Source organism: Gossypium arboreum, chromosome 13 (assembly GCF_025698485.1).
Source record: "Gossypium arboreum isolate Shixiya-1 chromosome 13, ASM2569848v2, whole genome shotgun sequence".
NCBI lineage: Eukaryota > Viridiplantae > Streptophyta > Magnoliopsida > Malvales > Malvaceae > Gossypium > Gossypium arboreum.
Genome location: NC_069082.1, coordinates 106,272,201 through 106,344,289, shown reverse-complemented (window position 1 = coordinate 106,344,289; position 72,089 = coordinate 106,272,201). Strand labels below are relative to the sequence as shown.

General features: G+C 31.8%; 2 protein-coding genes across 2 annotated transcripts; one reads left to right on the top strand and one right to left on the bottom strand.

The window, feature by feature from the left end:
* Positions 1 to 20,727: 20,727 nt before the first annotated feature.
* On the top strand, positions 20,728 to 22,497 carry LOC108463767 (UPF0481 protein At3g47200-like). Its single transcript, XM_017763670.2, has one exon. The coding sequence runs from the start codon at positions 21,140 to 21,142 to the stop codon at positions 22,412 to 22,414; it is 1,275 nt and encodes a 424-aa protein (XP_017619159.1). The 5' UTR covers positions 20,728 to 21,139; the 3' UTR covers positions 22,415 to 22,497.
* A 91-nt stretch (positions 22,498 to 22,588) lies between these two features.
* Positions 22,589 to 56,694, bottom strand: LOC108463768 (glyceraldehyde-3-phosphate dehydrogenase GAPCP2, chloroplastic). The gene is made up of 11 exons (XM_053024575.1): positions 56,517 to 56,694; positions 26,823 to 26,923; positions 26,427 to 26,539; positions 24,787 to 24,886; positions 24,515 to 24,661; positions 24,169 to 24,229; positions 23,988 to 24,085; positions 23,755 to 23,897; positions 23,517 to 23,600; positions 23,031 to 23,120; positions 22,589 to 22,908 (listed from the first exon to the last, which is right to left on the bottom strand). The coding sequence occupies exons 1-11, from the start codon at positions 56,692 to 56,694 to the stop codon at positions 22,851 to 22,853; spliced, it is 1,173 nt and encodes a 390-aa protein (XP_052880535.1). The 3' UTR covers positions 22,589 to 22,850.
* Positions 56,695 to 72,089: the final 15,395 nt, after the last annotated feature.

The following is a 72,089-nucleotide window of genomic DNA, read 5'->3' as shown; positions in this document are numbered from 1 at the left end:
GTGTAAGACCTGTTTGGGACATGGCATCGACACCAATAGATGAGAGCTAGTGTAAGACCTGTCTGGGACATGGCATCAGCCTCACTTTATGAAAGCCAATGTAAGACCATGTCTGGGACATGGCGTTGGTATCTTAACCCATGTTAGGGCTATTGAGTATACGGTAGTATTCCTAATGGTTTAACAAAAGATTTATGATTTATATCGAAATGAGAAAAGTTATGATCATGTATAAGTGGTATAGGTACCTAATTGAAATGTATGAGATATGGACTCAATGTATGCAATATGAGCTATATTGGATGGTGATGAGTAAGTTGTACTTACGTCTATTTATGGTATTCATTAATAAGTTATGAAAGGTTATAAGCATGTTGCTTTATGATAAGTAGTTGTTGTTTATTTTTATGCAACTTACAAAGCTTTATGCTTACCCTATTTCCTTTCTATTTTTTTATAGTGCTGCTTAATTAGCTCGTGGATCAACGGACATAGGAGGCACCGATCATGCTATCAATCGAAGCACTTAATATAATTAGTTCTTTTACTTTGATTATGGCATGTATAGGAACTTTTGATTTTGTGTTAGTATCACATTGTTTTGGAGCCAAATGTGTTGCCTTGTTTTAGTATTTGACCATTTTCCATAAGGCCATGGAAAAATGGCTAATATTGAAAGTTATTATATGAATACAAGAAGATCTTTCATGAATGAGAAAGTTGTTGGTTGCTTAAGCATATGTGAAATGTGTACAGACCTTAAATGTGGTTGTTGGATTCAGAAATCATGTTATGTTAATCTTTAGTATGGTGGATGTCATTATATTGTGTCTTAGGGTGGCAAAGGGCTTGGTAGATAGCCTTATATTGTCCACATGGTAGACACACAAGAGTGTGTCTAAGCCATGTGTGACACACGGTCAGCCCCACAGGCATGTTGTTCGACCGTGTGTCCCCTGCACGTTAATTTTACAAGTCAGTATACATGGTAGTAAACACAAAGGGCAGAGACACGGCCGTGTGTCTCAGCCGTGTGGAGGACACGACCTCTGGCCACAGGCGTGTACCTTGGCCGTGTGCCCCTAATTGGATGATGACGTCAGAAATAGAATGTTAAGGTTTTTAGACGCGGGTGTGTCATGGCCGTGTGAGGGACACGGGTGTGTGTCAGGCCGTGTGAAAACCCCTGTATGTTCAAATTGAAAAATAAATCTACACGGGCAGGGGGACACGGGCGTGTCCCTAGATGCTTAGGCTATGTAAGCCACATGGGCCATCAGCATGACCATGTACAAGTTCCACACGGGCTTGTTTCCCTTCCACACAGGCGTGTGCCCTGTTTCAAGGGTCTTTTTTCTAAAGTTGGTTATTAAAGGACCCGAGTTGGTCCTAAAGGGTTTTCGATAGATGTTTGAGGCCATGTAGGCTCATGTTAAGAAGTTTAAACAAAGGGACGATTGATGGACAACGAAGATTGAACCCCATCATGAAGGACGTAGTAAAGAAAGAAATTATTAAGTGGTTAAATGTGGGTATAATTTACCCCATCTCAGACAGTTCATGGGTAAGTCCGATCAAGCGCGTGCCAAAGAAAGAAGGTATCATAGCTATAGAGAATGAAAACAACAAGTCAATACCAACTAGAATAGTTACGGGATGAAGAATTTGTATCGATTACCAGAAGCTAAACAAGTCGACTGGGAAAGATCACTTTCCTTTACCGTTCTCAGATCAAATACTTGATAAACTCATGGGGCAAGACTATTACTGTTTTCTCGATGGACACTCGAGGTATAATCAGATTATAGTAGTACCAAAAGATCAACACAAGATAATATTCACATACCCGTACGGTACATTTTCATTTAAACGCATGGCATTTGGTTTATGTAATACATCTGCTACATTTCAAAGATGTATAATGTCAATTTTTACTGACATGGTTGAGAAATATTTGGAAGTCTTTATGGATAATTTTTCAATATTTGGAGACACTTATGATGATTGCTTAGCCAATCTAGCCAAGGTTCTAAGGCGATGTGAAGAAACAGACCTCGTACTCAACTGGGAAAAGTGTCATTTCATGGTACGATAAGGTATTATTCTAGGGCATTAGTTAACGAGACATGGAATCGAGGTAGATAAAGTAAAGGTAGATGTTATCAAGAAACTCCCACCTCCAACATTTGTAAAGGGTGTTAAGAGCTTTTTGGGCCACACCAGTTTCTATTGAAGATTTATCAAGGACTTCTCCAAAATTGCTAAACCTTTATGCAAATTATTGGAGGACACGATGTTCAAATTCAATGAGGAGTGTTTAAAAGCTTTTAATGATTTGAAAAGCCGGTTAGTTTTAACACTAATCATCGTCACACCGAACTGGGAATTGCCTCTTGAATTGATGTGTGACGCCAGTGACTTTGCGATAGGAGTTGTCATGGGAAAGCGAAGGAAGACAATTTTTCACCCCATCTACTACGCAAGTTGGACTCTAATGGGAGCTCAGTTGAATTATACGGTAACAGAGAAAGAGTTACTTGCTATTGTGTTTATTTTTGAAAAGTTTCGATCTTATCTTGTAGGTACCAAAGTGACTGTCTATACGGACCATTCGGCAATTAAGTGTCTACTTGCCAAGAAAGACGTTTAGCCGAGACTGATCCGATGGGTACTTTTACTCCAAGAATTCGATCTAGAAATTCAAGGTCGAAAGGGAGTAGAAAACCAAGTAGCAGACCACTTGTCCAGATTGGAGCCGCAATAAGGGAATTCTTCAATTATACCTATTCAAGAGACATTCTCAGATGAACATTGTAACACCCCTTACCCGTGTCCAATGTCGGGATAGGATACGACGCATTACAGGACTAAATCATAAGCAAACGTACAAAACCGAGCCATAAAATTTCATTCAAATTAAATTAATTCATACATATGCAAAATGTCCCATATATGGGCCTACAAGGCCCAAACACACATCGGGTGTAGTTCGGGACTAAACCGAGAACTTTAGAAATCTTTAGGAAAACTTAGAAAATTTTTATGAAACAGGGTCACACGTCCGTGCGGGAAGGCCGTGTGGTCACATACGTCCGTGTGGCTAGGGATACGCCCATGTCCTCAGCCTGTGTAACTCTCTATTTTTGACATCATCAACACAATTAGGGTCACACGGCCAAGTCATACGCCCGTGTGCTTAGCTCATGTGGCGAATTAAATTCTAAAAATTAAGTGCAGACTTCACACGGCCTGGGCAAACGCCCATGTCTTAAGGCTGTGTCGTTCACACGGCTGAGACACACGGTCGTGTCTCTACCCGTGTGTTTATTACTGGGCATTCTGTTTTGCCTAATTAGGGTACAAAGGACACACAGCCAGATCACACGCCCATGAGGCAAATCGTGTGTCACACACGGCCTAGACACATGCCCGTGTGTCTACCCGTGTAGACAAGTTTTAGGCTAATTTCCAAGCCATTTGCCATCCTTAAATGCTCACTCACTTATACATTTTTGATAGCATGCAACATAACATATTTAGTCACTCAAATACTCACATTCATGATTAATCCTTGACTTTGTAATGTTAACATGTCACATGCTCAAACCATCATACTTTCATATGGCATTCCACACCAATTTCATGATTATTCAACCTTAATAACCTACTTTCAAGTTACCCAATTATACCATAAACATTGTCATACCAATTAGTCCCAATTCATTCATTAAGCATATGTGTCATTTAGCCTATCTATTACCAACAAGCAACCACCAACCACATCACAAAGCATAAACACATTGCATGCATGCATAAATAATTAGGGTTACAACCCAAGAAGCAAATATAAGCCACATCTCATCGTCTTATACAAAAAGAATCACAATACCATCATGAGCCAACTCATTTGGCTAATCAATATGACACATAACAAAATTACCAAGTCCCCTATACATGCCATACTCCAAATGTTGAGACTAACTATACCCAAATGTCCAATTGATAGTGTGGTCGAGTCTCCGAAGTCCTTTGATCCCGGAGCTAGCTTGGCGACACTATAAAAGATGGAAAGGAAAGGGAGTAGGCATTAAAGCTTAGTAAGTCTATATGCAAATAACATGTTGTCTAAACAAGTAATTAACATAGATTTAACATAATGAACATAATTTACAATTCATCAAATCATTTAAACTTACTCATCACATAAACAACTTTGTCACAAGTTCATCACATACCAAGGTATTACTCATGAGTTCGGTATACATACCTGTATCAACTCATAACATAATCTCTTACTCTTTTTTCTCATTGACTTACCCTTTGGGCCTTCTGTCAAGTTACTCAATAACTTACCCGTTAAACACTCGGAATACTATTGGATACACGGAAAGCTTGCACATAAGTGCCACATTATGTAGCTAAAGCTACCTCATATCTTATAACACATAAAATCTCATTCTCGAACGACTCACGGGTCTGCTCACACAAGTTTTCGGTTAGGACATAGCTACACAGGCTGCTCACACAAGTTGTCAGGTATCCGCAACACATGATGGATTACCCATGTAACAGCCCGATTTTGGGCCTAGTCGGAACAGTGGTTTTGAGACCATTAATCCGAGGCTAAAAAAAGTATTTATTATTATTTTAAGATTATAACATGTTTATATTAGTGCAAGAAAATTTTGGTGAAGTAATTTTAGCGTTTATGAGCTTAATTACGAAAAATGACTAAATCGCATAAATTGCAAAAGTCCTATTTTGATAGCTAAGGGTGTCAAAGAGCCAAAGAACCTAAATTGGAGGTCTTTAAAGGGCAATTAGACCCTTTAGAATAGCATGGTCGACCATAGCACACAAAGGTGGTCAAAAGTAAAAAATTTGGTGAAATTAGGTGTTGAAATTGAATAAAATAAAACAAATAGTAAAAGTTGTCATTTTTTTCATCTCTCTTTTTCTTATCCACTGATTTTTCTCCAAGAAAGTGGCCATGGAAGCTTGAAAATTTTTCAGCAACTAAAAGCCTTGGCAAGTAAGTGATTTGAAGGTTTTTCTTGAATATTTTTTTACTTTTGAGGTCATTGTAGAGCTTTCTAACAAGGGGACTATTTTGCAAAATGGTTGAAAGTCTAGGGTTTTTCCATTTTATTAGACATACTATTTCCTAAAATTTTATGGAAGAAAATAACCATGGTTGTGAACTAAACAACTTCTGTGAAGAGATTTCTCATGAAAACCCTAAAAAGGACCATTTTGCATAAGTTGTAAAATAGGTGATAAAGGTGTGAAATATTGAAAATTTTGGATTACTTTTAGTGTAAAAATTAATCGAATAGGCTTAACATATGAAGAAATTAGATAAAAATCAATTTTTGGACCTAAAGGTAAAATGGTCATTTTGTAAAAGTCTAAGGGCAAAATGGTCATTTTACCCAATTTTGCATAAGTTGTAAAATAGGTGATAAAGGTGTGAAATATTGAGAATTTTGGATTGCTTCTAGTGTAAAAATTAATCGAATAGGCTTAAGATATGAAGAAATTCGATAAAAATCAATTTTTGGACCTAAGGGTAAAATGGTCATTTTGTAAAAGTCTAAGGGCAAAATGGTCATTTTACCAAATTTTAAGTTGTTGAGTATCTAGATTAATAAAATGATTAAATTTGTAATTTTTTATCATTCTAGATCAAGAATTACAAAATCCGAGCCTAGACCGGGGAAAAGCGAAACAAGTGGACTAAGCCGAACTAGCAGTCTACATTTTGCAATCTGAGGTAAGTTGTATGTAAATAATACAACTACATTGTTATTATATGTGCTTGAATTGAGATAGCACAAATTACTTGTTTGTGGGAATAATCGTGTATGATGAATATTGAGATAGTAGGAATCCCGTTTGAACCTTAAGAAATAAATCGGATATTCAGGCCATGACATTCGAAACGTTTGTGTGCTAGTGTAAGACATGTCTGGGACATGCATCGGCCACATTATGAGAGCCAGTGTAAGACCATGCCTGGGATATCGCATCGGCATTGAGACGAGAGCTAGTGTAAGACATATCTGGGACATGCATCAGCCTCTTGATGTAAGCCAGTGTAAGACATGTCTAGGACATGCATCAGCTACATGATGTGTCAGTATAAGACCATGTCGGGGACATGGCATCGGCACGGATACGTGGGAGTCAGTGTAAGACCATGTCAGGGACATGGCATCGACTTAACGTGAAAGCCAGTGTAAGACCATGTCAAGACTTGGCATCGATATTATACCCTATGTTTGAGGCGTAGTAAATATCCGATAGCGTTCCAAATGGTTCAACGGTGAGAGTTACTATTTAAGTTAAACGAGAAAAGTATAACATGTTGTGAGTGATACAAGTACCTAAATGAAATGCATAAGATGTGAGCCTAGTATATGCTATGTGAATTGTATTGGATAGTGACGAGTAAGTTGTGCTTATGCCTATTTTAGTGTTATAAGCATGATGATGAATGGTAAAGATGTCGTTATATTTATTTTCATGCAACTTATTAAGCTTCATGCTTACCCTATTTCTTTCTATTTTCTTATAGTGCCGCCGTAGTGGTTCGAGGATCATCTCTACGTCAGAGAAACCGGTCACACTATCAACCGAAGCACTTGGTATAGTTAGATCTTTTATTTTGATTATGGCATGTATAGGACCCTAACTTTTGAGTTTTGTGTCATTGTTAATTGGCCAAATGTGTTGGCTTACTTTAGCTTTTGATTCATTTTGTATAAGGCCATGGAAAGATGGCTAATATTGAAAGTTATTATGTGAATGTAAGTTAATCTTTCATGAATGTGAAATTGTTGGCATGGTTGAATATATGTAATGTATATAGGTCTTGATTATGGTTGTTGTTATGTTGTGTTTCAGGGTGACAAAAGGGCTTGGTAGATAGCCCTATATTGTCCACACGGGTAGACACACGGGCATGTGTCTAGGCCGTGTGTGACACACGGTCAGCCCCACGGGCGTGACGTTCGGCCGTGTGTCCCCTGCACATAAAATTTGCAAGTCAGCATGCCTGGTAGTAAACACACGGGTAGAGACACGGCTGTGTATTTCAACAGTGTGAAGGACACGGCCTAGCACACGGACGTGTGCCTTGGCCATGTGACCCTTAAGAATTGTTGATGTCAGAAACAGAATGTCCAGGTTTTTGCACACGGGCTAAGACACTGGCGTGTCATGGCCGTGTGAGGGACACGAGCCATGGACACGGGTGTGTGCCAAGCCGTTTGAAAACCTCTGTAGGTTTGAATTTGAAATTAATTCCACACAGGTAAAGGACACGGGCGTGCCCCTGTATGCTTAGGCCGTGTAAGCCACACGGGCCACTAGCACGACCATGTTGAATAGGTCAACCGGGCGTGTGCCCCTGTGTCTAGTGTTATTTTTCAGAGTCCGTTGGAAGACCTGAATTGGTCCCGATTAGTTTTTATATGAATGTTTAGAGACTCGTAGGCTATATCGAAGAAGTTTAGACAAAGTTTTAAATTTGACCAGGTTTTGATGATTCAGAAACGTAGGAATCCATGTGTTCAAAGTAGGTAATGCCTTGTATTCCATCCTGGCGTGGGGTACGGGTGTAGGGTGTTATAACCCAGCCACCGGAAGAACGTACAAGACCAGCACCCAGAACCACATAAACATATATCGCATATCTATGAGCTAATAAATCACATGATTCCTAGTGACATGTCACTTGTATCCTAAACTATTCCTAAGGTTCAAACAGGATTTTTCGATATCACATCTCTGTCAAGCTTGCTCGTAATGTCGACCTTAATGTCCATAATACCAATCACTAACTCATGAAGCAATCAAAGCATAACTCATAGTAGCATTAAAGAATTTGAATTCACATAATACTCAAGCATTGGAGATATAACATAACATCACATTATTTGTATATAAACTTACCTCGGTACAAAATGATGAAAACGAGCCTATTCTTCGTAAACTTTGTTTTTCCCCCGATCAAGACCAGAATCACGTTTTTCTTGGTCTATAATGACAAATTTAACTTATCTAATACACACATTGTTCGAATCGACCCATAACACATACTTTGGTAAAATTTTCTTTTTACCCCTAACTTTTCACTTATTTACAAATTGGTCCTTAGGCTCGTAAAATGAAATGCATGCATTTTATTTATTACCCAAGCCTAGCCAATTCATATTCCGACTCCTAGTAGCCCACATTTTTCTTTATTTCATATATTTACTACCTATTTTACCACTTTTACAAATAGGTCATTTTCATGCATTTCTATCAAAAATCACTTAGTAAAAGATGTTAAACACAGATCAAACTTTCATATTCCTCCATTAAACATTAAAATACATGCATGTCACACATGGGTAAGTTTTTGAACATGAACCCTAGCTCAAAATAATGGTAGAAATAACTAGATCGATTGATGACAACTTCAAAAATGTAAAGAATATTAAAAACTGGGCTAGGATGCACTTACTATTGAGCTTGAAAGTTGAAGAAACCCTAGCTATGGTGAGCAAGGAAATTTCGGCTATAGCATGGAGAAGATGAGAAAATTTTGCTTGATTTTTCCCTTTTTATTCTTTTATTAACCAAATGACCAAAATGCCCTTTAATGCCTTTCTTTTAAATTTTCCTATGCATGCCTATTTTTGTCTAAAATTTTAGAACTTGGTCAAATTACTATTTAAGGACCTTTAATTAATAATCCATAGCAATTTCATGCTTAAAGCTTCTAGAACTCAATTTTTGCAACTTATTCAATTTAGTCCCTAACTTCAAATTGGACATTTTAGGCATAAAGTTTCTTCATGAAAATTTCACACAAACATGCATTCATATCTTGGATCATCAAATAATCATAAAACAATTATTTCTACTTTGGATTTGTGGTCTCAAAACCACTGTTTTGACTAAACCCTAATTCAGGATGTTACAAACACATGCTAAAGGTAAATCATGTCTATAATACCCATTGGTTTGCTAATATTGTTAACTATTTAGCTTGCGGTTGGATGCCGATTGATAAGATATATTATCAAAAGAAAATGTTTCTTCATGATGTGAAGTTCTATTTCTGGGAAGAACCATACTTGTTTAAAAAGTGTGTAGATCAAATGATCAGGAGATGCGTGGCAGAAGATAAAGTACATAAGATTCTATATCATTGCCACTCAGCTCCGAGTGGTGGACACTTTGGAGGTATACGTACTGTGGCCAAAGTATTGCAAGTCGTATTCATTTGGCCAACGTTATTCAAAGATGTGTATACTTATGTAAGGAGTTGCGATCGATGCCAAAGGGTTGGAAATATTACCAATAGAAATGAGATACCCCGAACAAACATCATTGAGGTAGAATTATTTAATGTTTGGGGTATTGACTTTCTTGGTCCTTTCCCTCTCTCTTTTGGTCACAAGTACATATTGGTAGTAGTAGACTACGTGTCTAAGTGAGTTGAGGCCGAGGCATATCCGACGAACGATGCTAAGGTTGTGATGAAGTTTTTGCAAAAGCAAGTGTTCACAAGGTGTGAAACCTCGAGAGCTATCATCAATGATGAAGGGTCCCATTTTGTGAACAAATGGTTGAAATGGTTACTTGAAAAACATGGAGTGAAGCACAAGATTGCTACAGCTTACCATCCGCAAACGAACATGCAAGTTGAAGTGGCAAACAAAGAGATCAAAGGCATACTCGAGAAGATAGTTTGCCTGAACCGACAAGATTGGTCCAAAAGACTAGATGATGCTTTTTGGGCCTACAGGACAGCATGCAAAACACCTTTAGGGATGCCACCCTATAGGTTGGTTTTTGGGAAAGCCTGTCATCTGCCCATGGAGTTAGAGCACAAAGCTTACTGGGCTATCCAACAACTCAACTTGGATCTTAAGCTAGCTAAAAAGAAACGGATGCTTCAACTCAATGAGTTAGAAGAGTTTCGAATGTTTTCATACGAGAATGCCAAATTACTCAAGGAAAGATTTAAAAGATGGCATGACAAGCACATTCTAGTTCGAAAATTTAAAGTAGGTCAGCAAGTCTTGTTATTCAATTACTTATTAAGGTTCTTTCCAGGTAAGTTTAAATTACGTTGGTCCGACCCATTTACGATTCACTAAGTTTATCCATACAGAGTTGACGAACTTCAAAGTAAGGGAGGTAATTTTCGAGTCAATGCCTAGTACTTAAAACAATACTGGGGGGATAAAATTGAGCAAGATCAAATCTCATTCTTTTTATCAGACATTTAATTTTTCTCATTTTTCTTTTTAAATAGGGATATTTTCGGGAATAGTATGTTTAAATAAATTCTGTCTAGAAGATTGGAACTTAAGCTGGACCACTTGTGATCTCTCCAATCTTTCTTAGGAATTGATTTTAACATAATCTTCCGAGCAATTATTCCCTAAATGGCAAAATAAATTGCTAGTTTTTCAAATAAAAGGTCAATTTTGATTCAAGTCTTGATTACAACTCAATTTTCAAATTTTCTTTAAGTCTAGGTACTTAATTGAATTATTTTCAAAATTTAGTTGCTCTTAATGTAAATATTTTCAAAGGCATCTAGAAAAATGTTTTTAATTTAATTTAATAAATAAGATGATAATAACTAGTATATAATTATATTTATTATAATATATATGAATTATTATAGAATTAAGATTTGTTTAAATTTGATCATATTTTAATGAATAGTTTTTATTTCAATAAATTAATAGCAAATAATAGATTAATTATTAATTGTTATTAACTTTGTGTAAAATTAGAACTTAGAATATTTTAATTATTAATTTGTTCTAAGAATTCTAATTGAACTCCTACCCTCTTCCCTATAAATCTTACCAACTTTCTCCACTATTTCACATCACCTTAACCAATCACCCAAACACCCACCTAGTGCCGCAACTCCCATCGTAACACCGCCCAACAATCTCCTTCGGCCAGCAGCCACACACATTCATTGTGCGCGCTTGACTCAACTGACCATCTCCAAAGTTGCTTACACCTGCACCTGCTTGTTGATCCAATCGAAGCACCCATCACGCACGCTCTTGCCTTGCACGCTACTGCTGTCACTCACGCCAAGCCCTGCTGCTCCCTCGTACACCTGCTCGCACACCATCCCTACTGCCCCGCGCACGCCACTGTTGCTTCCAGCTCTACCTCGTGCACACCAACGCTACTGCACCTCATGTTTACCTTACAAGCTACTACCACGCATTGTTACGGTTCTTTACTTCAAGCCCGTGCGCACCCTTGCTAGCCCACACCCTTGCTTTACACGAATCGTAAAATCAAGACTCTCTTCCAACCATCCCTAAACTGACCTCTTTTTCTTTATATTTATTTTCTTTGAGTTCTTAATTTTTATATAAAGGCGATAAGAAAAATTTTCCTCTTAAATTTTAATTTTTTTTAATTTGACTTTTCAATTTTTTTGAAATGTTAATATTTTATACTAATTAAATTTTTGAGAAAATATTTGCTCTATATAATTAAATTTTTGAGAAAATATTTGTTCTATCTTATGTTCAGGTTAATCATGCATCGCAAGAGAACTCATGCCTCTGTCCAAATTGACGAATCACAAAACAAATTTCACGGTGAAGATGCCAAAGTAAGATACAAAAGCATATTCAAGAATCAACAAATGCACCTTAAAAAAGGCTTTACACTGAAAGAAAGCAACTATATTGACTTTATTGAATTTATTTTCAAATTTTGGTTGCTCTTTTTGTAAATATTAGAAATTAGATGTCTCTTTTTGTAAATATTTTCAAAGGCATCTAGAATAAATGTTTTTAATTTAAGCCTTGCTGCTCCCTCGTGCACCTGCTCGCGCACCATCCCTACTGTACCGCACACGCCACTGCTGCTTCCAGCTCCAGCTCGTGTGTACCAACGCTAATGCACCTCACATTTACCTTGCATGCTACTACCGCACGCTATTATGGTTCTTTACTTCAAGCCCGTGTGCACCCTTGCTAGCCACGCACCCTTGCTTTGCACGAGTCGTAAAATCAAGACATCCTTCCAACCATCCCTAAACTGACCTTTTTTGCTTTATATTTATTTTCTTTATGTTCTTAATTTTTATATAAATGTGGTAAGAAAAATTTTCCTCCTAAATTTTAATTTGCTTTAATTTTACTTTTCAATTTTTTTAAAATGTTAATATTTTATACTAATTAAATTTTTGAGAAAATATTTGTTCTATCTTATGTTCAGGTTAATCATGCATCGCAAGAGAACTCGTGCCTCTGTCCAAATTAACGAATCACAAAAAAAAATTCACGGTGAAGAAGCCAAAGTAAGATACGAAAGCATCTTCAAGAATCAACAAATGCACCTTGAAAAAGGCTTTACATTGAAAGAAAGCAACTATATTGACTTCATGGCGCGCATTTGACAATTTGTTGAAGCTCTCAATTTGGAATTGTTTTGTGAGAAAAGACCAAGTGCAGAAGAGGAATTAGTTCGTGAATTTTATGCAAATCTGACCTCAAACGAATTAACAAAAGTTTCAATCTGAGGAATCAAGGTACCAATAACCTCAAACATTATTAATGAATTCTTTAAATGACCTTATTTCAAAGACGACGAATATTCTTCCTTGATGAGAAATATTGAGATTGAAAATCTACAAGAAATTCTCGAGGAACTTCCAGTTCCGAGTTCTAAGTGGACTGTGTCAAAGTAAAGAATTCACACTTGTCGCGGAGAATATTTGACACCACTAGCGAAGGTATAGTTCTATTTCATTCGGTTTAGCGTTATGTCTATTTCACATGGGACTACAATTTCATTAGAGTAAATGGTCTTGTTATACTCGACTTTAACTGAAAAGACCATTGATGTAGGAAAAATCATTCTGAGAGAAATGCAGAATTGTGCCGCTAAACGTTCTGGCCCAGCTTACTTTCCCTTTACGATAACAATTTTGTACTTGAAAGCTAAAATTCTTGCAAACGTAAAGAAGACAAGTTATAGCCATGGTACAATCATAGATTGAGACCTCTACCGAATAGCCAGAGATTCTGTTCTCCAGCAACAAATTGAAGAGAGCGAGGATCTCGAAGAAGAAGAAGAAGAAGAAGATGCCACAGAAATCAATCCAATGCATTCAGCTGAAATTTCTAATAAGGCAGAACCAATGGAACCAGCAACAAAACCTAACATGACAACCTCAATGTTCAGAACTTAATTACCTCGCCCAGATCTTCGAGATAAGCTGTCAAAGTTGATGGACATAATGCAACATATGCAGTGGCAGCAACAAGCTTATTGGAGATATTCAAAAATATAGAATGACTCAATGAGAAGCGCTCATACGAAAATATTCAATGACCCATTTATTTTGTGCCTGAGTTTCCAGATTTCATATTTGAACCATGGAGTCCACTATCGAAGAGGGAGCGAAGCGATTCATGCAAAAACAAAGATGGAGCAAAAGATGAGTCTTTTGAGGGATCTGCAAATAAATAAAAAATGAGGGATATTAACTTTATTTTATTTTCGTCCTTAGGCTATTTAATGATTTAAGATTAGGTTCTATTAGGATTTTATTTATTGCATAATAAAACAAGAGGTGGAAATCATAAATAAAAATGAACAAGTTGCAAAGTACAAAGTGTGGTGTCTAGGATTGGATCCAGAGAGAGCTTGGTACTTAAGCAGTCAAATTGACTCACCTCCTCTTTTCTAGAATCCTACCTGGTGTATAGTATCTATTCCCTTTTAATAATAAGGACTTTGTTCATCTTAAGTAGGGGGACCGAAAAATTGAAATTATTTCCTCTTAGAATAAAATTATCTTTTAATTATGATTAGGTTATATTTTGTTAAAAATTTGAAATTTTGTTAAGTATGCTAAACTTTAGTATAAATAAAATTCTATTATTTCAATAATTGTTATGTTGGTTGAAGTATGACATAAATTTATTTTTAATAAAGCATGCAAATCATACCATAAAATTTTTAGTTCCTTAAGAAATTTAGGCATGCTTGAAAGTTTAAGTCTCTAAAATTGACTTAGTAGTTTCTTGAGGCGAAATCCTAGGAAGTATGGAATGTTGAAAATGATTTAAGCAACTATTGTTTGGACCGTTTGAGCCTCAAGCCAACTTTGATGAATTTTTATCCTTTGAAACCCAACTTTGAGACTATATGGCCTAATTTTATTTAAACCCTTGCAATATTTAGCCATCACTTTTCTCTTAATTATCTTTAAATTGTCTCAAACACTAGGCTCAGTACTATTCAAAATGTTCTTTGAAAACAAGTTTAGGGGAGTTGAAAAGAAGTATCAAATGCTCAAAATTTGTAGTACATATAGCAAAATGCTCGTAAAAAAAAGAAAAAAATAAAGAGCATATGTACTTGAAAGAAAATAGATGTACAAAAGAGCATGTGAAAGCAAAATAAGTTGGTGTATTGAAGGTAATTATTCCAAGGGTCCGATTCAAGCTGAGTCTAGGGTTTTAAGCCTAAATTTATCTATCTTTTACCTACCCCTAGCCTAGCCACGTTACAACCTATTTAAAAGACCTATTGATTCAAGTTTCTATGTTACCTACATTAGTGGAGAGAAATTGCTATGCTCAACATAAGAAGGCATAAATTAAACTTGATGATTGCAGCTTAATCTTGAATAAGGGAATAAAACCAAATTGGTAGGAATTTAGCATGTCTTTATTGAGAAAGCATTTAGTCTATTTTTGCTATCATAAGAATAATTGAGATTAATTTGAATGATATGTATCCTTAAATAGCGTAAATCTTAAAATTCTTGTTCTTGAGCATAAGTATACTAAATTCATAATTTTGGGAAGAATGTTGTTTTGAAGGAATTTTTCAAAGGTGTTTCCAAGAAATTCTTTTCAATTTGTGCATGACTCGCGATGAGCAATGAATTAAGTTTGGGGGTGTGGAAACACGAAAATATATACACTTTTTCATGCCTTTTTAACTCAAATTTATGCAATATCGATAAAATTCTTATTGAAAAATATATAATAATTATAAAATAATTATATTGCACTTAAATTTTTAACATGTTGAATTTTAATTAATTTTATATCAAATTTTTATTAATTTTGATTTATTTTTGACAGATTCTCACAAAGGGCAAAAAACGGCTCGGCAGACACTACTAGAAGCGCAAAACCCAGAAGCGATTTTGAAGCATTAAGGCGAATTAATTTTCAGCCTAAGGTGGTCCAGATTATGAATATTAATTCATAATATAATTAAATTTAATTTTAATCCAATTTACTTTGGGTTAAATAAATTATTATTAATTAATTATGACAAGAGGCTCAATTTAGTTGAACCGAGAAAACCGATCCAACCGAGCACTGGGCAGCCCAAAACTGTCCCACATGCTGACCTAATCAGCTTGTTTGGCTGATTATTTGGCTTGCAAAATAGCCCCTGAAGACTCCTTGAATTTGCATTCAAACCTCTCCACTATTCATGTCTTTCTAGATTTGCCCCTACCTTAAAATAACAAGTTTGAAACCTTCAAACTTGCCACATGTGTGGCCAGCCATGAGGGGACTCTATGGCTACTGATTTTTGCTATTTTTATCAGCCTACTCAACCTATAAAACCCCCCTCCTTGTCTGCTCATTTAAAACACATCTCAAAACCTCTCATCCTTTCACTTCTCTCTCACTTTCTCTATTCAATCCCCTTCCATTGTTCTTCATTTTCTTCCTCATTCCCTTGCCAATTTCACCTCTTGAAAAAGAGTCCTTCAACCAAAATTTGGAGCAGCATTCAAGTGTTCGTGGAAGTCTCGATTCAACAAGAACAAGCAGAGAAAGAGGAGCGGAGCAAACTAGTCAAGCCTCGGAGAAACACCGAATTTGATTCTTGTTCCTTATCCTTTTAATTTTATTATTGTTGTTATGAACATGTCTATGAATAATTGTGATGTTGATATGTTTAATTTAATTAATATGGCTTAAATTTAATTCTTGTAAGTTGATTGTATTTTTTCCACATAATTTATTAAAATTGTGTTTGTGTTGTTACAGGCCTTGGTAAGATGTTTGATTAAGTAAAACCATGACTAAGTTATTCTTGCATTACAATTGTAAGGTAACTAATGAATTAATTATTTAAATGGATTGAAATTGTAATTAATTGACACAATACTTAATCAATGCATGTTTAATCATCTAAGGTAGCTGATGGTTAAATTAGCAGCGGCATCTAACGATAAATTAGCATTGCATAACTTGTAAGATTATTATTATTAAACTGTTTCAAGGTAGGAATACATTGTTACCTCACGTAATTTTTTATGTGCTTATAAGATTGAATTAATTGTTTGAATTGGCATAGAGACATGTACAATAGATTATTTTAATTTCTTAAGTATGTATGTGCATTAACACATTTGCTTATTAAAATTTGTTTAATCGGTTGAATTGACATAGAGATATAGTCAAAAGAGAAATGAATTTTGGTAGGTAAGTATGTTCATAAGTTAGCAAATTACCAAATTGCCGTGAATTTATTCGTAACAACATGAACATGAGTTTAGTAATTCTAAGTTAAGAAATGTAATTAATCTAGCACAATTATGCCATCTTGATTAAAATCAACTTTTGAAATCATGTTGGAACTTTTATTTTATTTTTATTTATTTTACTTAGTTAAAATCTTAGTTTTTAATCAGCTCTTCAAATTAAAATATTTTTCTTCACCAAAGTGTTTTTAATTGCATTCATAAATAATTCTTTTCACAGTCCCTGTAAATACGATAACTCGACATTTACTTGTCACTTTATTACTTGTTGCAATTGTGTACACTTGCACATTTCCGTTGTTCTATATAAACAATTCATCACTAAAGAAATTCATTCATTTCTTAACCCTACAAAAACCATAATCTTCTCCAGAAAAGCCCATTCCACTTTATCAGAAGCCTTGCTCATATCTAATTTCAGAGCGAATGAGCCATGAGATCCATCCTTTCTCTTATTAAATGAATGTAATATCTCATATGCTATAAGAATGTTGTTAGTGATTTGTCTCCCTGGTACAAAAGCCCCTTGAGCTTTATCAATGCATCCATCCAAAACTTGCCTATACCTGTTGACCACCACCTTAGAAATTATTTTGTAAAGAACATTACATAGGTTAATCGATCAGAATTGAGTCATACTTGTTGGGGAATTGACTTTCGAGATGAGAACAATGTTTGTGTGATTAATTTTTTTTCCATTTCCTACTAGCTATTTAGAACATGAACACAATAATTTGAGACCTCATTCCCTATTATATGCTAGTACCTTTGGTAGAATAAGGCTGGAAAGCCATCCGCACCTGACGCTTTCAGCAGTTCCATGCTTTTAATCGCTTCTACAATTTCATCTTCCTTGAACTCAGCTATCAACTCATCATTTATGCTTCCAAGAATACAAGGCTGAAACCCTCATCAATACATGATTGCAAGCTCGTATAGATGTTGATATGAATAACTCCTTAAAATAATCTGTCGTAATTTTTGCCATACCTTGTTCTTCACTAACCCATTCACCATTTTTATTCTGCAGTCCCCTGGTTATGTTTCTTTTCTTTCGAGAAGATACAAAGCTATGGAAATAAGATGTATTTCAATCTCCAAAATGTAAACAATTCACTCTTACACGTTGCTCCCAAAATAACTCCTCTTATCAGCTTTTAGATTTAGGGCAAGCTTTATCTCAATCAACTCAGCCAAATTTTCCTTATCATGGATACCGATATTCAACTCATCCAATCTAGAATTCAATAGGGACGTCTTACATTTTCTGTCCAACTAATTTTCCTTCGCCCAGTTATTCAGCTTTGATCTCAACTCATCAGATTTAAAAGGCACATTCGACTTATCTGTTTCCCACCACCTGTGTACCTCATTATCAAAACCTTTTTTGACTACCCAGTTTGCATTAAATTAAAACTTAGCTTTTCCTCTCACCTGCTTTTTCATTCTACTATCAATCATATCTACCAAAATTGGACAATGATTAGAAATAATATGAGTAAGATGTTTCATACTATATTCCAAGAAAATATTCCACCAATCCAGGTTTACCATCCCTCTATCTAACTGCTCTCAAATATTAGTCCCCAAAAGCCTGCCTCTTTCCCAATTGAACCACTACCCTAATAACCCCAAATCATTAAGATCACACTCGTCTAGAACTTGTCAAAAAGACATCATTCGATTCTTATCTCGAGGGCGCCCTTTTTTTTTCAAACAAGTACAAAATTTTATTAAAATCCCCTACCAATAACCATGACATACTATTTTTTCTGCTTAAATGTTGTAGCAAATTCCATGACTCCACCCTACAACATTCCTCTGGTAACCCATAAAACCCAATAAACCTCTATGGTGTCATACCCTTTTCTTCACAAATCTCTACACCAATATGAGAAGATGAAAAATTACTTAACTAGACCTTACAATCACTTGTCCAACCCAAAGATAAACCATATCTAGATCCCATAGCGTTCACATCAATTTTATTCGAAAATTCACACTTCTTCCTAACTCGTTCCATCCTTCTTGCACTAACATTTGTTTCTATAATAAACCATATTTGGGGTTGAATATGTCTTACTTTATTTCTTAAATGCCTAATTGCTCGTGGTTGCCTCAGTCTACGGACATTTCAACTTAATGTTTTCATTATGTCTGGTCGATCTACTTCACAGCAGCCGTTGATACCTTAGAAGAAACTCCAGAATCCTTTGAATCATCCTTGTGAAAAATAATTGAATTCGTCTGATGCATCCTGTCTTTTCTTACTAACCGCCACACCTAATGGGCAATCCTCCATGTCCGACCCCAACTCCATATACCTCTTATCATCTATCTATTAATTTGGCCCTTTTTGCCTTACCACTCAATTCCTTTTTCGTTCTTGATAAAGATGAGGGTTTTAACTAACACATAAACTCCTTTCCTCAATGTCACCCTCCATATCCAATTCTATTGATTTAGTTATTGGGTTGTCATCTCTCAACCACTTATTAACCTTTACTGGTGCCCTCTTTGGGGGCACTCTAACCGATAAATCCCAACTAAAGGCTACCCTTGTGATTCTAATAGCAGTTTAACTGGACAGAATCCTTCACCATGCCCAAGTTTCCTACAAATAAAGTAGAAAAGTGTTTTTTTTTATCATATTGAAATAAAGCGTAAGTCGAATGGTTCTGGTCAATGGCTATTCTCTTCTTCCTTTTCAAAGGTCTCCGAACAACCAACTTGACTCTAATTCACATATACTTTTTAACTCCCCTAGTTACTGAAGCAGCATAATATTCCACAAATTCTCCAATGAAATCACCCAATGTGTCATTTCCTCAGACATAAAACCCACCAGTAAATTGTGAATTTGAACCCAAAACTCCGTAAAGAAAAGCGAAACTTTAGGTTGTTTTATATTTAGATTTAATTAATTAATTGAATTGAAAATTTGTTAGAGTTATTTTACATTTGGGTTAGTTTATACATGGGTAATTAGGTATTGTGTACTTGAATATTACATTGGGTATAGGCATTGGGTTGAATTTAATGTTCAATCGATTTATTCGACTTGAATATACAAAACCAATAATCAAACCGAATAAAATCAGTTATTTCAGTTTATTTAATTTGAATTCCTTGATTTAATCTGTTTAATTGATATAATGCACTCCTCTACTCTAACTAGTTGAATTCTTATAACACATTATTTTAATAGTTTATGGTTTGTCTTTGTAATTCAGTTCACAACTTTTAATTTTTGAATGGAAATTATTTATGTAAAAATAATAATTAGAGTGACTTAATTATTAATAAATTTATAATTTGGTCACCTAGATTCAAAAAGTTAGACTCTTTGCTAAGACAACAAATGTGGGGAAAAATAAATTTACAATTTGTCATTAATTATTAGTAATTTTATAATTTTATCATTCAATTTCAAAAGTTACCAGTTGATCAATAAATTAGTAATAAATTTATACTTTCATAGCATGACCTTTACACCATTAGTCTTTAGGCTACTTCTCCATTAATGTTGCACTTGAAAAATGCTTTTGAAAATGTGGTAAAAAGTAGTGTAAAAAATATGGTTTGTTAATTTTTGTGTTCTCCATTACTTTCAAAAATTGTGGTTGAAGATTAAAATGTCTTTTTTAATATGATAGTAGAAAGATACAAATTAATTAAGTTATATGATATCTGAATAATTTAATATAATGGTACGTGAAGTATAAATTTTAAATGCCTTTCAAGCAATTAATAAAAATTATTTGTAAAATTAATAATACATAAAATATTTTAAAACCTAAATATAATAATAAATGATATTTAAATAATTTAATATAATGTATACATGAAATATAAATTAATCTAATTTTTATATACCTATTAAATATTTAATATAAATAAGGTATACAAAAAGTTAAAATGACCTGAATTTTAGCTTTAAATTTTTGGTGAAAAAGAATATTTGAAATCCCAAATGTAATGAAAAATAAAGTTTTCCCATTATTGTTGCCGTTGACAAGTACTTAAATAATTTTTCTTTTAAAAATAGTGTATAAGAAAATAATTTTTCTTTTAAAAATAGTGTAAAAAATGTGATTTATTAATTTAAAGCGTTCGTCATTCATGTAAAAAAATTGTAGTGAGAAGTTTAAAATGTTCATTCTAAACAAAAATAAGTGAACTGAAATACACTTTTAATTTTAAATCCAGTTTTTTTCTTCCTTGTTTATGGAACCAAAAATGCTGTGAAGCCTGGTCCAAACAATATCAACAATAATCGGAGCTGAAAGAGAGTAATCTTTAATGGAAAACCGAAAAGTAAATAAAAAATCAGAAACGACAGCTAAAATTTTGTCCTTCTGCACAAATTGCCAGTTGTCTTTTTTATTACTTTTTGGAAGTGGACTTTTGCGGTCGCCGTAGCTATTTTTTTTCTTTCTAAATGATCAACATTATTTCCAGAAAAAATCGATAAAGACTTGGACTTACAATTCCGATATCAACCTCAATCCTCAGTGCAGCTTCCCAGTAATTTTCTAATCAAGAGCCACCGGCGAGCCGGCGATGGCGATGGATCTGCAAAGCCCTAATAATGATATTGTACAGCAACGCACTATGGCTTCAATGGAGGAGAAATTGCTGAAGTCCAGGCAGCGAAGGTCTCATCCCGAACCTCACACCATCTGTCCTTTTCCCGATTCCCTTATCAAAGTCCATGACGAGATCCGATGGCCACAGTTAACATCCTTCGGCCCTTGTCTCTATCGCACGCACCCTTTTCTTCCCTTTGAAAAACATAAGTGGGATCTTCTTCGCGGGTTTCTTTCTCGGACAAAAAGAGATTTGCAGTTCTACTATGAGAGATTGATGAATTCAATAGATCAAATAAAAAGATGCTACTCTGAGGAGGTTGATAAGCCTGATGATGATCATCATCTTGTTAAAATAATGTTGCTCGATGGTTCTTTCATGGTGGAGCTCTTCCTTCTTTATGAAGAGGGTAAGGATTTCACGCCGCCACCCCCATCGTCCGTCCAAACTTTGATTGCGGATCTGCTGAAACTGGAGAATCAGTTACCCTTTTTCGTTCTTGAGATCTTGTTCGAATTGTCCACGGTTGGCCCCCCGATCCGCTCTTTGTCTTATCTTGCCTTAAGATTTCTGAGTCAAGCTTTCTGCAAATCTCCAGAAATGGTGAAAGCCCAGGTTCGAAAGCCCAAGCATTTACTAGACTTATTCCGCCGGAGTCTCCTTCCAGCAACTAACTTAGATGAAGATTCACATCTAAGCAAGCACGATCGTCCGATGCACCCGATTCAAAGCGTAAAACATCTACGGACTGCAGGAATATCAGTAAGACAAAGGACAGCGAAAAGCCTCCTGGAGATAGATTTCAAAAAATTTCAAATACCGCCTTTAGCTCTTAAAATCCCGCCCCTCGCCATTGATGATTTCACCAACGCTATCCTGGTGAACTGTGTTGCTGTGGAGCAATGCTTCACGGATGAATCCAAACATTTCACTGCTTATGTATGCTTCATGAGTTGCCTGATGAAGCAACCCGAAGATGTCGGATACCTTCGTTCTGCTGACATTATCAATGGCTTTTCGCGAGATGAGGAGAATTTCATAAACATGCTGAATGGAATTGGTACAAAAGTTAGTTCCACTTTGCGAGAATGCTATCTGTGTAAGCAATTCCGAGAAATTCACTGCTATTACAATAGTTATTGGGCATCCATTAGCCGCTCTTTCTTCCAATACAATCATATCATGCTGTACTGTTCTTTGCTACAAATTGTCGTCAGTATTGTTGGCTGGCGTGTCTCTGGAAATTAAGCTGCTTTCCTTGCTTTTCCTTTAGTGGTTTCCAGTGTATTTCTTCCAGAGATTTATTCATCCATTTCAAATGCATAAAACAATATACCTTTAACGAGTACCAAGCAAAATTTAAACCTAAATGTAGGACCTTCAAGTATCACCCACAACCATAGATATCACCATACCAAATAATTGAACAATGAAACCGAATCATGCATTAATTTTTAAATATAAGAAACCGGATAACAATTTCTTTTTTTATTTTTACAAAGATAACGCTCGTACTTTCAGCACCAAACACTGTCGTAAGGTTTCATTCCATTATTTTAGAATAGCATGCGGTATGGGATGCCCAACTCATTACATGGACAAGCAATCCAAACAAGAAAACCATTGCGCACACTAAAATTGCAGCAGCGTCGCTCAGTTTCAATAGCATACCTTGCTAAATAATTTACTTGGGTGTTGATCCTACCAGTTCCATGTGCTGTATTAGGTTGACTACTCGATTGCTGTAATATAATTTTAAGAAAAATAATTCAGACAAGATGAATTCTCAAATATGCATTTCAGTGGTGATCGTCGGCATTGACGAAAAGGTAGCTGTCCGGGTGTGAGAGAGATGAAAACATACCTGTAACCCCACTCATTATCGTACCATGAAACAAGCTTCATGAATGAATTGCCCAACCCTATCCCGGCTTTGGCGTCGAATATGCTTGACCTGAAATAAAACAATCCCATTAGAACCTTAATTGCCAACAATTAAGAAATAGGAAAAGACAAAAAAAAGGGGCAAATTTTCAATATATAAATAACTGACAGCAAAATCATATTAAACAGACATCAAAGTCCTTAAAAATACTGCAATATTATATAAACCAACTGAATAGTATCCTACCATTGCTCCTTAATCATGGGGGGAAAGGGGGAAAAAGAAAAATTAAATGATCTGTTCCAGAAAGATGAAAATTCCCTATAAGCAACAAACACACTAGGACCCTTCACAACTAAATTATAGGGTAGAGATAATATATCATGTGAATTACATAACACATCACAGCAGAGCAAAAGGCACATGCGGGATGGATTGTACATGAGAGAGAGAAAGATACAATACCTTGGATCACCAACAAAATCACTAGAGACAACATCCTCATCTGTGTATCCAAGAATGCCTTTAAGTGGCCCCTCTGAAGCACGCCTTCAAATAAAATTAAGGTAGAATCTAAGTGAATGCGGAAAACACTAGTGAATGCTGAAAACACTTAAGAAGAAGAAGAAGAAATAAACGAGAATGAATGGAGACAAAAGAAGGAACAAGGAAGATACTTAAAGCAAAAATTTCGAAAACTCACTTTATGGCTGCTTTGACAGTTTCATATGAGGCACTCTTTTGAAGTCGGCAGGTTAAATCCACAACAGAAACGTTGGGTGTAGGGACACGGAATGCCATTCCTGTAAGCTTCCCATTGAGTTCTGGAAGAACTTTTCCAACAGCCTACAAGAAAAACACAAATCATTATTTAATTTTAGTTACAATTATTCTCAAAAACAGTGCTGAAGTTATCTGGCGATTTCCCTCTTATACCTTTGCAGCACCAGTTGAACTGGGGATGATATTTTGCCCAGCTCCTCGACCGCCACGCCAATCTTTCATTGAAGGGCCATCAACAGTCTTTTGCGTTGCTGTATATTAAAAATTACCGCATTATCAAAACAACACAATATCATCTGATGTGAGAAAAATTAGGGAAAAACTGACTTGATACCTGTAGTTGCATGGACTGTTGTCATTAAACCCTCAATAACACCGAATTCCTCGTGAACCACCTGCAACATTTTATCACAAAAACTAAGGGAAATTGCCAAATTAAAAGAAAACCAGATGTTTCATGGGGAAAATGTTCAGATGATAAATACTGTCAAATACGGCCAGATGGACCTGCCAACCGGCATGAACCCAAAACATACAAAAGCAAAACTTCACACCGTCAAACAATTCACCATGTTTAAGTCTTACTAAGTGTTAAAAAAACAACGGAAATCAGATTTTGTTTAAATTCCTACTTTACAAATAAGATTAACAAAACCTAAAATCTGAGGATGCAATTATACCTTGGCAAGTGGAGCAAGACAATTGGTAGTGCAACTAGCATTAGAAACTACGTTCATGCTTGGCTTGTAGGACTTCTCGTTTACTCCTACCACAAACATAGGGGCATCTGTAGAAGGGGCAGAAATTACAACTTTCTTGGCACCACCCTGAAAAACAGATTAGTAAAAGTTCAATTTGGGGCGTTTCTAAAAAATGCATGCACTCACAGGTGGCTTTTGCTATGTGCTTGCTTTTATGTGATAATACAACAAAGCAGGAACATTACAACAACCTTCATATGAGCAGAGGCCTTAGAAACTGTAGTGAAAATACCAGATGACTCAACAACAAACTCAGCCCCAAATTTGCCCCAAGGGATCTCTGCAGGGTCCCTGGTCGATATCATTAAAATGTTATCCGGAGTTGAGATAATTTGATAGGAAATGGTTTAATCAAATGAAGTAACAGGATTTTATGTTGTTATAGTTTATGACATAAGAATAACACATCTTAGAGAGCTATGGCACACAAACAAGCAATATGGGTGTTCAGGGGAGGACGGTCTCGCTCTAGGAGATATCTTCTTGGAATGTAGTTTGTGCAGTGTTAGAATCGATCCGATTAAGCAACAAGTAAAAAAAAAATAACAGAATAAATTGAGAAATTGAACACATAAATTTAACATGAAAAAACCCCTCCAAAGAGGATAAAAAATCACGGGCAAAGATAATTTTACTATAATGGTAAAATAACGAAGAGTACAAAAGATGGAAATAAAAACTGAACCAGACAACCCGAAAACAACAAACCCTCAAAACGTAAATACAAAATTCTCGAGTTTTAATCTCTAATGGGTGTATTTTTTAAGGTTGTAAAATAACCTATTTATAGGCTAAATTAGTAGGTGAAGTAAACTATGCTAATAAATGTTAAATTTATTATGCTAATAAATACTAAATCTTCTAGAAAGAAAATATATTTTGTTTAACTTAACTTGCAAGCAATCTCTTAGAATTTAGGTCAGACAACTCTAACACAGAGCCAACGAACTTCTCATTGGAGAAGGTATTGTGCCTGGAGTGTTTATGCTCAGTTTTATCTTGAAGTTTGTCCCTGACTCTAATGAGAGTCCAATGGGTTCACAGAGTTTGGGGAGCGCCTCTCCACTAACCAAGTAAAGTGCTTAAATATAAGTATTTACTTAGATTAATTAATTCAAATTCATATATAAAATGGTTTTATTTTTATCTTTTTTTGAAATATTTTGAGAACATAAATTAAATTTTATGGCTTAATGCTCATTTTAGCCCTTAAACTATATATGTTTTCTTACTTTGATACCTAATTTTTTTTTGGCTCATGAAATCTAAAAATTGAAAAAAGTTTAAAATTTTAAAATTAAAAAATAAAAAATATAAATTTTAGAAAGTTTTAATAACTTTAAAAATTAAAAAAATTATATATTTTAAATATATATAAAATTTTGAAAATATTTAAAATTAAAAGGAAACACCGATAAACGTCCAATCAACACTAGATAACATCGGTCAACAGTTGGTCAAAATTAAAAGTGTTTTTAAAATATTTAATTTTTAATATTTTTATTGTTGAATTTAAATTTAAAAATTTGAATTTGAATTTAAAATTTTTAATTTTAATAAACCCATTGTCACATTGCATATTCAAGTTAATTGGATGTGTCATGTGCCATATTCTGATGTCACATCTCCCCATAGTATCTTTTCATGTCAGCAGCGTGTCCATGTTGGACACTACTATGATACTAGTATGAGGAGGTTCGTGTGGGAAAGCACGTTCAATTTTCAAGGAAATCAATAAAAGACTAGAACCATACCTTTTGTATACAACATGTATTTGCTTCCCATTAATCGTTCAATTTTCAAAGAAATCAATAAAGGACTAGAACCATACCTTTTGTTTACAACATGTATTTGCTTGCCATTAATCTCCAAGGTGGACTCATCCACAGCTCTGATCTTTCCCTTAAAGCCTCCATGAGTTGAATCGTATTTAAACATATAAGTCTGGATAAAGAACAAAAGATGATGGTGAATAATAACAACTGTTTAGTGGTGTGAGAAATTATAACAAGTGCCATGAACCTAAACACAACAACCCCAAGCTACATAATACACTTAACAAGTTAACATCAACGAGCATCTACAATTTATTGATTCTGAGTACACGTAAAGGAAGTTTGATTGTAACTTCAGGAGGCCAACAAGAAAAGAGAATTTTCTATGTCAGAATACACAAGCCTAAAATTTTTCTATATTGACCAAACCAAGTACAAATGGGCATGCTTACCATGTACTTAGCATCAATAAAAGGATCATTGACTGCTACCACTTCAATATCATCCCTTGAGTTCGCTACTCTTAAAACCAACCTTCCAATACGACCAAAACCTGCAAAGATTCATTCTCAAAAATGAGTCGTTACAAGATACATCATGCTATCTAGAGCAACAGGGACTTCCAAATCAGGATTAATCTACTTGGTTTTGGACTTTAAGACTTGAAATAAATATTTTAAATAGAATTTTAATTCTCTCCCGCCATTACCACAAGCTTAGCAGAACATTCAGTAAGATCTCCAAATGCTTTTAGCTACACCTACATCAAAATACACTTCCTAAACACATGAACTACAGCAACTGAACCATAGATCAACAGCTAACAGAACCTTACTGATCTTAAAATTGATCGGAACAAAAGTGTAAGCATTAACTGAGTTCCAATTGTGCATATTGATTCTGATACTTTTCAACCATATATATTTTAACTGTATATGTGAAGTTATAAGCTGAAGTTCTGGATACGTTATTGTTTGTCAAGCAGGGGCGTAGCCAGGGGGGTGGGGGGTGGCATGGGCCCCGGCCACCCCTAAAATAGAAAATTGTATTTTAGGTCCTTGAAATTTTTTAAAAATTTTAAATTAGTAAAAATAAAATTACACTTTGGCCTTTCCTAAAATTATAAAAATTTAATTTAATCTTTTACAAATTATAAAAATATAACCTATAAAAAATTAAAATTTCATTCAGCCCGTTTAAAAAAATTTTGGCTTCAGCCCTGTTGTCAAGAAGGAGGCGCCTATGGTACCTGCCCAAACCCCATCCACGCTAACACACAAACTAAGCCTAGGATGCTAGTTCACTGCTATTTTGCAAGCATACTGAAAGCAACTCAAATAAAGCAAAGTACAAGCTTGATGAAAATAAGATTTTTTTAAATCATTTTTAAAAAATTTTTTTCCCAAATTTTTTTTTAAACTTTAATTTTAAATTTAAATTTTTTAAAGAAAATTTTCCCCATTTTATTTGGTTTTTTCTTAATTTTTTAAAAATTTAAAAAACCCTTTTAAAAAAAAATGCCCTTTTCAAAAATCCCAAAAACCCCTTGAAAAAAATAAAAATGGGCCCAAAATTTTAAAATTTTTAAAAAAAGAAAAATTTTTTTAAAAAATTTAATTTCTTTAATTTTATTTTCAATTTTTAAAAATTTAATTTTTAAAATTTTTTAAAAAAATTTTAAATTTTATTTAAATTTTAGAAAAATCCCTTTAAAAATTAAAAAATTTAAAAAAAAATTAAATTTAAAACCCAAATAAATTTAACTTTAAAAATTTTAAACAAACCCTTTGGAAAAATTTAATTAAAAAAATTTTTAAATTCACGGAAAATTTTTAAGTAAAATTTTTTTTGGGAAAAGACCAAGGGAAGAAATTTTTCTGGAATTTTTCCAAAGGGCCCCAAATTTCTTTCGAAAAATTTTAAAAACCTTAAAAAAATTTCTTTAAAAACCCCAAAACCTTAAATTTTTTGAGAAAATTTTAAAGAAAAAAGAAATTTCCAAAAATTAAACAGGATCGGGAAAAAAGAAAAAAGAAAACAATTCAAGAAAAAAGGAGGTGCCCAAAAACCAAATTTCAATTAAAATTTTTTTTACCCCAAAAAAAAAAATTATGTTAAAAAACCCCAGGAAAAAGCTTTTTTCCCTAAAGTTTAAAATTTTTAATAAAAATTTTTATTAAAAAATTTTAAACCCTTTGGGGGAAATTTAAAAAAAGTACCAAAGGAGTTTTTAGAAAAAAAAAGGGAAAAAAAAAAATTTTTAAAAATTTAAGATTTAAAATTTTTAAATTTTATTTTTTAAAAATGGAAAAAAAAAAATAAAATTGCAAAAAAAAGGGGGTTTTTAGAAAAGCGTTTGGGCAAATTGACCAAAAACCCTTTTTTAAAAATTATCTTTTTTAAAAAAATTTTTCCCAATAAAAAAATTTTTTTTCCCAAATTTTTTAAAAAATTAAATTTTTTTTGAAAAATTTTAAGAAAGGAAATTTTTAAAAAAAATTTTTAAAAATGATTTTTAATTAAATAAAAAAAATAAAGATAAATTAACTAAAATTTTTTAAAGATTTGATTTAAATTTACTAAAATTTTAATTTTTTAGAAAAATAAAAAATTTAAAATTTTAAAAATTGGGAAAATTTGAAATAAAATTTGGTTTTTCCTTTGGGAAACCCAAAGACTTTGGAAATTTTTTTAAAACCCCAAATTTTACCAACCTTTTTTTTTTAAACCCTAAATTTATATTTTCAAATTTCTTTAAAAAATAGGATTTTTCTTTAAAAAGAAAAAAAAAAAAAATAAAATTTTTAAAAAAAATTTAAAAAAAAAAAAATAATTTTGAAAAATTTAAAATTTGAAAAGTTTTAAGGGTTTTAAGATTTTTAAAAATTTTTAAATATTTAAAAATTTTTTTTTGTTTATTTAAAAATTTATTAAATAAGAGAAAAAAATAAAATTTTTTCCAAAAAAATAAAAAATTGGAAATTTTGCTTAAAATTTATTTTGTACAAAAGGAATTTGAATTTTTAAAAAAATTTAAAAATTTTTTAAAAATTTTTTTGAAATTTTAAAAGAAAAACTTTTTAATTTTTCTTTAAAAAATTTTGGAGAATTTTTGGGGTTTTTTTTTAAAAAAAACCCGCAAAAATTTTTTAAAAAATTTTTTAAAATTTTTTTTTTAAAAAATTTAGCCAAATTTTTAAAATTTTTTTAAAAAATTTTATTTAAAATTTTAAATTAATTTTTTAAATTTTATTTCAAAAAAAAAAAATTTTGAAAATTTAAAACAAAAAAAAGGGCAAAAAATTAAAACAAAAAATTTTTAAAATTTTAAATTTTTTAAAAATTTTAAAAAATTTTTAAAAAAATTTTTTAATTTAAATTTTTTTTTTTTTTAAATAGAAAGCCTTTAAATTTAAAAAACCTAAAACCAGGGTTTTTTTACCTTAAATTGGGGTTTTTTAAAAACCCCTTTAAATTTTAAAACCCCATAAATTCCCTTTTTGCCATTAAAAAAAAAAAAAATTTTAAATTTACCCTTTTTTTTTTCCCATTTTGCATTTTTTCCCTTCAAAAAATTTAAATTAAAAATTTTAAATCCAAAAACCCCCTAAACCCTTTCGGGCTTTTTTCTTTCTTTTTTAATTTTTTGGGAAAATTTCAAAAAATTTTTAAAAATTTTTTAATTTTGATTCCAAAAAAAAGGGGGGAAAAGGGAAAAAAACCATTTTCTTTTTTTTTAAAAATTTTATGAAAAAATTTTTGTTAAAAAATTTTAATTGAAAATTTTTAATTTATTTAATTTAAATTATTAAATTTTTTTGTTTTTTAAATTTTTATAAAATTTTAAATTTTTTTTTTGTTTTATTTTTTAAAGGGTTTTTTAAAAGGGCAAAACTTTCTAAAAACAAAAGGAAACCCGGGTTATTTTAAAATTAAGGTAAAAAATTTTAAACAATTTTTTTAAAATTTTAAAAAAATTTAAAATTTAATTTTTATCCAAAAAAATTTAAATTTTTTTTAATTGCAAAGGCTTTAAAAATTTATTTTAAAAAATTTAAAAACATTTTGCCCAAATTAAAATTTTTTAAAATTTTTTGTTTTTTGGGAAAAAATTTTTATTAAGTTCTTTAATTGCAAATTCCTTTCCAATTATTCTAAAAATTTCCCTTTTAAAAAAAAAATTTTAAACCCAATTCCACTTTTTAAAAAAGAAACATGGATATTTTTTTTTTTATTTTAAAGTTAAAATTTTTAAAATAAATTTTTCCCAAAAAACCCTTCCCAAATTTTAAACTTCAAATTTCCCCTTAAATTTTTTAAAAACTTCCAATTTTTTCATTTTTCTTTTTGGGAATTACTTTCTTTAAAAAAATTTTTAAAAAAATTTTTACCCAAATTTCCCAAAATTTTGATTCAACAAAAAAGCAGAAAAAAAAATTTTTCTTTAGAAATGTTTTTGTTTTTTCCCTTAAACCTTAATTTTATTTATTTTGTTTTTGAACCCAAAATTTTTTAAAAATTTAAAATTAAATGTTAATTTTTATTTTTTTTTTTATTTAATGGGAAAAAGTTGATTTAATTTTTTCCCCCAAATTTAAAAAAATTTTTTGTTTTTAATTTAAAGATTTTAAATAAAAACCTCCCATTTTCGTTTCAATTTAATTTTAATTTAATTTTTAAATTTTTTGAATTAAATTTTTTAAAATAAAAACCCAATCCTTTTTTCCCCCTTTTAATTTTATATTTTTAAAATTAAAATTGTTTTTACCTTTTTTTCAAACATTCCCTTTTTTAAAAATTATTTTTTTAAAACCAAGGAAAAAAATTTTTTCCCAAATTAATTTTTTCAAATAAAAAATTTTTTAATTCCAAAACCCCCAAAATTTAAGATAAATTTTAAAATTTCAAAAGATTTATTTTTTCTTTTTTTAAAAAATTTTTTAAATTTTGAATAAAATTTTTAAAATTTTGTTAGTAATAAAATTTTTGACTACCCAAATTTCCCTTTTAATTTTTTTTTCCCAAAAAAAAATATTCAATTAAAAGAAATAATATTAAAACCCAATTTTTAAAAAATTTTCCCCAAATCTTTTAAATCCCAAAATTTTTTAAAAATTTTGGGGTTTTTTTTTTAAATTTAAATTTTTTCCCTTTAAACCTTAAATTTTTTAAAAGCCCAATTATTTTTTCTTTCCCCTTTTTTTTTAAAATTTATTAAAATTTCCTACCTAAACCCCCCAAAATTTTTGCAAACCCTTTTTACCAAATTTTCCTTACCCAAAATTCCTTTTTTTTTTTAAAAAATTTAACAAAAAAAATTTTCCCAAACCCTTTCCAACCCAAAAATTTTTAAATTGCCCCCAATTAATTTTTTCCCCATTTCCAAAATTCCCACCCTTTTCTTTAAATTTGTTTTAATAATTTTTTTTTTTTTAAAATTTGTTTTTGGTTGGTCCCCTTCTTTCAAACTAAAAATTTTTCTTACCCCAACTTAAAATTTTTGGAGAAAAAAAATTTAATATCCCCTTTTTTAATCCCGGGAATTTTTAAAAACCCAAAAAAATTTTTTAAATTTTTTTTATTTTTTTAATTTGTTTTTTTTTTTTGCTTTAAAGAGAAATTTTTAATTTAAAAAATTTTTAATTAAAATACCCTTTAAAAAAGGTTTTTTTATTTTTTAACCTTTTTTTTAAATTAAAATTCCCCTTTTTTGAATTTAAAACCCTTTTAATGTTTAACCCAAAATTTTTAAAAATAATTTTAAAAATAAAATAAAATTAATTTTAAAATTTTTTTTTTCCCCAAAAAATTACTTTTTAAAACCTTTTTTAAAAGTTTTTTTTAAAATTTAATAAATTTAAATTTAATTTCCCAATAAAAAAAAATTTTAATTTAACAAACCCCAAAAAAACTTTAGGGTTTTATTTTTAGAAATTTAAATTAAAAAATTTAAAATTTTTTTTTTTTCATTTTTGGGTTTATTAAATTCTTAAATTTAGGATTTACTTAATAATTTTTTGTTAATTTAATTAAACAAATTAAAAAATTTAAACATTTTTAAAATTTATTTTTTAAATCAAAATTTTTAAAACCCCTTTATTAAAAAATTTTTTAAAATTATTTTTAGTTTTTTTTTTAATTAACCCTTTAAATTTTAAAAATTTAAGAAAAATAAAAAGGATTTTTAATTTTTTAAAAAAATTTAAATTTCCCAAAAAAAAATTTTTAAACCTTTAAAAATTTAAATTTTTTTTAAAAAAATTTTTAAAAAATTTTCTTTTTAAAAAAAATTTATTTAAAACTCCTCTTGTAAAAGGGAAATTTAAATTTTTCTTTAAACAAAAAAAGGGAAAAATTTTAAAAATTTTTTTTTAAAAATTTTTTTTTCCCTTTAAAAAAGGGTTGAAAAAAATTTTTTTAAAAAAAAAAAAAACCCCTTTTTTAAAATTTTCATTTTTTAATACTTTTTAAAATTTTTTTAAAACCCAAAATTTAAAAAAATTAAATTTTAAATTAAATCATTTAAAAAAAAAATTTTTAAAAAAGAATTTTTTAAAAAAATTTAAATTAAATAATTTTTTAACCCCAAAATTTTTTGGGAAAAAATTTTTAAATTAAACAAATTTTTTGGGGAAAAAATTGCCCAAAAAATTTAAATTTTTTCCTATTTGCCGGGTTTTTTTTCCCTTTAAAAAATTAAGTTTTTTTCTTTTAAAAATTTTTAAAAATTTTTAATTTTCCTTTAAAAATTTTGAATTTAAAATTTTCCAAAAAAAAAATAATTTTATTTTTCATTTTTTTTTTTATAAAAAAAACCTGGCCCAAAATTTCCCCAAATTACCCCCTTTCTTTATTTTCCAAATTTAAATTTTTTGCACCCCTTTTTTTCCCCGGAAATTTTTTAAAATTTAAATTTTCGGGCCCCCTACAATTTTTTTTTTGGGGCTTTCCCAAAAAACCTTTAAAGGGCCCCGGATTAACCGTAAACCCAAAAAACTTGGATTTAATCAGAAACCGGGACGAAACCCCTGAAAGCCCAAAATAAATAGGGTTTTTCTTTAAAAAACGGCAGGTTCCCAACCCCATCTTCCTTTTCCTTTTTTTCAAAACCCCTTTGGGTTTAAAAAACCCCCTTTTTCCCTTATGGCAAATTTTTTTAAAAAAATTTTCCTTTTTCCCGTTTTCTTTCCAAAAAAACCAAAAATTTAAAATTTTAAACCCCAAACCAAAAAAGACCCAAATTTTGGGGTTGTTTTTAAAATTTGTTTTTTTTTTTTTTTTTTTTTAAAATTTAAAAATTTTACCCGGGAAAATTTAAACTTTTTGGATTAAAAAAAATTTACCTTTTGGAAATTTGAAATTTTTGGGGGTTTTCTTTTTTTTTTTCGTAATTTTCCCCAAAAACCCGTTTTAAAAATTTTAAAAATTTTTAAATTTTGGGAAAATCCCCAAAGAAAATTGGGCCCACCTAAAAAATGGTTTTCAATTTAAAAATTTAGGGGGTTTTTAAACAGCCAAATTTTAATTTTTAAAAATTTAAAAAAATTTAAAAATTTAAAATTTTGCTTATTTTAAAATTTTAAATTTGGTCCCGTTAAAATAAAACTTTCCCCTAACCCAAAAAGTTAAAAAAAAATTTTTCCCTTTCTTTTTTAAAATTTTAAAAATATAAATTTTAAAATTAAAAGGGGAAAACAAAAAAAGGGAAATTTTAAATATTTTAAATACCCTTTCCCCAAAATCTTTAAACCCCAAAATTTCCTTTCTGTTTTTAAAAAGTGTTTTTTTTTTAATTTTTGGAAAAAAATTTAAAATTTTAAAAAAAAAAACCCAAAAAAGAAATTAAATAAATTAATTAATTAAAACCTAAAAAAAAATTTAAAAAAAAAAAATCCTTTAAAAAAAAAAAAATTTTTTTTTTTTTAAAAACCCTAAAATTTAAAAAAAATTTAAAAAATTAATTTTTAAATAAAAAAAATAAAATAAAAAAAAAAAAATTTTAAACCCTTTAAAAAATTTAAATTTTTAAAAGTTTCAAAATTTAAAATTTTGTTTTTTTAAAATTGGTTGAAGAAATTTTTTAATTTAAAAAAAAAAAATTTTCCAAAATTTTGGGCCCTTAAAATTAAATTTTTTTTAAAAATTTAAAAATAACTTTAATGGGAAAAATTTTTAAATTTGCCCCCCCCTTTCCCAAATTTTTTGTGAAATTTAAAAAATTTCAAAAAAAATTAATTGAAATTAAAAAAAAAAAAAAAATTTTTTTTTTTAAAAAAACCAAAATTTTAACCCCTCCAAAACAATTTATAAAAAAAAATATAAAAAAGGGGTTTTTAAAAAAAGAAAAATAAATAAAACCCCGAAAAAAAAATCTTGTCTTGCCCCTTGCACATGGTGTTAGAAGTTGATTAAATTGGGTTAATATTTATGTGCATAATGAACACTTCATGAAAGTTACTGGAACTTGAACACTGGTGCGAAAAAAAAATGCTCTACATTATTTCTTCTTGAAACAAAAAAAGAAAAATGGTTAAGAGTAAAATACTTCGCTAATTGCTCGAGGTTATGAGTAATATCTTAAGAATTGTGATCAATTGAGTAATTGGGGTGGAGTGTTTGAATTGTCATCTTATTTCGAGTTAAAAGATCAAGTGACATGTTAAGCCATTACTTTACTTTGTAGACTTTGGCAGTGAGTAGAGCTAATAGTTGTTTAGAGGTGTTGAGTTGAGTAAATAGGGTGGAATGTTTGAATTGTCAATTCAGTTCCCGTAAAAAGAGTTGATGACACTTTAAATAAATTATTTGATTTGAAGGAGAAAAAGAAAAAAAAAAAGGAAATTTGGAGAAAAGAGAAAGAGGTTGGTGTCTTAATAGGTTTTGTAAATATGGATTTCTATGACAATTAATTAAAGATTGGCTAAATGATTGTGTGTGCTTGATTGAAAATTTTCACACTTATTGCTTGTATTGCAAGTCGAAAGGGCTGTTTTATATACAGCCCTTGGCTTAATTTGAGTAAGATTGTGGAATGCTGTTCTTTTTTTAAAAAATTTGATTTATTTAATGGTGAAATATGGTATATGTTTAAGGATAAGCATCCACTAAGTAGGGAGAAATTGATATTATGTCAAATTAATATATTTATGTACTTTATTTTTATAAAATTTTGGACACAATGATATTATTTTTGGCGTTTATTGTCTGATTTCTAAGAATGTTCATAATTCGGTCAAAATCAAATTAACCGATCGAACCGATCTAATTTCATTAATTGGTCGGTGACTGAATTTAGTTCGATCGGAAGCCGATTAATAATTTTTAAAATTTTAGTTATTGATTAATTCAATCCAAAACTAAATAATTAACCAAATTAACTGAAATAAATAATATATATTGTTTATATAATATATATTAGCTAGCCGACCACCCCCAGCCCAAGCCCCCACTATAAACCCATTCCAAATATGCATTTATAAACACAATCCAAGTCAACTTAATAATTATTTAATTATAAAATTAACTTATATTACATAAATAATTTAATATAAAAACCCTTAAAGACCTAAAAATTAAAAACAAAAAGTGGAAATACAAATATACACTCCATAAGTTGAATCACCCAAAATCGAAAACCTTTTAGTGGCCCGACATCGACATTGACACACTCACCAGTGTTCAGAGTCCACCAGGTCACCATCATCATTTGTCCGCCATCATCTTTCACGTCCTAAGCCCCTAACCCAATGCACCTTCAACTTCAAGCTTTAGCTCTCTTCCGCCTAATGGTCGACAACCCGACACTCACCGCCACTCAACATCTATCAAGTCACCATCATGTTCGTCCTCCACCATCGTATTTTTTTTTTTATATTTTGTGGATTAGTTGCTAGAACATTATGAAGTAATTTTGTTTTTTTTTGTTTTTATTTTATTTTATCGAAACTTAATTTTGAAATAATTAACAAAACAGTCACTTAAATTTTATTTCAGTCACTCAACTTTTAAAAAATAATAAAATAATTATTAACATTATAAAAAAATGACAAAACAATTACTAATTAATAGTTTTTATTAGTGTTTTAAAAGGACCGCTAATGTAGTAAGTTAACTAGTTGACGTGGCCAGTGATGGTGAAAATTCACCCAATTTATGAAGAAATTAGAAAAAGCTAAGATAAAAAGAAGCAAACCAAGTTTAAAGATCCTCATACCTAGACCGTAGCTACCCTCTCTTCCTCCTACGACATTAAAGCTAAAACAATGATGCAATGCACCAAGAAGGTGATAAGTTCGCACCATCCATAACCCTCATCTAATTCAGATTATGTTCATGGCAGAGTTGATTAATAGCTAAGAAAAAACGTACTCAAACCTCATTTGCAATTATTCTAAAGATTAAACTACAATTAATCCCCTACTTCCATTTTACATCAATTAGCAAGCAGGCTAAGAAACAAATCATACCAAGAACAACATCAAAAAGTAAATAATTTTCAGTTAATGTAATTTAAATAAGAAATCAAGTATTATCTCAATGCAACTCCTACGCACTTACATAACCATTCAGGAACACACACACATCTCCTTAATTCCTTAAAATGCATTCAACTTTTCCCTTAATAACATTTCTTCAAAGTTTTCAACTTTTCCCTTAACCAGTCAAAATTAGGAACACCCAAATCCTAAAACTAAAATACCCAAAGAACCAAAACATGAATTTCCACCATTTTTCAAATGGAAAATCCAAAAAAGAACATATGAATTAAAAAGCTAATATATCTCCCTTGCAAAAGTGCAAAGCTGACGGATCTCACCTTCCATCAGCTGCACTTGCTTGTCCCCTGTCCTTTCCTACTTAAACTCCAATAAACGACATATTATATTATCCAAAACAGCAGGGTCCATTGTAACAGATCCCATAATTTGAGAAAAAAAATAAACAAATCTCTCCAAAAAAGTAATAAAAAAATCATTGTTTTTCTGTTCTGGGTTTTTCAACTTCGTTTCATTTTCTGGTGTTATTTGAAAAAGAAGAGGTGGAGAAGAATGTGGCCTGGCTTGCGTGTGGGGATTAATAAAATTAATACTAAAGAAGAAAAATTAAAAGAAAAGTGGTGGTGAATGCAACTCCGGAACGGCGGAGAAGCCTAATTTCTGTTTGTAAGTATTAAACTTCGTCCAAGTCGATGATATAAGGCTTGGTAAATAGCCATTGATGGTTATAAATTTTCAAAAGAACCGGCCAGCTGGAGCCGTCATCTACCATGTCCTCTTACCGTTACGTCTGCAGAAAACGGTAAAGATGATTGTTTTATTTTATTTTTTTTAAAGTTAACTAATTAAAATAAAATTTAAGTGATTATTTTGTTAATTATTTTAAAATTAAATAATTGTTAGTGTAATTTAAAAAAAAAAAAACCTGCTATCTTTACTTTACTATTTTACTTTACTGTTTCTATTTCTGTGAAACTTCAATTCATTTTTTAATCCTAAAATCCATATATGAAACTTTTCCCTTTCCATTTCCAATTCCCTTTCTTATTGTCTATTTCTGTGAAACTTGCATAGTGTAAGTACTTCTCAACCTTTAATTTGAGTTTTCCCTCTCTTCCTTTAGTTGAGCTAAAGAATTTGAGTTGGTATATTTTTCTGTGCAGATCATGCATTTTCCGTTTGCAATTTTTGAAAACAACAATGTAAATTTTATATATTTTATACATATTTTAATTAAAAGATAAAAACATATAAATTTTAGTTAAGTTAATTAACCGATTGAATTAATCAAAATATTTTAATTCGGTTCGGTTATTTGTTTAAACACTCCCACTCATAATTTCTATGTAGAAATGAAGTCCAAAATGTCGAAAACAAGTGAATATGAAGAAGTCAAATGGAAGATTGAAGCATGAGAAGAGTAATTTGATGTATTAGGCTTTTTAAAATTTAAGATTATTTGTCGATTGGGTCTATCTTAACTCTATTGGCATCAATATTGTTGCCAATGTAGGAGGTCATGGGTTCAAGTGTGCTGAAGTGCATTATCCTCCTATTTAAGAGCTGATGAGGAGGCTATATCAAAAAGAGTAGGTATGATAAAAAATTTATAATGAGATTAATGTTAAAAAAAATTAAGATTATTTTATTTTAATTTTTATTTAAATATTATTTGTAAAGATATTTTATTAAGAGTTGAATTAGAATTAAATTTTATCTTTTTTTTATTTAGATAAATATTTAATTTTATCTTTGAAGAGTTTGTTTAAGAATAAAAGATTAGGTAACTAATTAGGTCTTAGCTCAATTAGTATCAACATTGTTGTCAATACAAGAGACGTATGTTTCAGTACGCTGAAGTGCATTATCCTCTTATTTATGAGTTTGGGGAGGAGTTATGGATAGCAAACTAGGTATTAATTAGCTGAAAACAAAAATTATAAAATTTTTCTTTTGATTACTGTTGAACAACATAGTTATTTTTTCCTCTTTCTTTGTATTTCCAATTGGGTTTGATTAACCATTCTTTCAATCAAAATTTTTTATTAAGCTTTATTTAGTTTTGATTTCTTTTTTTAATTAATTATTATAAGAACGTAGACTACTGTTAGAATTGAGTGACCCGAATCCTTATTTAAGTAAAATACAATGGTAAAATAAAGTAAAAGTAAAATCCATATAGAACTACGCTTCTTTCAGTTTATTTTAGAATAAGGTTTTTTAAATCTTATTAAACTCCATCTATTTGATATTGATTAGAATAAGGTGTTTCAATTTTACTACACTCTTATTAGAATATGGTTTTACAAGCCTATAAATAGACATAGTCTACTCCTCTTGTAATCACTCGAATTGACATAGTGAATTTTCTTCTCTTTTGCCCGTGGTTTTTTTCCCAAAAGGGTTTCCACGTAAAATCTGTGTGTTCTTTATTTTTTCTCTCTTTTTTTACGATATATTGTCATTACCGACATTCTATTTTTTACAAATTGGTATCCGAGCTTTTGGGTTGTTCATTTCAATCACGGTAATGACGTCTTTGAAGTATGAAATTTCGCTGTTGGATTTCAACACCAGATTCGCGTTGTGGCTGATAAAGATGCTAACAGTTCTTGCACAGATGGGCTTAGAAGATGCCCTACTAGGGATAGATAAGATGCCTTCGACATTGACGGAGGAAGAGAAGAAGCTTAAGGATTGAAAGGTGTTAACACAGTTATATTTGTATTTGTCTAACGAAAATTTACAAGATATGATGAAGGAGAAGACCGCCGCTATATTATGGAAGAGCTTAGAACAAATATGTATGTCGAAAACTCTAACCAACAAGTTGCATCTGAAGCAGCACATTTTGCTCATCGTTTGCACGAACACTTAACAGTGTTTAAAGAAATTCTCTCAAACTTGGAGACCATGGAGGTTCAGTATGATAAGGAAGATCTAGGGTTGATTCTACTTTGTTTGTTGCCCCCGTCTTATTCAACCCTTAGAGACACGATTTTATATAGTCGCGAGTCTCTCACAGTTGATGAGGTTTATGATTCATTTACCTCGTATGATAAGATGAAGCATCTTGTGGTTAAACTCGACTATTAGGGAGAGGGTTTCATTGTTCATAGAAGACAAGATCGAAATGCTGATGATGATCGTGGAAGGACACAGGAACGGAATTCTCACAATAAATCTAAAGGTAGATCAAAGTCTTCAAATAGAGGTAAAACTTGTAACTTCTGTAAGAATAAAGGGCACATTAAATCTGAGTGCTATAAGTTACAAAACAAGATCAAAAAGGAGGCTGCGAATCAAAAAGGGAAAACAACCAGAAAAATCTGGTGAATCTGATGTTGTAGAAGACTACAGTAATGGTGAACTTCTAGTCACTTCTGTCAATAATTCTAAAATGAGCAAGGAATGGATCCTTGATTCGGGCTGCACCTTCCACATGAGTCCCAATCGAGATTGGTTTACAACTTATGAAATAGTGTTTGAAGTTGTTACTTTAATGGGAAATAATTCTTCATATATAGTTACAGATGTTGGAACAATTAAAGTTAAGATGTTTGACGGAGTTGTCAGAACACTTAGTGACATGCGACATGTTCTAGAATTGAAGAGAAATTTAATTTCATTATGTATTCTTGATTAAAAAATGGTACAAATACACAACTGAAGTGGGGTTTTGAAGATTTCTAAAGGTTCCCTCGTTGTGATGAAAGGGCAGAGAAATACTACCAAGTTATATGTTTTGCAGGGTTCTACTGTTACCGGTGATGTAGCTGTCACTTCTTCTTCCTTGTCAGATGATGATATTACTAAACTTTGGCATATGCGCCTAGGGCATATGAGTGAAAATGTCATGACAAAATTGAGCAAAAGAGGACTTTTTGATGGGCAATGAATTTGCAAACTGAAGTTCTATGAGCACTGCATTTTTGGAAAGCAAAAGAGAGTTCAATTCACCAGAGGAATCCATAACATGAAGGGAACATTGGAGTATATTCATTCTGATCTGTGGGGGTCATCCAGAGTGCCTTCAAAAGGTAGAGCTAATTATATGCTAACTTTTATTGATGATTTTTCTAGAAAAGTTTGGGCGTTATTCCTGAAGCAAAAAAGCGATGTGTTTTCCGTATTTAAGTCTTGGAAAACTATGATTGAAAAACAGACGGGAAAACAAATAAAACACCTCCACACAGACAATGGCTTAAAGTTCTGTTTTGATGAGTTTAATGAACTATACAAGTCAAAAGGGATCGTGAGACACTTGACAGTTCGTCATACTCCACAAAAAATGGCGTCGTAGAACGAATGAACAGAATGATCAGGGAGAAATTTCAATATATGTTATCAAATGTTATCTTACCAAATTCGTTTTAGGTCGAAGCAGCCTCTACTGCATGTTTTTTGATCAATCGATCTCTATCTATTGCCATTGAGAAAAAGACTCCACAAAAGGTATGGTCTGGTAATCCTGCTGATTATTCTGATTTAAAGATCTTTGGGTGTCCTGCGTATGCTCATGTTGGTAATGGAAAATTGAAACCGAGATCTATTAAGGAATCTTAAAAATAGAAAAGTTACGATTAGCAGAGATGTTGTTTTTGATTAAACTACTATGCTACCTAACTTATCTCTTAAAGACTCTTCCAATAAAGAACATCAAAAGCAGGTGGAGCATCAGATTAATCTAAAATCTACAATAGAGCCGACTCTTCAAGCCAGCAAAAAAATTTCAGAATAGAGTTGCTTCTTCACCACAATACTCTGTTACCAAAAACAAAAATAAAAGAGAAATTAACCTTCAAAGAAATATTCCGAGGCTGATCTAGTTGCTTATACTTTAAATGTGGCTGAAGATATAGATGCAAACCAAGAGCCTTCAAATTATTCTGAGGCGGTTAGCTGCAAAGACTCAAAAAAGTAGATGTTTGCTATGCAAGAGGAGATGGGATCACTCCACAAAAATAGAACATGGGATATTGTGGAACTTCCTAAAGGTAAAAAGGTTGTTCATTGTAAATGGGTGTTTAAAAAGAAAGAAGAGACTCCAGGAGTTAAAAAACTCAGATATAAAGCAAATATTGTTGTAAAGGGTTACAGTCAAATTACAAGAGTGGAATTCACAGATGTGTTCTCCTCAATTGTGAAGCATAATCCGATTTGAGCTTTGCTTGGTATTATGGCCATGCATGATTTGGAGCTTGAACAGTTAGATATAAAAATTGTATTTTTGTATGGAGAACTTGAAGAGGATATTTACATGCAACAACCAGAGGGTTTTACAGTCTCAAAAAAAGAGGACTATGTTTGCTTGCTGAAAAAGTCCCTTTACGGCTTGAAACAGTCTCCAATACAGTGGTACAAGAGGTTTAATTCCTTTATGACTCCTCATGATTTCAAAAGAAGTAGCTTTGACAGTTGTTTTTACTTTATGAAAAAAATGATGGTTCTTTTATGTATCTACTCTTTTATGTTGATGACATGTTGATAGTAGCGAAAGATAAATGAGAGATAAGAAAGGTCAAAGCCCAACTAAGTGAATAATTTGAGATGAAAGATTTCGGACCAGCAACAAGATACTTGTTATGGAGTTTCTCAGAGATAGAAAAGCAAGTAAATTGTACCTAATTCAGAAGGGGTACATCGAGAAAGTTCTTTGTAGGTTCAATATGTAGAGTGTTAAACCTGTTAGTACTCATTTAGCAGCCCATTTCAGACTTTCATTAGCTTTTTCTCTACAATCAGATGATGAGATTGAGTACATATTACATGTTCTATATTTTAGTGTAGTGGGAACTCTCATGTATGCTATGGTTTGTTCACATCCAGATTTATCATATGTAGTCAGTGCAGTTAGCAGATACATAGTGAATCCCGATAAAGAATACTGAAAAGTAGTTTAGTGGATTTTAAGATACTTACGAGGTACTACTGATGTTTGCTTACAGTTTGGAAGAACTAGAGATGGAGTCATTGGGTATGTTGATGCTGATTTTGCTGGAGACCTTGATAGAAGAAGATCTCTCATAGGATATGTCTTTATAATTGGAGGTTGTGCAATCAGTTGGAAAGCCACTTTGCAAACTACAATTGCTTTGTCTACTACTGAAGTTCAGTACATGGCAATTACTAAGGCTTGTAAAGAAGTCATTCGGTTGAAGGGACTCTTTAGTGAACTTAATGAAGATCTTCAAATCAGTACAATATTTTGTGATAGTCAGAGTGTCATCTTCCTTACAAAAGATCAAATGTTTCATGAGAGAACAAAACACATTGATGTTCAGTATCATTTTGTTTGTGATATTATTGCTCGTGGTAATATTGTTGTGAGCAAAAGTAGTACTCATGAAAATCCTACAGATATGATGACTAAGTCATTTCTTGTAACCAAGTTTGAGCATTGCTTAGACTTGGTTGGTGTTCATTAATGTTGAAGTTAAACCCTTAAGGGGTTTTATGGATTCATTGAGTGTTTGCGATGAAGAACTTGTTCATTGAAAATTCCCTTCAAGGTAGAAATCGTTAGAATTGAGTAACCCGAATCCTTATTTAAATAAATTAAATGGTAAAATAAAATAAAAGTAAAATCCATATAAAACTGTGTTTCTTTTATTTTATTTTAGAATAAGGTTTTTTAAACCTTATTAAACTTCATCTATTTGATATTAATTAGAATAAGATGTTCCAATCTTACTACACTCTTATTAGAATATGGTTTTACAAGCCTATAAATAGACATAGTCTACTCCTCTTGTAATCATTTGAATTTGACATAGTAATTTTTCTTCTCCTATGCCCGTGGTTTTTTTCCCGAAAGGGTTTCCACGTAAAATCTATGTGTTCTTTATTTTTTCTTTCTCTTTTCTTTACAATATATTGTCATTACCGATATTTTATTTTTTTACAACTACATTTTAACTAAAGTTTAACAAAAATTTAGTGTTTGAGTTGTGAGATTCGAAATGCACTTTTTAACTCTTTTTGTTTTGGTATTCATTTTTTTTCCTATTTCAGGGATAAATAATATCGTCTTATAGTATTGTTTTTGGTATCATATCGAGGAAGGCCTTTATACAATGTTGAGAATAATACATAGTTGATAAAAATAATGTGATATGTAATTGTTGAATTATTTTTATCAAAGAACAAATTGATGTGGTTCAATTAGGAGTACAGTTGGATGATGCCATGAGATCTAATGATCTAATTTAAATGATCCGTGTAGTTGAGATCAGCAACTATGATCAGATTCTTTTAGTTTGCAAGGGCAACAAGGCTACTGAGCAATAAATGAGAAGATATCCATAGTCCATGATCAATTTCAAAATTGAAACCAACGTCACACTTGAAGCTAAAACTTCCATTAATTCGATTCATTCTATTTAATTTCGTAATCACAATTTTTCGGGTTTTATTTATTTAATTTTATTATACTTTATTTTACATAAGATTGTAATATCGTGAACACGAAATAGCTCACGAAATGTTTTAATTGTGAGAAATTTGAACTCAATCATATCAATCCCTCTGAAACTGATCTTATACCCTATATTATGAATTTTATATATTGTTTAGGTGTAAAATTTATTTGGTACGGATTGATAGTAATACATTGAGCGTATGTATTATAAATGCAATCTGTACAAATTGGAAATTAGGGTTTGTGACTTTGGCTGCCAATGTCGATATTTTTCAGCCAATAGTAATACAACAAAAAGAAGTAAGAAGTTAATACTGACCGGATGAAAGTGAGAACTAAACATGGTTTTCGTTAATCAAATACGTTTTTACAGATTAACAATAATTAGGGAAAAAAAACATGCAAAAGAAGAGAGAGGAGGTTAGTCAAGATTCCAAAATTCTATTTTGAATGTAGTAATTCTTTGAGGTTTTTCCCTTATGAATGCATGAATAAAAAGAAGGGGAGGCTCCGATGATCGTGGCGTCACCCCACCCAATAAAAAGAAGGGGAGGCTCTGATGATCGTGGCGTCACCCCACTGTTGGGTAGCTAAATAAAATTTGATTTTAATTTTACTTGTAAGATTTTTGTCATGCATTTTGGTTGAGTAATTATAATCATTGGCGTATTGATTTTATGTTATTTTTTCATAATCAATTGTTTTATTCTCTTTTATTATGATTCTTTGCTCATGTTTCTTCTCATTTTTAGGAAATATTCTTGAGTTTTTAGTATTTTTTTATTAGTAAAATTGATGTCTAGAATTTAGGTTCTATCTTAGATTCAATTTGTCTAGGATTTTAAAGATTAATATCTTTAGATTTAATTAGGCTTCGTATTAGATTTTAGACCTCTTAAGTTCAATTAAATTTAAGTTTGGATTAGATTTTAGATTTTTTAAGATAATTATATTTTAAATTTTGAATCCCAAATATAGATTCATTTTATTTCTAGAATTCAAAATTTTAGGTTTTAATAGGTTTAATTAAATTTCAATTTGGAGTTAAGTTTATTTCATTTTTAATTCTGGAATTTAGATATTTAGGTTTTAGTAGGCTTAATTAATTAGATTTTAGTTTATAGTTGGATTTCATTTCATTTTTAATGTTAACAATTAAAATTTTTGGTTTTAATAGATTTAATTAGATTTTAGTTTACAATTGAATTTATTTTATTTTTAGTTCTAGAATTCAAAATTTTAAGTTTTAATAGATTTAAATTGGTACATGCCATTTATCAAAATGTAAGAAACTATACAAATTTTGTTGAGTCAAGAGCGGCAACTGGATGTTGATTTCACTCTTCGATACGTTAAGGTCCACTTTTACCTACAAATGGAATAAACAAACCGTACATTAAGCGATAAAGTTCAATGGTACTTTCATGATTTAAGACAATTCAACATTAACATTATCAAATTATCACAATGAATTCAAGGCATTCATTATCATATATGTTGTATGTAACGGCCCGTACCCAATACCGTCGCTGGATTCGAACACGAGGTGTTAACAGACTTAATTCATTACTTAAACAGCTCAAACAATTTATTTTTAAAATTTCCAGTCAAGCTAGCAATCTGTGTCACAGTCGCTTAAAAATTCATATCACGAGTTACAAAACTCGAAATCTAATTCTGTAAATTTTCCCTGAAACTAGACTCATATATCTATTTACTAATTTTTTTCTAGAATTTTTGGTCAAGCCAATTAGTACAGTTTATTAGTTAAAATCTCCCCTGTTTCAGGGTTCGACTACTCTAACCTCTGTGTATTACGAATCAGATATCTCTCTGTACAGAGCTTCAATGACTATGTCGTTTGTCTCTAATAAAACTAGACTCAATAAGGAATTTGTACATATAAATCATGACTTCTAATTATCTTTTTAAAATTTATGGTGAATTTCCAAAGTTAGAATAGGGGATCCAGAAATCGCTCTGGCCCTATTTCACAAAAATTTAAACATCTCATAAAATATAGCTCATATACCTGTTTCTCTTCTTCCATATGAAAATAGACTCATCAAGCTTCGATTCCATAACTTATTTATTATTTAATTCCATTTCTACTATTTTTAGTGATTTTTCAAATTCACGTCACTACTACTGTCTGAATCTATTTTATGGTAAATTTTACCTATTTCATGGTTTCCATGGATTAGCTAGCAATTTGACATACATAACACCAAATATGATCATGATTAGCCATTCCAATGGCTAATCATTACCAAGCATTTCCATACCACTCAATAACCATATCATAAGACCATATATACAAAATGATTATAATGCTATACATGCCATACTCAAAATATACAAGTCATTATGCCAAGATGGTATACGGATAGTGTGAGCGAGCCTCCGACCGTTCCCGATTTCCGAGCTGGCTTGTCAAAACTACAAGGAATGAAAAGGAGGGAGTAAGCATAAATGCTTAGTAAGTTCACATGCAAATAGCAAGTAACACAACTATATAAGCAAACATAAAACATCATTTGCATAATCATCACCTAGATATTCATATCACATTTTCATTTATCATCTTACCATATTGTTGTTATATCGAGTTTTCAACCCGAGGGTTAAGTACATACCTGTTCAAAGTACCCATTTCACAATACTTACCAATACATCCCTTTCATCTTGAGTATTCCTCCATTTCATTAGAACTTTACCCGTTGAACACATCGGAATATAATTCGGATACATGGAAAGTTTGCACATAAGTGCCACATATGTAGCCAAGCTACCATGTAACCCGCCCATAAGTGAACTCGGACTCAACTCAACGAGCTCGGGCGTTCGCATCCATAAGTGAACTCGGACTCAACTCAACGAGCTCGGATGCCTAGTTACATCTCTCGAACTCGGACTCAATTCAACGAGTTCGGACATTTGCATCCATAAGTGAACTCGGACTCAACTCAACGAGTTCGGATGCCCAAACATCCTAGTGACATGTCACTTGTATCCTAATCTATTCCTAAGGTTCAAGCAGGCGTTTTCTTGATCACACATCTTTGCCATCTTCCACGGAATATCGAAATTGATACTTCGGTGATAGTTCATACTCATCAAGTAATTCACATAATTACATATTATTCAACAATAACCACAAAGCATAATATTTCATGATAATAATCAGCATCATATCATATAAACAACATTAAATTGCTTAAAATGACAATTATGTTACTACATTTACACATGAACTTACCTCGTATGCGAAAATGGCTACTTTTACCATTTCGTCCACAACTTGGTATTTTCCCCATTTTAGCCCGAATTTCAGTTTTCCTTGCTCTATCATTTAAAATATAGTCTAATTAGGACTCACATTATTCAAATTGACCCAAAATCATATTTTGGAAAAATTACAATTTTGCCCCTAAACTTTTCCATATTTACACTTTTTCCCCAAAGCTCGTAAATTAAACTTCAGCCTATTTTCTTATGTTTTATGACATGCTGATCATTTTTCCCTTCTATGGCAACATCAAATTCTCACTCTAACATGTACTTATGACTATTAGGTATTTTTACCGATTAAGCCCTTTTGCTCGTTTTCACTTAAAACCGAGTAGCACAAGTTGTCTAACATAATTTAAAACCTCATATTCTATCATAAAACACCAAAATACACAAATTTCACCTATGGGTATTTTTCCAAATATGAACCCTAGGTTGAATTATTGCTAGCATAAGCTTAATCGAGCTACCGGGACTCCAAAAACGTAAAAATCGTTAAAAACGAGGCTAGAATGGACTTACAATCGAGCTTGGAAGCTTGAAAAACCCTAGCCATGGTTTCTCCTTGCTACATTCGGCCATGGGGTTGAAGATGAGCAAAATTGGCTTTTAATTTTGTATTTTAATTCATTTTACCCCTAAATGACCAAAATGCCCTTACTACTAAACTTTCCAAAAATTCCATCCATGTCCAATTTTTGTCCATAGACTTAGAAATTGGTAAAATTCTATTTAAGACCTCCTAATTAATATTTCAAAACAATTTCATACTAGAAACTTCTAGAATGCAAGTTTTGCAATTTATTCGATTTAGTCCCTAATTTCAATTTAAGCACTTTATGCATAAAATTTCTTCACGAAATTTTCACACAATCATGCAATCATATCATAGACCTCAAGATAATCATAAAATAATTATTTCTATCTAGGATTTTGTGGTCACGAAACCACTATTCCGACTAGGCCCAAAATCAGGATATTACATTGTATGTATGTACATATCACAAATTGTGTGTAAACTCATTCTATCATGCTAGGGTTTTCACTATCATATATGTTCTATGTATGTACATATGACAAATTTTATGTAAACTCATTTAACATTTACAATAGAGTTCACTAAATCATACCATTCATTTAGTGCCCATCTACGTGTCATTTAAAGCATACAACACCATTTAAGTTTCATATATATGTACCTTTAGCAATAGGTTATCTAATTTCCAAGTTCAATCAATGTTATTTAACCATTCAACTTACTATTTGGTTCACTTTTTGGAGTCTACTAGCTCATTCGTACTCAATTTAGCCCTCGAGGTTTGATTCTAGCCGGTTCGCATGATCTTTTATATACTTTCTGTATTGCGAATTACATAACATATATGCACAAATACCATTCCATATCATCAATTCATTTTAGATACTATTATCAATTCCCAAGTTCATATCATTTCAATTCAAATCATACATTATAATAATTTACCAAAATTCAGTTTATTTCATTTTTCGATTTCAAGATTTGAATTCAATGTTTCACCCAATGAAGCTCTAGTGCCATCCTGATGGAAAAATGGGTTTGGAAAACACAACGGAAAATAAATTTAGGGTAAAACCAAAGTTTTAAATTTTTTTTCTAAAACAAGATCTTGGTTGTGATATCTAATGTAAAAAACACTTAATCAAAATTGTACCTTTTCAATTTGTCTAGGATGAACACTTCGATCGAGTAGCCTTCTCCACTATCCTAAAGCTCACGTCTGCTGAGTGTGGGCTCGCTTTGAATCAGAAATTTTTTTACAAAAATTACCAGTGGCGTAATTTTACAATTTCTCTAAACTTTTGGGTAAAGTTGTAAATTAGAAAAATATCTCTAGAAATTTTTTAGAATAATCTTTTCAGAGAATTTTCTTCCTACAACTTTTTCTATTCAAGTGTGTGTAAATAATGACCCAATGCTATATTTATATAAAGAGAGTTTAGAGAGTTCAACTATGATTAAACTTAATCACTTTAATATTAAATTAATATAATATTTATTAAGATAAATATTAAATTAAATTTAATATTAAATTAATAAAATACCATTAAGATAAGTATTAAATTAAATTTAATATTAAACTATTAAAATAATATTATTTTTGGAATAATTAATCTTAAATAAAATTCTCTGGTAGAGTTCCAATAAGAGTGTAACCCTTCCATTGCTCACCCATCGATGATCAACTACCGCCGGCCATCGGGATGCCGTCGTTGCAGCCAACACCACCACCATGTTCAGTGGTGTAGGTGCGACACCCTTACGATAACCCGAGCCAGTTCGATCTGGGTCAGTGACAACTTGACCGATCCAATCTAGCCACCGGTTGGATCGTCGGTCCAGTTTCACATATCGAGCCCGATTCGACCAATTTTTGGGTCTTGGTCTCAGTTTTGGGCTTCAGTGCCCAATTTACGATCTTAGGTTCAATTTTCAAGTTTAATTACCTATTGAGCCAATGGTTTGACTTGAAAATTAACTTCCAAAAATATCATATTAATTTTAATTGATTTGATTAATTTAATTTTACTTGATTAAAATTAATTTTTCTAAAAATCACTTGGATTTTCCAATTTATTTTTTCAAGAAAATTCTTTAATCAAATTCTCTAGTTGAACAACTCTTATGACCACCTAATTTAATTCCACATCAACTAAATCGAATCAATTAAATTATTCCCAAAGTCAGAGAATTTTCTTCTGATTCAAATGCAGTCTGATCGACCTTTTGTTGAGCTAGCGGAGGACCAATCAGACATATACAATTAGGCTCTAGTGATTGCAATTATATTCAGAAGCATCGTTCCAATAATTCGCAATTACTTAACTACAGAGTCAGTCCACAATAAGTACCATGATTGAAAACTCCTTATTGTATACTTTTTACGAAAACAATTAATCCAACTGCTTTGTTCAATAACCTCGTCATGTGTGTGTTACCCTCATATGATATCCTTGATTCTTTTGAGTCAAATTCGTTCACTCAATACAATTCTATTTTATTTTATTGTCACCATTGTGTCTTCTTAATGATTAATATGATCATTGTCAACAAATGACTGTGATAAATTGCTCGTTTGAGAACAAGCAACTAATGGCCTCGTTCCATATTTATCAATTCACATAATGACAATAAGAGGATATCGTTAACTCTTTAATTGAGCTATGAATTCCATTATTGCTAGTAAAGCCATGCCATACACAAGTTATATACCTAACATACCGCCTATGGGCTCGATCATCTTTAGAGCATAAGCCTCCATTTATATCAAAGCACATGAGTTGCATACGCATGGTTAGAGACTAACTCAGGATTTAGGTAAATCACACCATAAATGTCACAAGTAAATTAATTCACAAACGAATTCAGAATTAATTCATCTTGAGTCCAGTCTAATGTATCATTCTACCAATGAATACATCTATATCTCTACTCATGGAGTCAACTGCTCCGATAGCCAAGACTAGCCATCTCCTCAATTGTAATTGTAGATGACATAATGATCCTTTTCGATATTTGAATCAAATGCCCACTTTGATTCTTTTACGAGATTACAGACTCATTTATATTATCTACTGAAGTAAGTTGTCTTTCTCACAATGTAAACATTCTTTACAATGCCACTTATCTTCAGTTTGAACTTTAGACAATCAATAAACTAATATTTGCTTATTACAATTTCGTTATGCATGCAAAATAGAAAACACAGAAAATACAAAAGACATAATAATGAAATGTGAAATTAAAATGTGAAATTAACTTTATCTATTTATTCATCGTTCAAATAAATAGAAAATATTTACCTGTTTACAATAATATGGGCACATTTTCCAACAATCTCCCACTTACCCTAGTGAAGTAAATGTGTCATATTTCACATTCCCATATCCTCAACATGTTTGTTAAAACTCGTAGTTACAAGAGTCTTAGTAAACGGATCCACAAGGTTATTTTCAGAAGCTACTTTCATCACATCTACAATTCCTTCGGCTATTGTGTAACACCCCTAGTCCGTATCCGTCGCGGAATTAGGATTATGAGGCATCACTGATCGACAGTTCAATTCCAAACATTTATATATATTTACTCGAGTCAAATTCATTTATAATTAAAATAAAATCAATTCACATTTCAGGGCATACATTGATATACATCTTGCATATATAAGTCGCAATTAAACTCAACTTATTGCTTACTGCCTCAATGCATTTATATACATGATATTAACTATTGTTGACATGGTCAAACATACTTCTAATACTAGTTATGTAATTATTCATATAGTCACCAAATCACATGCACATTTTTAGAACTTAATAAGCCATATTACATATCTTAAACCACTACATATGCGACTTAGGTAATAGTCAATTCGAACTTGCATGATTTACCCTTTAATACAAAATGAAACAACCTCACGATAATAATAATGCATTTCCATATAATTCTTTTAAGTATTAATCAGTAAAGACTATTCATACCTACTATAATCATTAAAATATAAATATTTCGTCTTAGTAAATTTAACCATTTCATGCACACACCATTAAAAGTACACTTATATTTATATATATGCCTAAAGTTACGTATTCAATGACAAAGTAGTAATCAATATTTGGACATCTTAACTATTGATCATTTAATGTCATTCATGGTTTAATATTAAAAGCGATTCTTAGTAACTATGTCTAATCATATAATCATATTATATAAATTAATAAGTAATCACATAAAATATTTAATACATTGCACTATGGCCGAATATACTAATAATTTACATGTACCTAATGCGCAACCAACTTGAAAATAGCAATCACATTTAGCATTGAATACATAATAAAACAATCGATCAAATATTCATGAAACACATGAAATACTTACCACTTAGCAACTGAACAAATTAAGCTAATATACATCTGTCCAACACTTTTATTCGTTCCACATTTCACATTTCTATCATGAATTATTAAATAATACACTAACTACATATTATTCTTTTATTCTCATAACCGAATTTATTCACCTAACACCACATACACATCCAAGTTTCCATTAGCAATTTATCATCAATCTAAGCTCATTAAATCTTTTAACCAAGAACATGTAAGACCAAATTTAGACATAATAAGCAAACCATTTTCAAGCATATAATACCTATCACAACATTATATATATATATATATATATATATTCATAGCACGTAACTATAAAACCAAGATAGACATAGCCCATACTTAACATAACTGAATTCAAACATAAAGTTTTAGCCATTTTCGCATGGCTTATATACATAACCAAAATTCATCATGTCAAGCACACTTCAGCCTATACATGCCATAATTTTAATTTAACTTATAAAGGTACCCAAAATAGTAGATAATGTGATGAGCTTTGCTAACGATCCCCGAGCTTGTAACTTGATTTCAAAAATCTATAAAACAGAAACAAATATACACACAGTAAACTATTATAGCTTAGTAAGTCATAAGCAAATAATTGACCTAATAAAGTATTCAACTCAATTAGGCTAACATATTGTTAATAATAACTATATACCATTTAATCTCAACTTATAACTTGTATATAAATCCCCATGTATACATTCGCACATGGACATTATCTTGGCCGAATGGTCAAAAGGCCAAATTGTCTTATTATCATTCAACTTTCTAAACAATTAATTATATTATAAACAAGCCTGCATATACTTTTATACGTAAGCTTGTAAATCACAATATAATATCGCATAAATATATTTATATATATATATATCACCAACAGGGTCATTTATATAGAATCACACACTTGGACATAATTATGAATCATTTCTTGATACTCAACTTATATGATCACAAAGCCGAATTCTCATACCAACATCACTTAAATTCATTATTGTCAATTTCACATGAACAAACAAATATCAAGTATAAACTTATCTTATCATTAATAGTGAACAAACTAATTCATACTTGGCCGTTTAACTCGTAATACACATTCTACCCAATTTACCTTTGCTCGATGAACAATTTAGAATCAGATAGGACACTCGAATAATCACATATATCGTATAATGACAACGTCCCAGACGTGGTCTCATATGTAGTCACATAACGATGCCACTGTCCCAGACAGGGTCTTACCCATACACATATATCGGAATCACAAATTGATGCCATGGTATTACTCGCACACATATATCGGAATCCTATGTCATGACATATGTATCCTAGCTATTCCTAAGGTTCATACGGGGCTTTCGAACATCGTAACTTGGACAAAACGAATGCTCGAACATGGTTACCAAGCTTATACACATTCGGCAATGGCATTTATAAATTCATATTTTTGATACCAGCATAATATTAAGCATTTAACTACAATTAGATATGTCCATTTGCTTATAAACTTACCTCAGACGATGTAAAACGGAACAAGGCAGTTAGTCGACGACTTTTATTTTTCCCCGATCCAAATTCGATTTCTTTAATTCTTGATATAAACATATTCAAATTAAGATCAGTCAAACATATTTTCATTCAGTTTAATCCAAAAACACATAAATGGGAAAATTACCATTTTACCCCTGACATTTACACTTTTTACAATTTAGTCCCTATTGCACAAAAAACAAAATATTCAAAATTTCAAAGTACCCATGTTTGGCCGAATATTCCTAGTGTTCATACCAGCCCATATATTTTATTTATTTCACATTTTAGTCCCTCAAATTATTATTTTTGCAATGTAGTCCTAATTACTCAAAATCATCAAAAACTCCAATACAAAATATGTTAATCTAAAACATATCTTTCATATTTCATCATCAAACAACAAAAATCACAAGCTATCAACAATGACATAACTCAAAATATTCATCAAAATAAAAAATTAAAGCTTGGGTCTTGAAGATTACTAAGCAACGATCTCAAAAACGTAGAAATTATAAAAAATCGAGCTGAACTCTTACCTTGATTGAGCTTGAATAAAGCCGAACCCTAGGTTTCTCTTTTTCTTTCCTTTTGTTTTTAGTTTCGGTGAAAGAACATAAAAATAACATGAATATGGCTTATTATTTTATAATATATGTTATATTATATTAGTTTATTAAATTAACTTTAATGAAATAATATAAAAATCATATCATAGATGTCTATTACCATCCACTTTTTCTTTTAATGGGCTAATTGAAACATAAAGGCTTCCACTAATAAAGCCAATAGCAATTAGGCCCTTTTTAGAAATAACCACCCAATTTTCATTTTACGCGATTAAGTCTTTTTATTTAATCGGATATCTAAACGACAAAATTAAATCACGAAAATTTTACAAATATAAATTCACACAAAATAAACACAAAAAAATAATTTTTAAATATTTTTTTGACTCAGATTCGTGTTCCCAAAACTACCGTTCAAATTAGAGTCTAAATCGGGCTATTATATATTGGCTCTAGTATTAAGTGATACTTTCGGTCAATGTGTCTCGTCCTCTTGTAACTTCTCATTTCTTTGGTATTTACTATTGCAGCACTGTTATCACAATACGGTGTTATAGCTTTTTCCATACCAGAAATAACTTCAAGTTTAGTTAAGAACTTTCGAAGCCATATTACTTCTTTCGTTGCCTCAGAAGCAGCCATATACCCGGCCTCCATAGTAGAGTCAGCAGTGCAAGTTTGTTTTGTATTTCTTCATACTATGGATCCACGGACTAGAATGAATACATTTCCCAACGTCGATTTCCTCAAATCTTTACAAGTTTGGAAGTTTTAGTCTATGTATCCAACAGGAGTAAGGTCCTCCCAAAATACACAAGCATATAATCTCTGGTGCTTTTAAGATACATTAATATATGCTTTACAGCTTGCCAATGCTTGAGTCCTGGATTAGCCTGATATTGACTAACCATTCCTACTATGAAACAAATATTTGGACATGTACAAAGCATCACATACATAAGGCTTCTAATTGCTGAAGTCTATGGAACCTTACTCATATACTCTCTTTCTTCCGTTGTCTTAGGGTAGTCATTTAAAGAAAAATGAAAACCTGATGCAGAGGGTTGAGTGCCTAGCTTCGAATCAGTCGTTGCAAAATGTTCCAGTACCTTATCAATGTATTGAGTTTGAGATAAAGCTATCGTTTTATTCTTTTGATCTCTAAGGATTTGAATTCCAAGAATATAACTAGTTTCACCCAAGTCCTTCATGCTAAATTGTTAAGCTAATCACAGTTCAACAGATAACAATTATCCTACATCATTTTCGATAAGTAGAATGTTATCGACATACAAAATGAAGAAGACCTCATTTTTTCCTTTATACGCTTATAAACACAATGTTCATCAGCATTTTGCTCAAATCCAAAAGTCTTGATCGTTTTATCAAATCTTTTATTCCATGAGTGGGACTACTTAAATCCATAAATGAATCTTAGCAGTTTGCAAACTTTCTGCTCCTTTCCTTTGAAAACATAGCCAGTGGGTTGAGCCATGTAAATGGTCTCATCAAGATATCCATTTAAGAATGTTATCTTAACATCAATTTGCCATATATCATAATCAAGGGCAGTGGCAATGGATAAGAGTATGCGGATAGACTTGAGCATGACTACCGAAAAAAAGGTCTCATCGTAATCAATGTCTTCTTTCTGTGTCATTCCTTTCGCTACAAGTCTAGCTTTGTGTTTCTACTTTCCCTTTCACATTTCTCTTCTTCTTGTAGATCCACTTACACCCTATAGGTTTAATCTCAATCGGTAAGTCTACAAGTTCCCTCACCGTATTGGATTTCATAGAATCCATCTAGGTATTCATGGCCTATTTCCAGAGCTTGGAATCAATATCCTACTTAGCCTCCTCGTAAGTATCATCCTCATGGTTGGCTTCCGTATTATAATACTACCATCATAGATGAAGAAGTCTGGTTTCTTAGAAACTCTCCCACTATGACGGATTCCCCTATGCTGTTGATTGTTTGCAAGTTTTTCTACAACTTTCTTGAGAATTGAACTTGGTGATTGTTCTAACACTCCTGAAAGTTCCTCGAACACCACTTTACTTCGAGGCTTAAAGTTATCCATGTATCTTTCACCGAGAAAAATAGCATGAGTAGAAACTTTAATTATATTATTTTTCAGATTGTAGAATAATCCTCTTTTTGCTTTTTTTAGATATCCTACAAACATACACAATTCTGTCCATGCATCTAACTTCTTTACATCCTTATTTAGAATGTGTGTTAGGCAACCCCATATTTTAAAGTGATTTAGAGCGAGTTTCTTTTCATGCCACAGTTCATAAGATGTTTTACAAGAAGATTTGGTTGGCACATCATTTAGAATATAGCAAGCCTTTTGTATCGCATATCCCCAAAAGGAAGTAGGAAGTTGTGAATAGCTTAACATTGAATGAACCATGTCAAGCAATGTTCTATTCTTTCTCTCAGCTACACCATTCTACTGTGGAATGATTAACTCAGTCAATTGGGATAAAATCTCATTCTCTATGAGGTATTCTAAGAACTTGTCAAACAAGTATTCCTCACCTCGGTCAAACCGAGGATTCTTTATGGATAAACCTAATTGTTTTTCCACTTCTGCACGAAACTCTCAAAATTTGTCAAATGTTTCGCTTTTGTGGTGCATTAGATACACATATCCATATTGAGAATAATAGTCGATAAAATTCACATAATAATTGTAACTTTTTTAGGTACTGATGCTCATAGGACCACATACATCAGTATGCACAAGTTTTAAAGGTTGGTTGGCCCTTGTACCTTTCACATTAAAAAACCTCTTAGTCATTTTACCTTCCAAGAAAGATTCACATTGTGGAAGAGTAACATCATTGTATCCAAGCCATATAACAAACTGTAACTGTGTGAAATCTAAATGACCCAAATCTACAGTACCACATGGGCGTGTGGCCAGCCCATGTAACACTGATGTATAAATCACCATGCATAAATCATCAATATGCTAGCCACAAGCTAGAACCACAATGCTGGGAAATGTGCTCATATTTTATTAAATAGGTAATTTTTTTCTCTTTATTTGAATATGAATAAATAAAGTTAATTTCACATGGCACTATTATGTATTTTATGTTTTAGCCTTTCATGTTTTGTATGCATAGAGAAATTGTGACAAACAAATACTATTTCATTAATTGTTTAAGTTCAAATTGATGATAAGCGGCACTGTAAGAACGTTTACATTGTGAGAGAGACAGTTTACTTTAATAGATAATCTAAACGAGTCTGTAATCCCATAGAAGAATGAAAGTGAGCATTTGATTTAAATACTTAGAAGGATTATTATGTCGTCTACAATTTCAATTGGGGAGATGACTAGTCTTGGCTATCGAATCAGTTGACTTTACGGGTAGAGACATAGATGTATTCATTAGAAGAATGATACATTGGACTAGACCTAAGATGAATTAATTCTGAATCCATTTGTGAATGAATTCACTAGTGACGTTTATGGTGTGATTTACCTAAATCATGAGTTACTTATTGACCATACATATGTAACTCATGTGCTTTGATATAAGTGGAGGCTTATGCTCTAAAGATGATCAAGCTCATAGTCGGTATGTTGGGTTCATGACTTATGTATGACATGTCTTTACTAGCAACAATGAAATTCATAGTTTGATTAAAGAGTTAGCGATATCGTCTTATTGGCATTGTGTGGATTGATAAATATGGAGCACGATCATAGGTTTCTAGTTCTTGAACGAGCAATTTATCACAGTCATTTGGTGACAGTGATCATATTAATTATTAAGAAGACACAATGCTGACAATGAGATAAAATATGATTCTATTGAGTGAATGAATTTTACTCAAAGGAATCAACGATATCATAAGAGGGTAACACACACATGGCGAGGTCATTAGACAAAACAGTTGGATGAATTGCTTTCGTAAAAAGTATACAATAAGGAGTTTTCAATCATGGTACTTCTTGTGTACTGATTCTATGATTAAGTAAATTGCAAATTATCGGAACAATACTTTTGGACATAATTGCAAAGCTGAACAAAAGCTCGATCAGACTGTATTTGAATTAGAAGAAAATTTTACAAATTTGGGAATAATTTAATTGAGTTAATTTATTTGATTGGAATTAAATTAGGTAATCGTGATAATTGTTCAACTAGAGAATTTGATTAAAAAATTTTCTTAAAAATTAATTTGAAAAATCTAAGTGATTTTTGGGAAAATTAATTTTGATCAAGTAAAATTTAAATTAATAAAATTAATTAAAATTAATATGACATTTTTGGAAATTAATTTTCAAGTCAAACAATTGGCTCAATGGATAATTGAACTTGAAAATTGGACCTGAGATCGAAAATTCGGCCCGAGAATCCAAAGTCAAGATCGAGACCCTAAAATATGTCAATCCTAACTTAGTATGTGAAACTGAGCTGATGGTCCAATCAAACCAATCGGGTTGTTATTGGCCCGAATCGAACTGGCTCGTTGTGCTGTGAGGTTGTCGCACTTGCAATGACACCATCAAACATAATGTTGTTGGCGATGAAAATGACGACATTTCGGTGGTCAGTGGGTGGTCCTTCAACGGTTGAGTAGTGGAGGAATCACACTCCTACTAGGATTCTACAGGATAATTTGATTTCAGATCAACTATTCTAAAAATAATATTATTTTAATAATTTTAATATTAAATTAAATTTAATACTTATCTTGATTATTTTATTAATTTAATATTAAAATTATTATCTTAATATTAAATTTAATTTCATATATATAAATATTTTATTAATTTAATAGATTTAATATTATATCAAGATAAGTATTATATTAATTTGATATTAAAATGATTAAATTTAATCATTATTGAACTCTATAACCTCTCCTTATATAAAAGAGTCTTAGATTATTATTTTCACACACTTGAATTCAAAAGAAAGTTGCAGAGAGAAAATTTCTAAAGAAATTATTTTAGAAAATTTCTAAAGAAATTATTTTAGAAAATTTCTATAGATACTTTTCTTATTTACAACTTGACCCCAAATTTTTTAAAAATTACAAAATTACCCCACTAATAATTTTGTGAATTTTTTTTATTCGAAGTGAGCTCACACTCGAAAGATGTGAGTTTGAAGATAGTGAAGAAGACTACTCAGTCGAAGCGTTCATCCTAGACAAATCGAAAAGGTATAATTTTTATTAAGTGTTTATTACTTTAGATATCAAAACTAAGTTCTTGTTTTTGGAAAAAAAAATTAAAACTCGGGTCTTTTCCTTAAATTTATTTTCCGTTGTGTGTTCCAAACCCATTTTTCCAACAATTGGTATCAATGAGCCATGTTGTGCTCTATCTATAAGTATAAACAAGAAATCAAAATATATTTTTCTTCTTCTTGAATAATTTGATTACATAGAAAGTGACATTCTTTAGATCTTATGCATGTTTTGAGTTATATATGGAATGGATATGATATTATATATTTGTTATATAATTGTTATTTTTGCCAAGGTTGTGGTTCATAAGAAATAGGCCATAGACTATCATATCCACATAAGACTTTTAAAAAAAAATCCTAGAATTCTTGTGAGCCAAATTTGTACATAGGACCTGAATTTAATTTTTCCAAAAGGAATCCATGACAAGAAAAAGAAAGACATGACGGTTGAAGACCCAAGGAATGCCTTATGGTGAAAAACTTTGTTCTTTTTATTTTTCATTTATTTTCTAGAAATAGAACCATGGAAACATTGGTGACAATTTTATTTTAATTACCCATATCCTTATATAGCAGTTTTATATTTGTTTATAATTTTATATTATGTTATATTATAAGTTTGATATATATGTATGAGATGATCCATAGTTGATCGATTAAAAATAAGAAGTGTGATAATAAGAAAATACATGTGTTATATTGTTCCATTCACTTCTTTAAGTTATTCGATTGTTGTGAGAAGTGTGGTAATGAGAAGATGCATGCCCAAGATTGGCTTTGACAAGGAAATGATTGGTTTTTTAAATGGTCAAATATGACTCACCTCCTTTTCCTAGGACATTGGTGCATGGTTCACATTCACATTTTCATTTTTTCCCTTAAAAGAAAACTTGTGGAGAATCAAAATTGTTTGTTTTTATGATTGATTGATTCTTGTAAATAAATGAAAGTGAATATTATAAATTTTTCATAGCATGCCATGTATATATCAAAATTGTGTCATATAGATTAAGTAAGAATGCCATTAGGACTATTGTATGATCATTCTTAAAATTTGAGATAAAACCTTGCATGTTTTTTAAAATATTGAGTGGGAGAAGGTCATTGAACAAGACTTACAGCCTCCATTGATGGTTCCTAAGTGATAGCATGATAAAGTTTTGAGTCGATTTGTAATGGCATAAATTCCATGTTATCGGAACAGTGGTTTCGTAACCACAAATCCGATTTAAAGAGAAATTTATTTCAATATTTTTGCTTGAAAATTTATATGATAGGAAAATCGTATGAAAATATTGATAGGAAAATTTTATCAATTTAGTGATTAGTTAGAAAAAGAAATTATTGAAGAAATTGGGTAAAATAAGGTATCGGGACCTCTATCTCGTAAAACCGAGTCAAAAATAATTTTATAAATAATTATGAAATTTTATTAATGTGTTATTAAAATTTCGTGAGGAAATTTTAATGTTTGGGTAGTCAATTAAATGAAAAGGACTGAATTGTAATAGGTGTAAAAGTTACTAGAGTGATTAAATAGCTTATTAGTCTAATGAGAAAGGATATAAAAGGCAATTAGACCCAAAAGTTATTTGGGCTGGACGGCAAGGGTATGAAATCAACAGAAAAATTGATAAATTAAGGGTAAAATTGGAATATTGCAAAATTAACTAAATAAAACTAGGACTAAATAGGAAATATCTAGATTTTTCTTCATTTCTCTTCAATTTCAGCAGCTAAAAATGCCATAGGAGGGTTCTATAAGCTGGTATTTCATAATTTTTGCACCAAGTGAGTTAATCCTTGCCTTTTTCTTGTAATTTTTGTGTTTCTAAGACTTTTACAACTAGATCCTACTATTAAATTCATTAGTTTTTGATTTCATGGATGAAATTTAAAGTCACCATGGTTGAGTGCCGTAAGTTTATGATGAAATAGAATGAAATTAAAGCTTTAACTTGTTTATGAGATGATTTTATTAGGCAATTTCAATGGAAATTGATTTTTGGGACCTAATTGTGAAAATGTTTGGAATTAAAGTCTATTGCTGAAATTCTGATTCCTAAAGGTTGTAAACTAGTTTAAGGTGATAGAATAAAATGTTAATTGAGAAAAATCAGCTCAATTGAGAGGCTAATTGAATAGGGACGAAATTATCATTTATTAAAAGCTTAGGGGAAAAATGGTAATAAACAGCTTGCACTAAAACAGTTTGGACAGCAGCAGTAGACTAACTTTGAAAAATCACCAAAAATTGTAGGAATCGAATTAGAAGATAAAAAAAATATGGAATTAAAGCTTATTGAGTCTAGTTTCTCATAGAAGAAATATTGTAAGCAATGGATTTGTAAATTTTGAGATATAATGAATTTTGTGAGACAAGGTCAGAATGAATTCGGGTTCCCCTGTTCTGACTTTGAAAAATTATAACAAAATTGAATAAAAATAATTAGGAACTTAAATTTGTATGTATAGAATTCTGAATGAGTCTATTTTTAATAGAAACAAATGAGAACATCATTTGAATTCTGTATAAAGAGATAATTTATTTTTAGTGAAGAAGGGTCAGAACTGTTAGACAACAGAACAGGGATGACTTTGAAGAATAAACTGTACTGATTGGCTAAACCAAAATTCTGAAAATTTTATGGTAAAAATATATATGAGTTTAGTTTCAGGAAAATTAACGGATCTTAATTTGGAGTTCCGTAGCTCAAGTTATAAATAATTTAGTGACTATGACTCAAGTAGACAGCTTTGAATGAACTATAAATAATAGTTGAATTATAGAGAATGTTGCATATGAACATGAAATGTATTAAATTGATAATTAAATTTATTTATTTAGATCCAGAAGATTCAAATACGAAGCTAGATCGAGGAAAGGAAAAGTTCGGGATTAATAGATTTTACTGTTTGCAAACAAGTATCAAGGTAAGTTCATGTAACTTGAATTATATTCTTAAATGCTTGAGATTGTATGTTATTTATGTGAATATGATTTGAATGTTCATTGTATGAAAATTAATAAAACATTGATATATTTGATAAAATGGGAAGAAATCCCGTTTGAATGAAAGGAAAATTCGATGGATCTCTGAAAAGAAATTGACGGTAAAAGGATCTAGCAGGACGGGTGATCCTATCTGATATAGCCCTCCCAAGAATATGTGTAAAATGGATTTAGCCGGACGGGTAATCCAATTAGGTCAATTTAGCTTTGGACTGTAATTCGGATCCAAGCTCATTAGAGTAATTGTCGCTGCGAGATTTAGCTCGGGTGGTAATCCCGACAATACTCTATGAGTTTATATTGCGGGATTTAGCTCGACTGGTAATCCCGCTACAAGGTTGAGGTTCGCGGGAGTGTGCTCTCTGAAATGGAAATGTGCGCACATGAATATGAATTGACAGACCCGGAATTGTACACTAAAAGTGTACATCTGAAAAATCCATTGAAAATCCGATAAATTTAACGGGATAAATATGGAAAAATAACAAGGAAATGGAAATCATGGTATTGACGAGCTCATCAATCATAGTATATATTATTGATTCATGGAAATTATTGTACTAAGTTGAATGTTGAGTTTGTGCATATTAGGGTAATAATGCATTGAATGGATATATGGATGTTTATTGTATTGTATTGAAAATATTAGGTAAGTATAATTCTTGTTACATGAGCTTACTAAGCACAAAGTGCTTACCCCATTTCCTTTTTCCCTGTTTTGTAGTGTTAAGAGCTCGGAGGTCGGATTTGGTGGGAGACACATCACATTTATCAACCTCGTGATTTCGGTATATAAAGAAACTTTATTTTGGAAATCAATGGCATGTATAAGCTAACAAAGTAAATGTTAACGTGAAATGAATGTAAAGTTAGCCATTAGTATGGTTAACAAACACAGTTATAGATATGTGATGACGTTATCTTATATAAATGCATGAATCTATCATGAAAATATGTTGAATTGAAAAAAAAATTAATTCGTAAACTCCGGTAATGCCTCGTACCCTATTCTGGCAATGAATACGGGTAGGGGTATTACATTTATTGGTATCAGAGCTACGGTTTAGCCGGTTCTAAGACCGATGTAGCTAATACGGGATTAGCTATACATGCCATTTAAATTATTATTGATAGTGTGATATCTCGACCATTTAAAATGTGTTTTTCTTATAGTAATGTCATCCGACCGAGCTCAATCTGAGGAAGCCGGGAGTCATGCTCCGCTTCAAACAAAGAGAAGAAACTAGCGATAGAAGGCCCGAGACAGAGGGTCGAGGGAGGAGGCAAAACAACCTTCTTTCAAATGATGAATGAATGGTTTAATCAATACTTAAGAACTAACCTCAGTAGTGCGCAAGTTCAAGCTCCCCTCCTGCTCCTTCACGGTTCCGAGATCCCACAAGGTACAGTCTTGAATCTGTCGAAAAGGAAAGCTCCAGAGATAAAATTGAAAATATGGGTAGAAGAATTTCGAAAGCAGTTGATGATGATTCGAACGGGCTGAATTCGTTAGAAAATACTACTCGGGTTCGGAAGAATTATCTTGTACACCGAAGAATGTCCAAATGTGCCGTCTCACCGCTAAAAGATACAACTTACCATTGGTGGAATACTAAAGCTTCAATTGTTCGAAGAAGAAATTACATGGGAATTCTTTCGATCGAGTTCGAAAAAAATATATCACCAGAGGTTCCTTGACCGAAAAAGAAAAGAATTTCTTGAGTGAAACAGGCAATAGATCAATATCTGAATATGAAAGAGAATTTGTTCGATTGAGTAAATATGCTCGAGAATGGGTACAATCGAAGTTGAAATGTGCAAATGATTCAAGAAGGGTTGAATGAAGACATTAAGTTCTTGATCGGAATTCTTGAAATTCGAGAGTTTGCTACATTGGCAGAGAGAGCTTATAAAGCAGAAGAATTGAGCAAAGAAAAGAAACAGGCTGAGAGGGAAGCTCGAATTTTTAGTAAAAGACCGATGGGAAAATCCCAGTTTTCTGCTTCAAAGAAATTGAAGAAATATCAGGATCGTTCTACTTCAGCCATTGGGTATTTGGGCAAAGAACGAGGTTCTCAACGCACTAATCCAAGGCCTTCTACTCCATCAGTGACCAGTGTTGGCAGTGTTGGCACTCCTAAACCGAGATGCCAGTACTGTAATAAAGCTCATTTTGGTGAATGCCGATTTAAGAGTGGGGCTTGTTACCGATGTGGTTCTTTTGACCATTTCCTCAGAGATTGTCCAGAAAGGGTTGAAAAAGAAGTTGAACATATATCGAAGCCAAGTAATCTAGTTTCGAGGGGCAGACCACCTCGACCATCCGGTAATGTCAGTGGTAGTCGAGGAGCTACAAAAGATACTATAGGTAGGCCTGAGGTACGAGCACCTGCTAGGACATATGCCATTCGTGCCAGAGAAGATGCTTCAGCACCCGATGTTATTACTGGTACATTTTCTTTACTTGATACTGATATTACTGCATTGATTGATCCTGGTTCTACGTATTCATATATATGTGTTAAACTTGCAATTGTTAAAAATTTATCTGTTGAACCTACTGAATTTGTGGTTAAAGTCTCGAACCCCCTGGGCCAGTCTGTGTTAGTGGAAAAATTTGTAAAATTGTCCACCGATGGTAAGAGGTTATTGTTTCCGGTGATTTGATGTTACCGCCATTTGATAAATTTGACGTGATATTGGGTATGGATTGGTTAACCCAAGATGATGCGGTAGTAAATTGTAAACAAAAATATATTGTGTTAAAATGTCGAATGGTGAGTTGCTCGGTTAAATCTGATCGAACATGAGGGTTATCGATATGATTTCATAATGGCGACAGAGGTATGTCAAAAGGGTATGATGCTTACTTGGCTTATGTACTCGACACCAAGGTATCTCGAGTCAAAGATACAGAGCGATTCGATGGTATGTGAATTTTTCGATGTGTTTCGGAAGAATTACCAAGATTGCCACCAGAAAGAGAAGTGGAATTTTCTATAGATTTGATTCCGGGAACTACTCCGATCTCCATAGCTCCGTACCGGATGGCTCCTATAGAATTAAAAGAGTTAAAGACACAATTGCAAGAGCTTGTTGATGGGGTTTTGTTCGACCGAGTCATTCACCTTAGGGTGCTCCAGTTCTGTTTGTGAAAAAGAAAGATGGGTCTTTGAGATTGTGTATCGACTACCGGCAGCTTAATAAAGTAACCATAAAGAATAATTACCCGTTACCCCGAATTGATGATTTATTTGATCAGCTGAAAGGTGCTACTATGTTTTCAAAGATTGATCTTCGATCAGGTTATTATCAGTTACGGGTAAAGGAGTCGATGTGCCAAAACAAATTTTAGAACCGTGTACGGGCATTATGAGTTTCTAGTTATACCGTTTGGGCTAACTAATGCACCTGCAGTATTCATGGATTTGATGAATCGGATATTCAGACCGTACTTAGACAGATTTGTAGTAGTATTCATTGATGATATTTTGGTTTATTCTCGGGATGAAGAAGAACATGCAGAACATTTGAGAATTGTGTTGCAAATTCTACGAGAGAAGCAGTTGTATGCTAAATTCAGTAAATGTGAATTTTGGCTTCGAGAAGTGGGTTTTCTTGGACACATTGTATATGCCGAAGGCATCAGGGTAGATCCAAATAAAATCTCAGCTATTGTCAATTGGAGTCCACCGAAGAATGTATCTGAAGTTAGAAGTTTCTTGGGTTTAGCTGGTTATTATCGGAGATTTGTACAGGGATTCTCTATGATAGCTTCTCCAATGACTCGATTATTGCAGAAAGATGTAAAGTTCAAGTGGACTGATGAATGTCAACAAAGTTTCAACCGATTGAAAGACCTATTAACGAAAGCACTTGTATTAGTGCAGCTTGAACCGGGTAAGGAATTTGTTATTTACAGTGATGCCTCATTAAATGGTTTAGGTTGTGTTTTGATGCAAGAAGGTAAAGTAATAGCCTATGCTTCAAGACAACTTAAACCACATGAAGGAAATTACCCAGTACATGATCTTGAATTAGCTGCTATTGTATTTGCGCTGAAGATATGGCGGCATTACTTGTACGGTGAGAAATGTCATATTTATACTGATCATAAAAGCTTGAAATATTTGATGACACAGAAAGATTTGAATTTGAGACAATAGCAGTGGCTTGAATCGATAAAGGACTATGATTTGATTATTGATTACCATCCGGGTAAGGCTAATGTTGTAGCTGATGCTTTGAGCCGAAAATCTCTGTTTGCTTTACGAGCTATGAATACCCGGTTATCATTGACTGATGATGGTTCAATCCTAGCTGAATTGAGAGCTAAACCGACATTTTTACAGCAAATATGTGAAGCTCAGAAGAATGAAGAGAAGTTACAGGATAAACGGGCACAGTGTGAGTCAGGTAATGATTCTGAATTTCAGATTGGTTCTGATGATTGTTTATTATTCAGAGGTAAGGTATGTGTACCTCAGAATTCAGAGCTTATACAGAAGATTCTACGCGAGGCCCACAGTAGTACTATGTCGTACATCCGGGAGTAATAAAATGTATAATGATCTGAAAAAGATGTACCGTGGTCGGAATGAAACGTGATATCTCGAGTTTGTATCAAGGTGTTTAATATGTCAACAAGTTAAAGTGAACATCGGTACCTTCGGGTTACTTCACCAATTACTATATGGAATGGAAATGGGAAAGAATCACTATGGATTTTGTATCGGGCTACCTTTGTCTCCGAGGAAAAAGATGCTATTTGGGTGATTGCGACCGATTGACAAAGTCACTCACTTTATTCGATGCACGTATGGATTATTCTTTAGATAAACTAGTGAACTGTACATATCTCGAGATTGTCGGGTTACATGGAGTGCTGTCTCCATTATATCGATAGAGATCCCGATTTACGCCTCGCTTTTAGGACAAATTGCAAGAAGCCTTGGGTACTCAATTGTATTTCAAGATCGCATTTTATCCTCGCACGATGGTCAATCTGAAGTGTAATTCAAGTATTGGAAGATATGCTCCAATGTTGTATACTAGAGTTTGAAGGTAATTGGGAGAGGTATCTACCTTTGATTGAATTTGCTTACAATAACGATTATCGGCCTAGTATTAAAATGGCTCCGTATGAAGCTTTGTATGGTAGAAAATGTAGAACACCGTTATATTGGATGAGCTCGATGAAAGGAAGATACATGGGGTTGATTTGATCCGGAAATGTAAGAAAAGTAAAGGTTATTCGAGATAGTCTAAAAGTAGCTTCCGATCGTCAAAAATCATATGCCGACCTTAAGCGAAAAGAGATTGAATTTCAAGTCGGTGACAAGGTATTTCTGAAAGTGTCTCCTTGGAAGAAAGTTCTTCGATTCGGTCGAAAGGGTAAATTGAGTCCAAGATTTATCGGCCCTATGAAATCATAGAAAGAATTGGACCGTTCGCTTATCGATTGGCATTACCACCGGAACTTGATAGAATCCATAATGTTTTTCATGTATCTATGTTACGACGATATCGATCAGATTCTTCACATGTTATTTCTCCGACAGAAGTAGAGATTCAACCGGATATGACTTACAGTGAAGAACCGGAGACAAAAGAGCTTAGAAATAAAAAGATAAATTTGGTGAAAGTATTGTGGCAAAAGCACGGGATTGAGGAAGCAACATGGGAACCGGAGGAGGCAATGAGGAAACAATACCCAAACCTCTTTCTCGGTAAAATTTTCGAGGACGAAAATCCTTAAAAGGGGGAGAGTTGTAATGGCGTAAATTCAATGTTATCGAACGGTGGTTTCAGAACCACAAATCCGATTTAAAGAGAAATTTATTTCAATATTTTTGCTTGAAAATTTATATGATAGGAAAATCGTATGAAAATATTGATAGGAAAATTTTATCAATTTAGTGATTAGTTAGAAAAAGAAATTATTGAAGAAATTGGGTAAAATAAGGTATCGAGACCTCTATCTCGTAAAACCGAGTCAAAAATAATTTTATAAATAATTATGAAATGTTATTAATGTGGTATTAAAATTTCGTTAGGAAATTTTAATGTTTGAGTAGTCAATTAAATGAAAAGGACTGAATTGTAATAGGTGTAAAAGTTGCTAGAGTGATTAAATAGCTTATTAGTCTAATGAGAAAGGATATAAAAAGCAATTAGACCCAAAATTTATTTGGGCTGGACGGCAAGGGTATGAAATCAGCAGAAAAATTGATAAATTAAGGGTAAAATTGGAATATTGCAAAATTAACTAAATAAAACTAGGACTAAATAGGAAATATCTAGATTTTTCTTCATTTCTCTTCAATTTCAGCAGCTAAAAACGCCATAGGAGGGTTCTATAAGCTGGTATTTCATAATTTTTGCACCAAGTGAGTTAATCCTTGCCTTTTTCTTGTAATTTTTGTGTTTCTAAGACTTTTACAACTAGATCCTACTATTAAATTCATTAGTTTTTGATTTCATGGATGAAATTTAAAGTCACCATGGTTGAGTGCTGTAAGTTTATGATGAAATAGAATGAAATTAAAGCTTTAATTTGTTTATGAGATGATTTTATTAGGTAATTTCAATGGAAATTGATTTTGGGACCTAATTGTGAAAATGTTTGGAATTAAAGTCTATTGCTGAAATTCTGATTCCTAAAGGTTGTAAACTAGTTTAAGGTGATAGAATAAAATGTTAATTGAGAAAATCAGCTCAATTGAGAGGCTAATTGAGTAGGGACGAAATTATCATTTATTAAAAGCTTAGGGAAAAATGGTAATAAACACTTGCACTAAAACAGTTTGGACAGCAGCAGTAGACTAACTTTGAAAAATCACCAAAATTGTAGGAATCGAATTAGAAGATGAACAAAATATTGAATTAAAGCTTATTGAGTCTAGTTTCTCATAGAAGAAATATTGTAAGCAATGGATTTGTAAATTTTGAGATATAATGAATTTTGTAAGACAAGGTCAGAATGAATTCGGGTTCCCCTGTTCTGACTTTGAAAAATTATAAAAAATTGAATAAAAATAATTAGGAATTTAAATTTATATGTATAGAATTCTGAATGAGTCTATTTTAATAGAAACAAATAAGAACATCATTTGAATTCTGTATAAAGAGATAATTTATTTTTAGTGAAGAAGGGTCAGAACTGTTAGACAACAGAACAGGGATGAATTTGAAGAATAAACTGTACTGATTGGCTAAACCAAAATTCTGAAAATTTTATGGTAAAAATATATATGAGTCTAGTTTCAGGAAAATTAACGGATCTTAATTTGGAGTTCCGTAGCACAAGTTATAAATAATTTAGTGACTATGACTCAAGTAGACAGCTTTGAATGAACTATAAATAATAGTTGAATTATAGAGAATGCTGCATATGAACATGAAATGTATTAAATTGATAATTAAATTTATTTATTTAGATCCAGAAGATTCAAATACGAAGCTAGATCGAGGAAAGGAAAAGTTCGGGATTAATAGATTTTCTTGTTTACAAACAAGTATCAAGGTAAGTTCATGTAACTTGAATTATATTCTTAAATGATTGAGATTGTATGTTATTTATGTGAATATGATTTGAATGTTCATTGTATGAAAATTAATGAAACATTGATATATTTGATAAAATGGGAAGAAATCCCGTTTGAATAAAAGGAAAATTCGATGGATCTCGAAAAGGAATTGACGGTAAAAGGATCTAGCCGGACGGGTGATCCTATCTGATATAGCCCTCCAAAGAATATGTGTAAAATGGATTTAGCCGGACGGGTAATCCGAATTAGGTCTCAATTTAGCCTGGACTGTAATTCGATCCAAGCTCATTAGAGTAATTGTCGTTGCAGGATTTAGCTCGACCGGTAATCCCGCCGCAAGGTTGAGGTTCATGAGTGTGCTCTCTGAAATGGAAATGTGCGCACATGAATATGAATTGACAGACCGAATTGTACACTAAAAGTGTACATCTGAAAAATCCATCGAAAATCCGATAAATTCAACGGGATAAATATGGAAAATAACAAGGAAATGGAAATCATGGTATTGACGAGCTCATCAATCATAGTATATATTATTGATACATGGAAATTATTGTACTAACTTGAATGTTGAGTTTGTGCATATTAGGGTAATAATGCATTGAATGGATATATGGATGTTTATTGTATTGTATTAAAAATATTAGGTAAGTATAATTCTTGTTACATGAGCTTACTAAGCACAAAGTGCTTACCCGCTTCCTTTTTCCCTGCTTTTGTAGTGTTAAGAGCTCGGAGGTCGGATTTGGTCGAGACACATCACATCTGTCAACCTCGGGATTTCAGATATAAAGAAACTTTATTTTGGAAATCAATGGCATGTATAAGCTAACAAAGTAAATGTTAACGTGAAATGAATGTAAAGTTAGCCATTAGTATGGTTAACAAACCTGGTTATAGATATGTGATGACGTTATCTTATATAAATGCATGAATCTATCATGAAAATATATTGAATTGAAAAAAAAAATTAATTCGTAAACTCCGATAATACCTCGTACCCTATTCCGGCAATGAATACGGGTAGGGGTATTACACGATTCCTATCCTGGCCACACCTTATGGTAAACTTTATCATGTGGGTTCACCAGATGAGATTTTCTTTTAAGGACAACTAGTCATGCATGACTCTCAATAAGATTGTCCCAAGATGAATCACAAATGAAAGCATGTTCATGATGGGTGTTGAGTCAATGGCTATACACTCAAGATCGTCTTTTATTAAATAGTTTCCCAAGAAATGATATTTAAGATAGAGATGATGGTCAAACATTAAATGGTCGTTGGTTTGTGTGAAGTCTTGAGAATTAAGATTCACGAGCTGATTAGATGTAATCCTTGTTCTTGTTAGTTAATCATGATACCTTAAAGCAACATGATTGATGGGTGTGATAATGATCATAGCAAAGCAAAAATATTTTTCAAGGTTTTAATACAAGACACATGCATCATACTGGATTCTTGATTTGTTGCTGAAATGAAAATATTTGCTTAATATAAAGATAGTAATTAATAAATCTTTATTATTTTTCAGTTCAAATATGTCTCTTACTTCTCTTATTAGCATTCTTACTAAGAATAAAATGAATGGGATATTTTTCGAGAATGGAAACGAAACTTGTTGATAGTTCTCAACTGTAGGAAACATAAATTCGTCCTTGACAAACCTTGCCCACCTGAACGTCAACCC

Excerpts from the sequence above, each read along its gene's own strand:
- LOC108463767 (XM_017763670.2), top strand. The coding sequence starts at position 21,140 with ATGGCGATGGATCTGCAAAGCCCTAATAATGATATTGTACAGCAACGC.
- LOC108463768 (XM_053024575.1), bottom strand. The coding sequence starts at position 56,694 with ATGGATAACTTTAAGCCTCGAAGTAAAGTGGTGTTCGAGGAACTTTCA. Across the intron at positions 26,540-26,822 it reads TTATTGATGCTAAGTACATG|ACTTATATGTTTAAATACGA; the intron begins GTAAGCATGCCC and ends TTCTTTATCCAG. Across the intron at positions 23,898-23,987 it reads GTTCAACTGGTGCTGCAAAG|GCTGTTGGAAAAGTTCTTCC; the intron begins GTATAAGAGGGA and ends TTTTTCTTGTAG.